The sequence below is a fragment of the Pan troglodytes genome, chromosome 8, assembly GCF_028858775.2.
Source record: "Pan troglodytes isolate AG18354 chromosome 8, NHGRI_mPanTro3-v2.0_pri, whole genome shotgun sequence".
NCBI classification, from domain to species: domain Eukaryota; kingdom Metazoa; phylum Chordata; class Mammalia; order Primates; family Hominidae; genus Pan; species Pan troglodytes.
The window spans coordinates 54,829,875-54,901,963 of NC_072406.2; positions in this window are offsets into that span (position 1 = coordinate 54,829,875).

Below are 72,089 nucleotides of genomic sequence, written 5' to 3' on the forward strand. Positions count from 1 at the left end.
GAATCGAATGGAATCATTATCGCATGGAATCAAATGGAATCATCATCACATGGAATCAAATGGAATCATCATCGAATGGTATCGATAGGAAACATCAAATGGAATTGAACGGAATAAATCAAATGGAATCAAATGGAATCATCATCGAATGGAATTGAATGGAATCATCGAATGGAATCATCAACGAATGAAATAGAAAAGAATCATCGAATGGAAACAAATGCAATCATCATCGAATTTAATCAAAAAGAATCATCATCAAATGAAATCGAACAGAATCATTGAAAGGAATCAAATGGAATAATCATTGAAGAATCGAATGAAATCCTCGAATGGAATTGAAGGGAATAATCAAATGGAATCGAATGAAATCATCATCGAATGGAATCGAATGGAATCATGGAATGGAATCGAATGGAAACATCATGGCATGGAAGCAAAAGGAATCATCAAATGCAGTCAAATGGAATAGACATCGCATGGAATCATTGAATGGAATCGAATGGAATCATCGAATGGAATCGAATGGTGTCATCATCGAATGGAATCATCCAATGGAATCGAATGGAATCATCAAATGGAATCAAATGGAATCATAGAATGGAATCGAATGGAATCATCATCACATGAAATCAAATGGAATCATCATCGAATGGAATTGAATGGAATCATCAAATGGAATCGAATGGAATCATCATCAAATGGAATCGAATGGAATCATCGAATGGAATCAAAAGGAATCATCATAGAATGGAATCGAATGGAATCATCATTGAATGGAATCATTATCGAATTGATTTGAATGGAATAATCATTGAATGGAATCGAATGGAATCATCATTGAATGGAATCATTATCGAATTGATTTGAATGGAATAATCATTGAATGGAATCGAATGGAATCACCGTATGGAATCAAATGGAATCATCAAAAGGAATCGAATGGAATCATCATAGAATGGAATCGAATGGAATCAATGAATGGAATTGAATGGAATCATCATCGAATGGATTCAAATGGAATCACCCAATGGAATCGAATGGAATAATCATCGAATGGCATCGTCGAATGGAATCATATGGAATCATTGAATGGAATGGAATGCTGTCATCATCGAATGTAATCATCCAATGGAATAGAATGGAATCATCAAATGGAATCAAATGGAATCATTGAAAGGAATCAAATGGAATAATCATTCAATGGAATCGAAAGGAATCCTCAAATGCAATCAAATGGAATCATCAAATGGAATCAAATGGAATCATCATCAAATGGAATCATGGAATGGAAACGAATGGAAACATCATCACATGGAAGCAAATGGAATAATCAAATGCAATCGAATGGAATAAACATTAAATGGAATCATCGAATGGAATCATCGAATGGAATCAAATGGTGTCATCATTGAATGGAATCATCCAATGGAATCGAATGGAATCCGCGAATGGAATCGAATGGAATAATAGAATGGAACTGAATGGGATCATTGAATGGAATCGAATGGAATCATCATCGAATGGAATCGAATGGAGTCATCCAATGGAATCGAATGAAATCATGATAGAATGGAATCGAATGGAATCATCCAATGGAATCAAATGGAGTCATCGAATGGAATCAAATGGAATCATCGAAAGGAATCAAATGGAATAATCATTCAATGGAATCGAAAGGAATCCTCGAATGCAATCAAATGGAATCATCAAATGGAATCAAATGGAATCATTATCAAATGGAATCATGGAATGGAAATGAATGGAAACATCATCACATGGAAGCAAATGGAATAATCAAATGCAATCGAATGGAATAAACATCAAATGGAATCATCGAATGGAATCAAATGGAATCATTGAATGGAATCAAATGGTGTCATCATTGAATGGAATCATCCAATGGAATCGAATGGAATCCTCGAATGGAATCGAATGGAATCATCAAATGGAATCAAATGGAATCATCATCTAATGGAATCGAATGCAATCATCGAATGGAATCATCATCGAATGGAATTGAATGGAATCATCGAATGGAATCAAATGGAATCATCGAATGGAATCAAATGGAATCATCATCTAATGGAATCGAATGCAATCATCGAATGGACTCGAATGGAATCATCATCAAATGGAATCGAGTGGAATCATCGAATGGACTCGAGTATCTGTTCAGACAGGTCTGGGGGATATCTAAAGGACTCATGAAAGGCTGTTTTTTTCTGTGTTGCTAGAATAAAGAACAGATAAGGAATGGACGTTTTTAAGAAACTCTGCAAGGAGACCTAACAAACCACGGATGCTTAGGGCAAAAATTAGAGTTTACACATATAGTAGATCACCTTCATCACAGGAAGAAAACTTGGAGAAGAGTATTTGGAAAACTAAGACATTCAAAATCATTCACGTACATGGGAGAGTCTAGAGAGTCACATGTATGCACAGGTTAAGCCACATGCTGACAAATGTCATAAGAAGACCCTACACTTTTACCCTGGCCGATCCCTCCTCTCAGTGCAAGCTCTGTGCAAGAGTGAACTTGAACTTCACTCAGTGCAAGAGTGAACACACACTTTGTGGTGACTTTAAAGAACCCAGCACAAAGCCAGTCTGCATGGCCTAGAGACATATTTTGCTGGACAATGATTACTTGTTTTTCTTTTTGTTTTTGTTGTATTTGCCTGTTTGCTTAGTTCCTGACATACAAGAAAATCACTGTCAAAACATTAGCTTAACATTTGTTAAGGAAACAAAAAGACTTCGGTGACCACACCTTATAAAGCAAACAGTTTTGTAAATCACTTTGGAAAATTTCACTAAAAAAAAAAATCCTTAACAATATAATAAGTAAAGAAAATTTAAAACCCCAAAACATTATTGTGTTTGTGGGGGAGGCTCTGATTTACAGAGTAACCACATAGTAATTATAATTATTATAATGCCCAGTTTTCAAAAAAAGTTACAAGGCATACAAAGAACGGGAAAGTATGGCTCATTCAAAGGAACAAAACAAACTGACAGAAAAATCTCTAAGGAAACCCAGACATCAAACTTACTAGACAAAGACTTTAAAACAACTCTCTTAATTATACTCAAATGTCACAAGGAAAACATAAACAAAGAAATAAAGGATTCAGAAAAAATATTAAAATGTAGGAATATCAACAGAGATAGCAGAAATTCTGGAGTGGAAAACTACAACGATAAAAATTTTAAAATCACCAGAGGGATTTAAGAGTATATTTGCACACGCGGAAGAAGTCATGAGCTTGAGGATAAGAAAATGGGAAATATTGACTCTGAGAAACAGATAAAAAATGAGCAGAGACTAAGGAATCTGTGGGACATCATCAAATAGACCAACATTCATATTCTAGAAGGATAAATTATGTTATTGAAAACTTTACCATTCTTTCTTTTCACCTTTCTTTCTTCCTCCCTCTCCTTCCTCCTTTTTACTTTTCTTCCTCTTCCTTTCTCTTCTTCTTTCTCTCCTTCATTATCCCTTTTGCTCTGTTTCTCTTTCTCCCTTTCTCTTTTCTTTCAATTATCTCAGTTACTAAGAGATGTTTAAATACCCTTACCATGTGAGTTGATATGGTTATTTGTCCCTTTAGTTTTCTTTTGAGATTTATAGTCATTCTAAGTAAGAGATAACCCAAACATAAGCCTCACAAACAGGCTTCCATACCATTCTTAATTTGGTCCTGTAATTCTTCATTGCTGTATTAACTTTCTGATGCTTTTAAGGATGTTTTACAACAAATTGTTTAGTTTTTTCCAATGGAATGTTTATTCTGAATTATCTAATTCATATTGTAAGTATAGAGGGAGTTTAATATAAAATTATTAAACTGACATTTGTGAAAGAATGTATTTGTGCACTTAACAAATATGTTAATCCTCAGACTGTTATTGGGCAGCTGAGCATACAGCAATAAAAATAACATAATTTTTATGTGTGCAATATTTATGGAATACGTTACTGGAACAAATAAATAAGTTAGTTAATAACATGACAAAGAACAGAAATTGTATACACTATAGAGCATAGTAATGGAATGATGAATGATTAAAGTTATTAATATTAGATAGAAAATAAAGGGTATCTTTGAGAGCAGAAGTCAAGGAAGCAAACAATTCGCCTTATGAGGAAAGAGTTACCTGTGGATAAAGGAGAAACTGAAAAATTTACAAGTCAAGACTTTTTGAGCAAAAACAAAAATATGATTATTAGTCACCAATTCAGTACAGTGAAAAAAAAGTTGAAGAGATATCTTGGAAGTAAACCATGTTGTGGAAGAGCATGTAGGGTTTTGATAATCATGGGATTATTCTGAATTAATTTTAAATGCAATAGAAATATATGAGATAATTTCACCAGAGAATAACATGATTGTGTTTGCATTTCAAAGGGGTCTATCTGGTGCACCGTGTAGAATAAATAGGTTATGTGAGCAAATAAATTGGGAGGCTATTGTAATCCAGAGAAAAAAGGTAGTGACTTAGGTGAGAATGCTGTCAGGATGAGTGGTAGTAGTGGTGAGAAGTCGTTAGGTCATGGATGTATTTCATAGGACTGGCCAAGAGAACTGCAGCTAAATTGGAGTGTAGGGAATGAAATGGAGAACTCAAAGATGACTCTGAGCACTGGAAAGTGACAGCTGTCACTGAAGCATGCTGATGCCTCTTATTAAGAGAGTTACTTGGGAATGGCAAGATCAAAACTTCTCACTTTCAAATTTATGAAAAATACTGTTTTCAGAACGAATGACTTTGGGATCAGAAAGCCACCATTCTAATTGATGGTTCCAAGACTACACGGGCTCACACTCCCAAGAACAAAAGTAAATAATCACAAAGGTGCTTCCTGATAATTCTAGAGAATGAAGAATTACTGTAACATCTTTCTGATTTTAGGAGAGGTGGCAGTTCCCTGTTTAGCCTAAACGCTATTTTTTTTAAAGCTCAGCCAAGAGACTCCATTATAATTTTCAAACGTGTGTAACTTAAATTCTCATACGAAATACCACTATGCTTAAATTAGTCAAAACATTTTCCCCATCTACAACTCTATCTTGTCATTGCAATCATTTTCACAAAAGTGACTGCAGCTCACAGACACTAAAAGGAGAAAATCCAGGGTAGGTTACCTGATCTAGTTAGTTTCGAAGACAGGATCTAGAGATTATTTAATATGAAATAGGTCACCTGAAATGAAGTGTTTACTGAAAACAGCTTGGATCAGCCCAGTTTTCTACCACTGAACCATGCATTTGGTTTAAAAAACACAACAACTCTGGGGAATATCAGCTGCTTCCAACTGTGTTGTAGGTGTTAAAGAAAAGAGCATAAAATAAAAAATGATCATCTGAGGCCTTTATAGTCTCTGCTCAAGAGACTAGAGTCTTCCATTCTTAACAAAACACCCAAATATCTTCATAATTGGGCAAAATCTAAGTATCAGAGAGATAATTTTATCTTGAAGATTGTTAAATTATAATGGTGATTCACTACCTTGCCACATCTCTGAGTCAAAAATTAGGTCTTTGTTTAGGAATCAATGGTACTCTGCAACTTGGAAATAGGAAGATTTTAGAAGACTCAAACACTGACTTTCTTGTGTGCAAAAAAAAAAAGACGTATTGAGATAAGACAAGTCTTTCCTTGCAAGGATACCTCTAATGCTCATACACCACCTCCCCTAACGTTAATATAGCTTCCAGGTCAGTAACCAGTGTCAGAGAGCAGCCCATGCAACTACAAATTCAATAGATGTCGAACACAGGGTCAAGCCTAGAATAAGAAGCCTTAGCTAATTAAGTATGCTTTTTTCCCCAAACTCGTATTAACAAGAACTTGGATATGTCAGAGAATGCATTCTAAGTTCACTCAACATAGGAGGGAGAAACATAATTTTAAATTAAGAGCTGAAGCATTCTTGTCCTAACAGAAAGCAAGGAAAACGAAATATCACACACAGGAGGGATTTCACAAATTAGTGTCAACATCAAAACCTTGAAATAGGCAAGGAGAATGCAGATTCACAATGAACTCTTGTACTTGTTTTGTTCAGAGAAGAGATGGTTCTGAACTGACAGTGAACTAACCCTAGCTGGTTTAGTTGGTGCTTTCAACTGCTGCTTCTGATCAACTCCTTCAGCTAGAATAAATTGATGAGGATTTTGGCATGTGGTATTAGAGATGGTTATTAATTTTTTCCTCTTATTTGCATTGTTCAATATAGTAAATACTAGCTGTATATGGCTACTTCAATTCAAATTAATTACAATGAAATATACTAAAATATTAAATTTTTTAGTCACTGTTGGTTCATTATTGAATATCTTCAGCTAAGATTTCCCATCTAAATACACTAAGAGGTGGCTTAGTTAACTGGTCGTCCACAAATATTGAAGCTGTTGTTAACTCCTGATATATTCTCTGCAAAGAGAATATTCATGAGGCTCCTCCTGAAATCAGCAGCCTAGAGATAGTTTTATAAATTGGATACAAGTTGGAAATCTATATACTCTTTAAGTTTTTGAAATATTAGCTTCCCAGGGAAGAAAATCAACTTCATAAGATATGTTAGGACAATTTAACTCCAGATGTTCAAAACTGAAATGACGTATTCTACAATATGTGATAAAACCACCCCCTAACAACTTAAAGCAAAACAGGGATTGACCTTAAAGACCTGCCTTTTCCTCATCCCCCAGCCAATCAGTTTTCAAATCTTGCATTTTATTTCGAAAGGTCCTTATCTCCCTAGTCTCTTGTTTCTAGACTTGGCACATATTTAAGTTTGTTACCTCTATCTACTGACTTTTCTCTTTTCAAACAGTATCTATGCCTGCCAAATGTGAACATACAAAAAAACAAATCAGAATGTGCCATTCTGATTTAAACTGCTTATTAGTTTATACCCTCAAGATAACATGTGGGTTCTTAGCTGCAATGAGTCAAGCCTACTTACATCTTTTTTTGTCTTTGGCTGCACATTTTCCTATCACAGAGCCAAGCTGTGCCGGCCTTCTACCCCATCTCCACTATTTTGCCCCGCGTCGCCGCGGCTTTTTGACCCCCATCACCGCGGCTTTTTGCCCTCCGCCGCCGCGGCTTTTTGCCCCCCCACCACTGCGGCTTTTTGCGCACTTCGGCTTTTTGGCCCCCCACCGCCGCGGCTTTTTGCCCGCTGCGGCTTTTTCCCCACCGCGGCTTTTTGCCCCCCGCCACCGCGGTTTTTTCCTCACCGCGGATTTTTGACCCCCGCGCCGCCTCGGGTTTATACCCGCCGCGGGTTTTTGCCCCCCGCCGCCGCGGCTTTTTGTTCCCTGCCGCCGCGGCTTTTTGCCGCCCTGGCTTTTTGCCCGACCCGGCTTTTTGCCCCCCCGCCGCCGCGGCTTTTTGCACCCCAGGCGCCGTGGCTTTTTGCCCGCCACGGCTTTCCCCCCGCCGCCGCCGCGGCTTTTTGTCGCCGCGGCTTTTTGCCCCCCTGCTGCCGCGGCTTTTTGAGCGCCGCGGCTTTTTGCACCCCAACCGCCGCGGCTTTTTGACCCCCACCGCCGCGGCTTTTTGCCCCATGGCGATCCTCAGAAGCGTGAGTGGAACAGAGGGAAGGGAAAGCTGTTTTCTTCTAGAGCTCAAAAATCTTGAACTTTCAAATAGCGATAAGTGTTATTTTTGCTCCAAGCATACATTTGAGAAATCTTCCATTTAGCGGATCTGATGATAAACCCACATTTTTTGTTTTAATCTGAAAATGTATTTGTATGGTTCTTGGAAATATTTTTTTCCATATAAAATTATATTTTATCAGCTTATTTCAAGTTTTATTTACCATTTGATAATTACTCCTAAAATGTCATTGATTAAAGAAAGAATCATCTATTGCTCCAACTGCTCTTTACTAAAGGAAATTTGTCTTTTTAACCTCATCAGGCTCCTTTTAAGCTCTCAAACTGACCTTATTTTTTTTTACAGATTAAATTCATTAAGTCAATTTATTATTTATGATGAATTTATTTATGTATTTATTTTCACTATCACAAGTAGAAAAAGCCTATAAGTTGCTATGCCAACAACCTGCCTCTAGATGGCAAACAAACCCCACAATACACAAAAGAGAGCCAAATTCTTAGAAACCCTGGGAAAGGAAGAGGGCTACTGTCCCATTAACAACTTGGAGCCCTTAAGGCAAGAATGAGGTGGAACATCTGGAACATCTGGGAGGAGACACCAGTGTGCGGAGTAGTGAGGAACCTGCTCTGTGCTCTGAGACTGAAAGCCCAGCCTTGCCTCTCACCGCTGCCTTGACTGTGTCCCCATCTGCTGTGAAGTGAATGGTGTCTTCTAAATTCATGCTGAGCCCTAATTGCTGAAAAGTGTAAGACATGCAATGGGGGGATTATGTGCATCTTCCCGACACCAACAGGATGCTCAGGAAGGAGACTTCTTGTTTTCTCTTAGGATTCTTTTACTAACCAAGATTTTGCCTCTACTGCATATTTCCCTTTGCTGATTGTCCCTCCCTTTTGACAGAAGATGGCCCAGGGCATTCACTACTAAGTCTCAACCTCTTACCCAAAGTCCTCAGTCTAGTGTTGCTCTTTCCTTCATGCTATTTTTGTTTGTTTCTTTTCTTGTAATCATCTTGGCAATAAAATAATCAGTTTTTTCTTTCTACCTATTAAAGATGTTACCTTAGTTAATTACAGTGGCTTCCTTCAGAATGATAAATGGTCTTTCAAAATGATGTAAAGAGATCTAAATCCGTGTGCTCCAGAAGTTGAATGAAGCTCTGTCTAGCATGGGTGCCAGTGACTCTCCCAGAGTGCTCCATGCAGCTGGCCCCACAGAGTCCCTCTGTGCTGTCATATCACCCACTGCCTTCTGTGAATGAGATATTCTGATTAGAATCCTGGTGGATGCTATTTGAGCCAGTGCCCCCACAACTCCTATGAAAGCCGAGGACCGCAGGACCCTGAAGACAATCACAGGTCTCTAGACTCACAGCTCATGACCGTCCTCTGCAGACACAGCTTCTCCCCGGATGGCTGAGGGTTGTCATTGTCTGTGTCCTTCCTTGTGCATGACAACAGGAGACATAGAAGGTCTGTAAGCAGCCCTGCAAGCCAGGTTCTGAGCAAGCCCTCCTGTGTGGGGCCCTCTTACCTGGACATAGGTGTGTAAACCAAAAATGAAACTCTAAGCTCCCTAACCAACTGAATGAACTCCTCCTCTCAGCCAAGGACACACCAAAATCAACCTGAAATACAATGCAGTCCATGATCGGAACGGATGATTGGATATGCCTTAACTTACCCTCTTCCCTTTAAAATTCAGGCACAACTGACCAGTTTTAATATGAAGACAGAGACCTTGAGACTGACAAAGAAAACTCTTTATAGCAATAAGATACCAATGTGACAGATACCACGTCCTAAGAGAAATCAAAGTATTTTCCCCAAGATATTGTTATTTAATGTATTTAAAAATGCCTCTGCAAAGCTGGTTCTTGTGGGAAAAATCTACATTCCGTAAAGATTCCTTTTTAAGTCTCTTTCCTGACCCAGAGAGATTTAACTAAGAGTTTGGCACCTTTTAAGTCTACTAAGAAACAATTACAATCTATTCTCTCTGAAGCCTGCTACCTGGAGGCTTCATCTGCATGATGCAACCTTGGCTCCAAAACCCTTTTTCTAAACCCAGAAACTCCCTTGTGTTGATTACAGGTCATTAGATAAACTCTTTCAACCACCTATGAAATCTTTGAATCCACCTATGACCTGGAAGTCCCCAACATCCCCCCCTCCTTCAGGCTGTCCTGCCTTTCCATATCAAAGCAATGTACAGCTTACACGTATTGGTTGATATCTTATGTCTCCCTAAAACGTGTAAAACCAACCTGTAGCCCGACGACCTTTGACACACGTTCTCAAGACCTCCTGAGGCTGTTTCACTGATATTTCTTTAACTTTGACCAAATAAATTTCTAAACTGATTGAGACTTTTCTCAGATACTTATTTGTTTATAGGTATCACTGGATACACTTAAGGAATTGAAGAGATTTATGACATTGAGAAAAGGAGGAAGCCAGGGTGTGTGGGGAGAGAGAGAGAGAGAGAGAGATTCTGATGTATGTACAGGACTAACACTGAGACCTGGTTATGTAATGGTGTACTACTGAGTATCATCCCCAAATAGTGAGGTTTCATTCCAAGAAGACTATGCATGTATCTCATTTGGGAAAACAGCTTTTGCAGGTGTAAATTAAGGAGCTTGAATCAGGGAGATGGTCTTAGATTAATCAACTTGGACTTAAATGCAAACTCAAGTGTCCTAAAAAAAAAACAAGAGGTAGAGACACATTTAGCATAGACTGAAGTGGAGAAGGCAATGTGAACACAGAGACAGAGATTGCAGTGATGTGTCCACATCCCGGGAGAGAGAAGCCACCAGAAGCTGGAAGAGCTAAATCAGACTGCTCCCTAGAGCTTCAGAAGGAGCCAGAACTGATGACTCCAAGATCTTAGCCCAGTGAAACTGATCTGGACTTCTGAACTATGAAAGATTCCATTCCTGTTGTTTGAAGCTACCACATTTTTGAGAACTTGTTACAGTAGCCCGAGGACAGTAACACAAATGGGGCTCCGGGAAAATCCAGACTAAAGGTGCTGTGTTGGTTTGCAATCTCCTTGCTTAACTTTCTGATACTAGACATAAATAGATCGGTGAAAAATTTTGTGATTGAAGAAAGGTACATGAAACCTACAGTGTACAGAGAAGCATCTGTTAGTTATAAGATAAATATTGATAATTTTAGTTGAAAATGACATATGACTGTTAATATCTCACATAACATTCTGAGTTACTCCAGAATGCATAAAAGGGGCACTAGATACTCTTCTCATGTATGTATGTGTGTCTGTCTATACATGTATGTACACTTCATGGTGCATCAGCTGGCGGAACCCTCAGGACACCCCTTCACATCCTCAGTGCCCCATTTCACACATGAGGAAACTGTTCATGACAGCACATGGCTGATTTGCATAAAAGTCACTTGGTCAGCAGTTGTTGAAGCTGAACTTGGAATCTAGGTCTGTCTGACCTTAACTATGTTCCTTCCACAGAGCCACGTTCATTCCATAGAGGAACCCACCATCTATAAAACCAGAAAAGAGACAAAGCCAGAAGTGCAGGGTGGATTTCTTAACACAAGCTCACTGCGACCTCTAGTCCTCATCACGCTGACACCAAGCTTAAACCCAGACCCTTCTACAGTTTTGTCTACAAAGCACAATTTGCCCAAAGCCTTTACAAACACCAACAGCCTTTCTTTCAGATATGGCAGCAGGGTCACATCTTACACGGCCCTGATCACATTTTGTCTCCTCTGCCATCCCCATCTCTCTGACTCAGTCCTCGCTTGCAGCCATAAAAATGGATGAGTTCATGTCCTTTGTAGGGGCATGGATGAAGCTGGAAACCATCATTCTCAGCAAACTATCGCAAGGACAAAAAAACCAATCACTGCATGTTCTCACTCACAGGTGGGAATTGAACAATGAGAACATATAGACACAGGAAGGGGAACATCACACACCAGGGCCTGTCGTGGGGTGGGGGGAGGGGGGAGGGATAGCATTAAGAAGTATACCTAATGTAAATGACGAGTTAATGGGTGCAGCACACCAACATGGCACATGTATACATATGTAATAAAGCTGCACATTGTGCACATATACCCTAGAACTTAAAGAACAATAATACTAATAATAAAAAAGAATGAGTCTTGTACATCTAATATGCCTCACAAATGTTAAAACAGCAAACCCGCATCCCCTTCCTCTTCTCATGTGCTGTGAGGGATGACCTCCAGGCTCTCAGATATCAAGATTGTACAAGACCTAACCCAGAGAATTACTCAACACACTTTCTACATAAGAAGAATTGTGGTGCTAGCTCTCCTCATAGAAAAATGTTTTCTGTCTCTTGTTGAAATTGACAGCAAACACAAAAACAAGGAACTATTTGAGAGAACAGAGGACAGTGATACACTAGGGAAGTAAAACACACCCCTTCCCCTTGCACTGGTTTCCTGTTGCTGCTGTAACAAATTACCACAACCTTACTGCTCCACATAACACAAGTGTATTATCTTACATTTCTGGAGGTCAGAAGTCTCAATGAAGTAAAATCAAGGAGTAATAGGGCTATATTCAGTCTAGGCTTCAAGAGAGAGAATCCAATATCGAGCATTCCATCTTTCTGATGTTCCCACATTCCTAGCAGCATGGCCCCTTCCTCCATCACTCCAGTTTCCCTGTCCGTTGTCCCAGGTCCTCTCTGGCTGTTGCCTTCCTCCTTCCCTATTGTAAGGACCCTTGCGATTATGATGGTCTCACCCAGATAATTCAGGATACTCTCCTGACCCCAAAATTCTCAACCATGTCTGCCAAGTTATTTTTGACATATTCATAAGTAATGATCATAGATTCCAGATATTAGGACAATTATGTCTTTAGTGGGTGTATTATTCATTCCACAAACAACTCTCATCATCCACACAATGGTCTTCCCCTAAGGTAGAATAAAAATATCACAAGGCACATTTATGAGGCGATCGACCTAGAAAAAACCTGAGACTCTAGGACTGTCTGATGTGTGGATGTCAAATCCTGGGAGATTCTGAGTCTCTGCTCTATGTGGACTCTATGTTGTGTAGCCATTTGTGGAAGGCTGCTGTGATTTTGTGACCTAGAGAAAATGAATCTCTGCTAAAATCAAATCTAGGAAAGACTGGCAAAGGGAATTTAAAGATTTCCTAAATTTTTGGAATTTCGCTAGGCATTAAAACATGAGAAGTGGCAATAATTCAAACCAACGACGCCCTCCAAGAATGAGGATTTTTCCAATGCATTAGGTTGGGTCCCCTCAGTGAGAAGGATGACAAAGATTCGCATGCAGACAGTATATTTACAAAGTGCGGGAAACAAGCAAGTGAGCAAGGGAGGGGAGGAGGGAAAGTGAAAGTGAGAGCTGCCTCAGAAGGAGCCACCTCTGAGGATGACGAGAGCTCAAGCCCACATAGAAACACAGGAAAAATGCCTCTGTTATTCCACCTGAGAGGTGAGGGAGCTGGGGGATGTGTACACCTCCCTTGTAATCACTGATTGACAGCCGTCCTAGGGGATGCTAATTCCAGGCCATGAGGTCTGCCTCATTTGCAGCCTGAGCTGCTTCCCCAGGTTCAGATAGAGCAGTGAAGGGGAGAAAGGGCCATAGAGAGTCAGCTGAAGTATAATGACTAGAATCCCCAAGGCGTAGTAACAATGACTGCTAAAATTGTACACAAAGAAAAAGCGCATTTGAATCCAGAGATGTATCTCTCTGAATCTGGATATATGGATCCTGGCAGCCTGTTCAGTAGCCATTTCCCAGAAATCCAGTCCTCTGGAAAAGCAGCAGGAGGTTTGTGCACAGGCTGCACTACCTTGGTCTGGCCACTGGTTGTCGTGCATGAGAACTACTCCCTGGAGTATTTCTCAGTCCACTGACACTGATGTAATTGGCTCCACTTCCCCTGCTGTTGAGCCAGGCCGACACGCCCTGGACAAAGGCATCTGTGTGAAGTATTGAGGTTCAAATCAGTGCTTAAGATATGTTTGGATGCAAAATACTTTTTCATCTACATGGGCAGTGTCTTGGCAGAAGATGGAGATTCTCTCTAAATGGATGTGAGACAGGGTGGCTGGCATCTGGGTCAGGATGATGCCCTGGTGCATGGCAAGAACATGCATTGGGCAGCAGCTGCCCTCGCTAAGGAGAGAGGTTCACTGACCTGGCTTTTCCCCCCTCACCTGCTCTCCAGAAAGCCAGACTCTAGGGCAGATGCTCCTGAGACTCCAAGAACAGGCTGGTGGGGAGCACAGCTCAGAGCATTACTCAGGGGATGTGGCCTTTGTCATCCTACTTTGAAACAATTGACTATTTGAGCCTAGATTGATAGAGGGCTTCAAGTTGATTTTAATCCAGGCTCCTATAGTCAGCGAGTGAAACAGAGATTTTAGTTGAAATAATGCCACCTGCTATTACTAGTCAGCTCTCCATGCTGGAAAACCATAAGAAATTATACCAAAGGCAGGAAAGGGGATAGATAGAATATGGGGATCATCACGCCAAGAATAAGGTGCAGCCCATTTAGCCCCTGGGTCTTAAGGAGACCCATAGCTCTGGATAATGGCAGATCTATGCGTGACACAGTTATCATCTTTGTGCATCTTCAGAGAATTGTTTTTCCTTTTACTCCTAGGAACAATGTCTTAAGTTTGTTAGTAAATTCTATTGAATTTATTAAAGATGCTGCTGATAAATTCTTTTTATATTCATTTCGAAAAAGAAGCAATTTCACACTGACAGAGACATTGTTATTATAGCACTACTTTTACACTCATCAAATTCCTTTGAGACTAACTGAAATTTATCACAGCCCCACATTCTACAACTTTATTGTAAATTTTCTGCCAAAAATGATGCTTTCCTATACACTCCTAATACAAGTATAAATATATTATTTAATCTAGTCTTAGGTTGATTTAAAATTTTGAAAATTCACTCCAAAAATATGTTCTGTAACTGTATGGCCACCAATGAGAAATGTATTCTTTCAAGGTAAATCTGTGCTGCCCTGGTCTGACCTGGGACTCTGGGGGTACTGCGCCCCTGTGCTGAGTTACTGAGATGAGCCAGCCCTGCAGCTGTGCTCAGCCTGCCCCATCCCCTGCTGATTTGCCTGTTCCTAGAGTGCAGCCGCCTGCCCTGAAGACTTTTTATAGGCTGGTCACACCCGGTGCAGGAGTCAGCCCCAGTCAGGACACAGCACAGACGTGAGGGCCCCCACTCAGCTCCTGGGGCTCCTGGTGCTCCGGCTGCCAGGTAAGGAAGGAGAACACTAGGATTATACTCGGTCAGTGTGCTCAGTACTGTCTGGAACTTCAGGGAAGTCCTCTGATAACATGATTAATTGCAAGAATATTTGTTTTTATGTTTCCAACTTCAGGTGCCAGATGTGACATCCAGATGACCCAGTCTCCATCCTCCCTGTCTGCATCTGTAGGAGACAGAGTCACCATCACTTGCCGGGCGAGTCAGGGCATTAGCAATAATTTAAATTGGTATCAGCAGAAACCAGGGAAAACTCCTAAGCTCCTGATCTATGCTGCATCCAGTCTGCAAAGTGGGATTCCCTCTCGGTTCAGTGACAGTGGATCTGGGACAGATTACACTCTCACCATCAGCAGCCTGCAGCCTGAAGATTTTGCAACTTATTACTGTCAACAGAGTGACAGTACCCCTCCCACAGTGTTACAAGTCATAACATAAACCCCAAGGAAGCAGATGTGTGAGGCTGGGCTGCCCCAGAGCTCTTTCTGGTGCCTCTATCTGCTGAGGGAAGTTCTCAAACTCAGTCAGGTTTGGAAAGTCATTGAGAGATTTTCCTAGAGGAGGCCAGGGAGGTTCCTCTGAACCCTAAGCCTCTTTCGCCCTCATCCCCAGCAGAAAAGACGTGACAATGCCTGTCCTGACTGAATAAAGAAGAGAGATAAGTCCAGCTGAGGAGTCTGTGTTATGGGATAATCGGAATTTGTACAGCAGAAGAGAAGCTATTCTCAGTATTTCAAGGAGAAATTATTCAAGTTGAATAAATTAGAGTCTAAACCACAGTCTTTCCGAAGCCTATGGAGTGTTATTCATGAAGCAGGTACTAGACACAGGGGATCCTCAGGTGCTACTTCAGAAGCCATGGTGCACCTGCCCCTGGTGGTATGTGCTGAACACCATGTGATGATCCTCGGTCCTGTCTGGGAAGCCCAGGGCTGGGGGTGCTGATGCTCTCAGCTGCCTGCAGCACATCTCCAGGCGATTCTCCAGTCCACACCTAACTGCATGTGTTTTACTTCAGGTGTCAGTGTACATGAATCCACCACTCTGACTTCCCAATCCCATGACAGTAATTAGTTGTAACTTATTGTGACCTCATGGAGCAACTCTAAAGAAACCATAGAGAGAAAAGGAGTTTTGGAAAATGTGCTCCCAGAAGTGATAGTAATGATGGGGAATTGACAGCTGACGGGGAAGTAAGGTGACTCTTTCCACAGGGCTCAACATTTTGCCAGTTACGAATTGTTGCAAAATACATTTGAATGTGCTTTCAAGTATTACCAGTTTGGGGTCGTAGCTGAAAAACTTTATTAAGTCACAGATAAAATGGGAAAATCAAGAAATTGTATGAAATATACAATAACACTGTGTGTGATGGCTCAGGTCTGTAATCCTGTGATAGTTAATACTGATTGTCAACTTGATTACATTGAAGGACGTAAGCATTGCTCCTGGGTGTGTCTGTGAGGGTGTTGCCAAAGGAGATTAGTATTTGAGTCAGTAGTCTGGGGAAGGCAGACCCCCTACTTAATCTATGGGCACCATTTAATCAGCTGCCAGTGAATATAAAGCAGGCAGAAAAAAGTGAAAAAGTGAGTCTGGCCCAGCCTCCCAGCCTACATCTCTCTCCCGTGCTGGATGCTTCCTACCCTTGAACATCGGACTCCAAGTTCTTTAGTTTTGAGACTCGAGCTGGCTCTCCTTACTCCTCACTCCTCATGCCTGCAGACAGCCTACTGTGGGACCTTGTGATCCTGTAAGTTAATATGTAATAAACCCATATATATATATATATATATATATATATATATATATATATATATTGAACTTATTAGTTCTGTCCCTCTAGAGAACCCTCACTAATACAGATTTTGGTACCAGGATGGTTCTGCAGGAACAGAATATTAAGGTTGGAGTTCTTTTGTTGGTTTTGGGGTTTCTGGATTTGGCTGCTAAATATGATTAGATCCCAAAATGCTAAGGACTCTACTTTTAATAGTGTAGAGAACATTGACCGTACTTGGCATGAAAGGTTTAAAGAGCTATGAAAAACAAATTCATTTGACACTAATGAACCATCGCTCATGAGAGGCAAGGAGTTTAGTGACTCTGTACCTAATACCCTTGACAAACACCTTGCAAAATAGATTTGTGAGGACAGCACCTGCATCTTTGAAGAGCCCTGTAAAGGCTCTTCTCTGTATGTCAGATCTAATGGTGAGAACTGCAGTCACTCAGTTACAAAAGTTAAATACAATTTGGAATAATTGGATCCTGAAGTGGCAGGGGCCAAGTGGTAGCACTCAACCCTCAAAGGCACGGTGGGCGTAGCTACCGTAATGGGCAGAAAAGACAAAGCAGCAATCTGAACAGTCTGACTCATGTAGAGCTCTGGCATTGGCTAACTAATCACAGTGTTCCTAGAAGTGAAACTGACAGGAAGACTAATGCATTCCTACTTAACTTATGTAAGGAGGAAACTTAAGGTCAAACAGATAAAAGACTAATTGGAATTATAAAAACAGAGATTCATGGCCCCTCAATCAATTTCCAGCCTTGAGCCAGTTTACAGACCCAGAACCCCTTGAATGAAGGGGAGGCTGGGTCCCCCTGAGGTGTCCATGGCAGATAGGAATGCTGCTTTGAGGCTTTGGCAGGCCTCCATAGGTGAATCATGGTGGAGGCCTCTAGTATTTTGCAGCAAGGCCCGGTCATCTTCTCCAGTTAACTACTCTCCTTTTGAGAGACAGCTCTTGTCCTATACTGGGCTTTTGTGGAAACTGAACATTTGACTATGAGTCAACAAGTCACCATGCGACCTGAACTGCCTATCATGAACTGGGTGCTTTCTGACTCATGTAGCCATAAAGTGGGTCATGTACAGCAGCATTCCATCATCAAATGGAAATGGTGTATAAGTGATTGGGCTCAAGCAGGTCCTGGGGGGCACAAGTAAGTTACATGAGGAAGTGGCTCAAATACGCACGGTCTCTACTCCTGCCACCCTGCCTTCTCTCCCACGGCCAGCACTGATGACCTCATGGGGACTTGCCTTTGAGCAGTTGACACAGGAAGGGAGGACTAGGGCCTGGTTCACAGATGGTTCTCCACAATAGGCAGGTACCGCCCAAAAGTGGACGGCTGAAGCACTACAGCCCCTTTCTAGGACATCCCTGAAGGACAGTGGTGAAGGACAATCTTCCCAGTGGGCAGAACATTGAGCAGTGCACCTGATTGTGCACTTTGCATGGAAGGAGAAATTGCCAGATGTGCGGTTATATACTGATTCATGGGCTGTAGCCAATGGTTTGGCTGGATGGTCAGGGACTTGGAAGAAGCATGATTGGAAAATTGGTGACAAAGAAACTTGGAGAAAGAGTATGTAGATGGACCTCTCTGAGTGGTCAAAAACTGAAGATATTTGTACCCTGTGTGAGTGTTGACCAACAAGTGACTTCAGCAGAGGAGGACTTTGATAATCAAGTGGATAAGATGACCCGTTCTGTGGATACCACTCAGCCTCTTTCCTCAGACACCCCTGTCATTGTCCAATGAGCCCATGAACATAGTGGCCATGGTGGCAGGGATGGAGGCTATGCATGGATTCAGCATTGTGGACATCCACTCACCAAGGATGAACTGTCTGTGGCCACTGCTGAGTGCCCAATTTGCCAGCAGCAGCAGAGACTAACAGTGAACCCTTTGTATGGCATCATTCACTGGGGTGATCGACCAGCTAGCCGGTGGCAGGTTGATTATATTGGACCTCTTCCACCATGGAAAGGAGAGAGGTTTGTCCTCATTGGAACAGGCACTTACTCCGGATATGGGTTTGCCTACCTGCATGCAATGCTTCTGCCAAGACTACCATTTATGGATTCAAGGAATGCCTTATCCACTATCACGGTATTCCACACAGCATTACCTCTGACCAAGCACTCACTTTACAGGTAAAGAAGTGAGGCAGTGGGCTCATGCTCACGGAATTCACTGGTCTTACCATATTCCCCATCTTCCTGAAGCAGCTGGATTGATAGAATGGTGGGACGGCCTTTTGAGGTCGCGATTACAACGTCAACAAGGTTACAGTACTTTGCCGGGCCAGGGCACCATACTCCAGAAGACCATGTGTGCTCTGAATCAGCGCCCAATGTATGGTATTGTTTCTCCCATAGCCAGGATTCACAGATCCAGGATTCAAGGGGTGGATGTGAAAGTGGAACCACTCACTATGATGCACTAGCAAAATGTTTGCTTTCTGTTCCCACGACATTAGGTTCTGCTTTACTAGTCATCTTAGCTCCAGAGGGAAGAATGCTGCTACCAGGAGACACAATAACGATTCCATTAAGCTGGAAGTTAAGATGGCCACTTGGACGCTTTGGGGTCCTCCTACCTTTAAGTCAACAAGCTAAGAATGGAGTTACAGTGTTGGCGGCAGTGATTGACCCAGACTATCAAGATGAAGTCAGTCCGCTACTCCACAACGGAAGTGAGGAAGAGTATGCATGGAATATAGGAGATCCATTAGGGCATCTCTTGGTATTATCATGCACTCTGATTAACGTAAATGGGAAACTACACCCAATCCAGGTAGGACTACAAATGGTCCAGATCCTCTCCGGGTCTGGACCTGCTGAGGTGCTTGCTGAAGGCAAAGGGAATACAGAATGAATAGTGGAAGAAAGTAGTTATCAATACCAGCTACGACCACCTGACCAGCTGCAGAAATGAGGACGGGAACTATTATGAGTATTTCCTTCGTCTTTTGTTAAAAACATGTTTGTGCATGTATGCACTTGTACTAAGAAAATATCTTCATTTCATTTCCCTTTTCTTTATCAGGTGACATAGATTTGCTGACCTCATATCAGCATTTAAGTATTGTTTACTTTATGTAATAGTATTTGGGTTGGGGATTGGTGCATTTCCAGTTATAGGAAGTATAGTTTATTATGTTGGGGTAATTATGACCTTACTATTGTCTGTATTTTAAGATTATGTATGATCTCAGGAGATGTGTGTGGGTTCAAGTTCACAAGGGGTGGGCTTGTGATGGTTAATAATGAGTGTCAACTTGATTGGATTGAAGGATGTAAAGTATTCATCCTGGGTGTGTCTGTGAGGGTGTTGCCAAAAAAAGATTAACATGTGAGTCAGTGGGCTGGCAAAGGCAGACCCACCCTTAATCTGTGTGGGCACAATCCTATCAGCTGCCAACCCAGCCATACTATAAGCAGGCAGAAAAATGTGAAAAGAGACGGGCCTCGCCTCCCAGCCTACAGCTTTCTCCCATGCTGGATGCTTCTTGACCTCGAACATGGACTCCAAGTTCTTCAGTTTTGGAACTCTGGCTGGCTCTTTTTGCTCCTCATCCAGCAGATGGCCTATTGTGAGACTTGGTGATTGTGTGAGTTAATACTTAATAAACTTCCTGTATTAGCCAGTGACATCTAGAGGGACAGAACTAACAGGATATATATATATATATATATATATATATATATATATATATGCATATACATACACACACACATACATATATATGCACACACACACACACACATATATATATATTTATTTATAAAGGGGAGTTTATTAACTTACAGGATTATAAGTTACACAATGGGCTGTCTGCAAACTGATGAGAAAGGAGAGCCATGGAGTCCAATGTTTGAGGGCAGGAAGAAACCAGCATGGGAGAAAGATGTAGGCTGGGATGCTAGGCCAGTCTCTCCTTTTCAAATTTTTCTGCCTGCTTTATATTTGCTGGCAGCAGATTAGATTGTGCCCACCAGATTAAGGGTGAGTCTGCCTTCCCCAGCCCACTGACTCAAATGTTAATCTCTTTCGTCAACACTCTCACAGACACACCCTGGGTCAATACTTCACATCCCTCAATCCTATCAAGTTGACACTCATTATTAACCATCTCACTCCCCTTCATATATATATATGTATATAGTCCTTTAATTCTGTCACTCTAGAGAACCCTGACTAATACATCTACACTTCTGATGATCTATTTCTTTTATTTTAGGTCATTTATTTCCCCTGGGTTGCCTACACTCACTTCTTCCCACTCCCCTATGAAGGACAATGTAAGCCTCTGGACCTCACGAAGTCAGGGCATGTCCCTGCTTGCACTATCCATGACACTTTCCTCTTTTACTCTTTAGCAATGAGGGAATGTCATCCTTACCCAGATGCCAGCCACCCGTCTCACATCCAGGACAGAGAGTCTCCATCTCCTATCCAGCAAATACCCATGTATGTGGGCATGGTGGCATGTCCCTGTGATCCCAGCTACTCCATAAGCTTAGGGGGGAGAATCACTTGTGCTTGAGAATTCAAGGTTGCAATGAGCCATGATCACACCACTGCACTTCATGCTGGGTAACGGAGTGAAACCCTGTGATTTTTCCCCTATATTTTACAGATTTTTTTTTTACTCTTTCTTCTATTAATTTATGTTTTGTCCATTCATTTTCTGCAAACCTTTAGAGGGCAAATAGGAAGTTTCCCTTTTTAACGTGGTGGCTCACGCCTGTAATCCCAGCACTTTGGGAGGCCGAGGTGAGCAGTTCACCTGAGGTTGGGAGTTCGAGACTAGCCTGACCAACATAGAGAAACCCCGCCTCCACTAAAAAAAATACAAAATTAGCAGGGTGTGGTGGTGTGCACCTGTGATCCCAGCTACTCAGGAGGCTGAGGCAAGAGAATTTCTTGGACCTAGGAGGCGGAGGTTGCAGTGAGCCCAGATGGTGCCACTATGCTCCAGCCTGGGTGACAAGAGCGAAACTCCGTCTCAAAAAAACAAAACGAAACAAAAACAAACAAACAAACAGAAAAACACCTACTGCCTCACTGAATTAAAGGCGTGTTCAGCAGTTTCTTTGTTATTTCAAAGAGTGGCATCTGCTTCAGCAGGGTCAGTTTTTAATGTATTTGTTTTGTTTCTTTTTTCTCTGTCTGGTGTTCTTTTCTATTTTATTATAATTTTTTAAATTTGAGGGATGAGGTTTTCATAGTACTGAATATCAAACAATGAATCCGCATGAATGATTCACCTAATTTCCTTGGTTTTCGTCCTCTATACAGGTTTTATATAGCAAAAGAACCATTTAAAGACTTGGGTTACAAATGTATTTTATTTTACCTCTGGCATGCCTTGGCCTGAGAAAGCATTATATGGTGGCACAATATTTGTAACATTCTCATAGCCATCTGGTGGTGGTTCGAGGTATGACGTTTTGAAAATCTAGCAAGAATTAAAATATGTCAAGTTAGAGAGAAAAATTCCAGATTATTATTAAGATATAATTCATTTTGCCCCAAGTATATACTTCAGATTAAGCATCCTGGAACTAGGTTCTATAATTAAATAGATAAATTACACTGACAACAATGAGAAAGAGCCTTATCATTATTATTGTCTTCCTAATAATAGAAACTTTTATAAATGCATGCAATCCCAGGTAACCAAAAGTTTCCTTATAAAGTGTAACAGCAGAGCTTCAAAGGTGGCACTTTGGCAAGCCTCTTTTTTTGACTATGACTTTTCAGCTTCCTTTGTGGGCTCCTTTTCTTTCATCTTTATTTAAATAATATTTCCCTATGTTTTATCCCCAGCCCGTTGCTTGCCTCTGTACTGCCTCCCTGCGAGACTTCATTAAGTATCAGAATTTTACCAATAGCTCATATGCTTATGATGCTTACCTTTTCAGATTCGCATATTTAAATGTTTTGTGGTTATTTCATCCTGGATGTCCAAACTCAACATGTTAAAATTCAAATTTATCATCTCTCACCCCGGGCCTGCTTTTGGTCTGCATTTCCTACCTCTATTAATAGCTTCACTCATTAGCCACCGACACCAGACAGTCTCGGAGTCATCCTGAACTCTATCTTCCCCTCCTTCCCCAAGTCAATCACTAATCAAGTCCTGCTAATACATTTCCTTAGTATTTCTGAAATCCATCCCTCTTCCTCATTCCTACTAACATCCTAATTTAAAACTTTATTATCTTTTACCTGGACTATTGTCTTAAGACAACAACTTTAACCCGTTGCTTAGCCTAGGTGTAATCCACAGAGGATCTTGTCTGTCTAAAATGCCCCTCTAGCCACATCCTTCCCCTGCTCAGATCTTGTCATTGGCTCCCATGAACTGAAGTTGAAGTTTAAGCTCCTTAGGACAGCATACACGCCCTTCTGTGATCTGTTCCCAGAACATATTTACTGGTTTATCTCATATCATGGCCCACTTTGTATTTTACACTTTTGAAATACAGAAAATCATTACATTCTCCCAATAATACTAAGCTAGTATATGCCTAAAAGCCTTTGCCAATATTTTGTCTTTTGTTGAGAATTCTCTTAGCTTATTTTATCACGTGGTTAACTCCTTATGTCCTTTCATGACTCACATGTCAAGACTTCAGGAAACCTTCTCTAACTCCCAGGCTGGGCTGAGTGACCCTTTTCTGGGTAAATAATGAACCCTAATCATACTCTTCATAGCACTTACCATACTAATTTGAAGTCTGAAGTATTCCATTGTCTGCCTCACTTTACTTAGGCAAAGGAACCATGTCCTAGTCTCATTCTGGCCTCAGGAGTTCAGCCTGGGCGACAGTGGGAGACTGTGTGTCAAAAAAAAAAAAAAATTGCCAATGATTGAAGCCTAATACTGAAGATTCTGGTTTATTAATAATTAGTCTGTTGCTGGGTGTTAATTGAGCTCCCCAAGTGATTACTCATGTAGGACTTCAGACCAATAATTTAGGACCTTGTGACTCAAAATCTGGGCAAAAATAAGCAGCATCAGTATCACCTGGGAGCAGCTTCAGGTCTCACTTTAGATTTACTCTGAATCGAAATATTATATTTTTATTAAAAAAATTAAGAACAGATGACAAGCTTCAACTACATCTAAATTCTTTAGATTTACTTTAAAAGAATCAACATTTTGACACAATACCAAAGTGAACTAAATTCGCTTTTTTTTTTTTTTTTTTTTTTTTTTTTGAGACAGAGTCTTTCTCTGTTGCCCAGGCTGGAGCGCAGTGGTGCAATCTCGGCTCACTGCAACTTCCACCTCTCCAGTTCAAGCGATTATCTTGCCTCGGCCTCCAAAGTAGCTGAGATTACAGGCACATGCCATCATGCCCGGCTAATTTTTGTATTTTTAGTAGAGACAGGGTTTCACAATGTTGGGTCAGCTGGTCTCGAACTCCTGACTTCAAGTGATCTGCCCGCCTCGGCCTTCCAAAGTGCTGAGATTATAGACATGGGCCACCATGCCCAGCCTAAATTTGCTTTAATTTGGAGAAGTACTGGTCTAGAAAACACAAATTCCAAGGAGACTCAGGTTCTTAAGTTGATTTCTTGAGTACAAGTTCTTCAAATACATTCTCCAAGATTAATTTTTTTTTTACTTTTTAAATTGACAAAGATTATACATATTCATGGCTATACGGGGATGTTTCAGTACATGTACATGGTGATCAGATCAGGGTAATTAGCATATCTATCATCTCAAACATTTATTATTTCTTTGTGTTGGGAACATTCAAACTACTCCTAGGTATTTTAAACTACATAATATAATATTGTTAACTATAGTCATCTACAGTACTATAGAACACTAGAACTTATTACTCCTACCTAGCTGTAATTTTGTATCCATTAACAAATCTCTTACTATTCCTCCTTTCTCCCTACCCTTCTCAGCCTGCAGTATCCTCTGTTCTACTTTTTACTTCTATGAGATCAACTATTTTTTAGCTTCTGCGTGAGTGAGAACATGTGGTGTTGAAATTTCTATTCCTGGCTTATTTTGCTTAACATAATATCCTCCGGTTCCATCCATGTTGCTGAGAATGACAGGATTTTATTTATTCTTTTTTATGGCTAAATAGCATTCCTTGGTGTACATATACCACATTTTAAAAATCCATTCATCTGTTGTTGGAAACCTAGGTTGATTCCATATCTTGGCTATTGTGAACACTGTTGCAGTAAACATGGGGATGCAGATGTCTCTGCAATGTAATGCTTTTCTTTCCTTTGGATAAACACCCAGTAGTGGGATTGCTTGAGGGGTTTCAATACTGTTCTCCATACTGGCTGCACTAATTTACATTCCTACCAACAGTGCATAAGAGTTCCTTTTTCTCCAGCTACTCAGGAGGCTGAGGGAGGAGAACTATTTGAACCCTAGAAGCAGAGGGAGCCAGATTACACCACCACTGCACTCCAGCCTGGACGGAGATTGAGACTCTGTCAAAAAAACAAGTCCCTTTTCTTCACGTCTTTGTCAGCATTTGTTATTTTTGTCTCTTCTATGATAGCCATCCTAACTGGAGTAAGATGATGCCTCACTGTGGCTTTGATTAGCATTTCCTTGCTGATTAGTGGTGTTGAACATTTTTTCATATATTTGTTGGTCATTTGTATGTCTTCTTTTGAGAAATATCTGTTCAGAGCATTTGTTTATATTTAATTAGATTGTTGTACTTCTTTGCTGTTAATATGTTTGAATTCCTTGTATATTCTTGATATTAATTTCCTGCCAGATGAGTAGTTTATATTTTCTCCCATTCTGTAGGCTGTGTTTTCACTCACTTTATTATTTCCTTTGTGGTGCAGAAGATTTTTAGCTTGATGTGATCCCATTTATTTATTTTTTCTTTTGTTGCCTGTGCTTTTGATGCCTTATTCATAAAATATTTTCCCAGAGCAATGTCCTGAAGGATCTCCCCTATGTTTTATTCTAGTAGCTTTACCATTTTGGGTCTTATATTTGGGTATTTGAGATACTTTGAGTTGATTTTTGTATAGGGTGAGAGGCAGGGGTCTGGTTTCATTCTTCTGCATATGGATACCCAGTTTTTCCAGCACCATTTATTGAAGAGACTATCCTTTCCCCAATGAGTGTTCTTGGCATCTTTGTAAAAAATCCGTTGGCTGAGATATGTGGATTTTCTGGGTTCTTTATTCTATTCCATAGGTCTGTGTGTCTGTTTTTATGCCAATACCATGATGTTTTGTGTTACTACAGTTTTGTAGTATATTCTGAGGTCTGGTAGCATGATACATCCAGCTTTGTTCTTTTTGCTTAGGATGGCTTTGGCTATTCAGGATATTTTTTGATTCCATAAAATCTCTTTGGATTTTTTTTAATTTTGTGAACAGTGTTCATATGTATTTTGATAGAGATTGCATTGAATCTGTAGGTTGCTTTTGAGTAGTACTGTCACTTTAACAACATTCATATTTCTGATCCATGAGTATGAATGTCTTTTCATTTGTTTGTATCCTCTTTAATTTCTTTCATTAGTGATTTGTAGTTTTCATTTTACCTCCTTGGTTACATTTATGTCTGGGATTTTTTTTTTTGGTAACTATTGTAAATGGGTTTGCCTTCTTAATTTCTTTTTCAGCGAGTTTGTTGTTCATGTATATAAATGCAACCAATCTTTGTGTATTAGTTTTGTGTCTTGCAACTTCATTGAATTTGTTTGTTCTAAAAGTTTTCTGGTAGAGTCTTCAGGTTTTCCTATATATAAGATCATGTCATCTGCAAATAGGAACAATTTGATGTCCTCCATTCCGATTTGAATGCCCTTTATTTCTTTCTCTTGTCTAATTACTCTTGATAGGACTTCACATTTATATACTTTGAATATTTAAAATGTTTACATAAATGTCAGAATCAACTTTCATTTTTCATAGAAAAAGAAGACCTTATTTGTTTTGTAGTTTTAATATTAATCATTATTATCTGAGACAAATTATTTAACAAATTAAACCGTCTATTAAAATATTTCACCACAAATAAATTCCATAAGGAAAATATCTACAACTGTTTTTATGAAAGAAAAAAAGGCTTCTCTACAGTTGCTTAGGCCTGGTGCCATGGCACACACCTGTAAATCCCAGCACTGTGGGAGGCCATTGCAAGAGGATCCTTTGAGCCCAGGAGTTTGAGACCAGCATGGACAACAAAGTGAGACCTCATCTCTACAAAAAATAAAAAAGAAATTAGCTGGCCATGGTGGTGCGTGCCTGTGGTCCTAGCTACTCGAGAGACTGAGGAAGGAGGATCACTTGAGCCAGGGAGGTGGAGGTTTCACTGAACCATATTCACGCCACTCCACTCCAGCCTGGGCAACAGAGCTAGACCTTGTCTCAAAAAATTAAGTTAGTTAAATTAAACATAAAGTTGCATTGTATTTAAGAAATTGGGAAAGCATAAAATGCTTCTGGTTTTTTTTGAGTTGAACAATGAGAACACATGGACACAGGGAGGGGAACATCACATACCGGGGCCTGTCAGGGGTGTGGGAGGCTGGGGGAGTGATAGCATTAGGAGAAATACCTAATGTAGATGATGGGTTGATGGGTGCAGTAAACCACCATGGCATGTGTATACCTATGTAACAAACCTCCACGTTCTGTACATGTATCTCAGAACTTAAAATGTAATAATAACAATAATAAAAACGACAAAAAAAAGGAAATCCTTCTTGTTAGAACAGATTACATACCCTCATTGCTTTTTATAAGAGCCTGTAATAACAGAATATCCACAAGGTGGCAGTAATATATCAGTTTCATCCTCTGAAATTAAAACTTTTGCCTATTCAGTAATACAATGGATCTTTTGAACTCACTCTAACACGCAGAATACAGCCATTTGACTTAATAATTAGCCTTTAAATTTATAGTCTTGTATTATCACTTTACTGGTTTGAATTATTTTGTATTTTAATATATTTAAATGAATTAGTCCTATACAAATTGACTAATTCGACATGTGAAGGTGTTTTTATTCTATTTTCAGAAGTTTAGCTTTAAAAAAATATCTAAACTTCAATATCTGGTGAGTGTCAATGTTTTTATCTTATTAAAAGATGACAGACCACATTATATTCAACTGATTTTTTTTTTAACAAGGATGAAAAATCAGTTTAAAGGAAGGGTATCTTTTTCAACAAATGGTGCTAGAGCAATTGGACATTCACAGGTACAAAAACTAAGACTGACCTACATTTATACTTTATATAAAATTTAGCTCACATAAATCACAGGCTTAAATGTAAAATGTAATATTATAAAACTTAAAGTTGTGTATGGTAGCTCGTGCCCGTAATCCCAGCTACTACTCAAGTGGCTGAGGTAGAAGGATCACTTCAATCCAGAAGTTAGTGGCTGCAGTGAGCAAAGATGGCACCACTGCACTACAGCTTGGGCGAAACCTCGTCTCAAAAATAATTAATAAATAAATAAATTCATTAAACTTTTTAAAATAGAAGAAAATTCTTGAGACCTTGGGCTAGGCAAATAATTTTTAGGCTTGATATCAAAAACAAAATCTACAAAGGAAAAAGTGATAAAACTGAACTTCATTAAAATAAATAAACAGTTTTTTTTCTTTTTTTTTTTTTTTTACTTAGAAAGACCCTGTAAGGAGGTTGAAAAAATGAATTACAGACTGGGAGAAATAATTTGCATACCATATATCTGACAAAGAACTTACATCTACCATATGTAAAAAATTCTAAAAACTCAATAATAATAAATAAGGTATCCAATTAGAAAATAGGCATATGTGACCTCTCTGTATTATAACTTAAACCTCATGTGACTACAATTATTTCAAATGAAATAAACAAAACGGTAATTCCTGTTTCTAGCATGTAAAATAATCAGAGAACATAGAATTGTACAAAGTTAAATTATTGGGCCATTTACTTAATTTAAATATTTTTAAATGCGTGTACCCATTTTGCTTGAAGGTGTGTGCAAGTATGCTTGTATTTTTTTAACGATAATATGGTCACATGAGCATTAAATTTATTTTTTAAAAGTTTATAGTTACCTCACACAAGTTCTTATTGATTCCCTCATTCTTAACACCTGCATAGTATTTCATTTTATAATTAATGGATTGTAGGTTTATTCTTTTAAAATCACTTGTGTTGTTCTCATGTTTTTTTTTTCACTAAAAGTGTTGCAACGCACAAAACTAAAAATATAAGGAGGGTCTTTTCTGGATCTCTGTTGAAAAACTTTGAATAAAAATTACAAGTTCAAATCACATGCAAAATAAACATTTTAATTAATAGGGCTTTTATGCAAGATGTTAGTAGCAGTAGCAGCACAGTTTTATTAATATCCCTGAATCTCTCACAAAAACTGACTGAGCAACTGGGATAACAAGGTATTAACTATGACAAAACAATGTAACAGGGTGTCATCATGGACCTTTTGTGAGGTTAAACCACAGGGACCCAGGGGAATCACCAATTTTTTTGGAAGAAGGAAAGGAAAGGAAAAAAATGTTTAATGGCCCTGGGAACTGGAAAACCTAGAAATACAAGCGCTAACATCTATGTTCCTAAATTCAGAGATTCTTACTAGGCAAAAAGAACTCAGCAGATTAATCTGAGAATAGCAGCTGAGGCTGGCAGAAGGCTTCCTGGGCCTCAACTCATAGCAGAGAGTGAGGACGGCAAAAAGCAGGTGCTGTGAGTTGTCTGTTTCCTATGAACCCTACAAATTAACCACTCCCAAAACAAAGCCCTGTCCCAAGGAGAAACTGCAGGAAGTCAATTATAAATTGAGTTGGAAAGCACACTGAGGCTCAAGAAAAGGGAAGCTCCAGGTTAAGATGCAAGAGAAGAAGGGAAAAGGCAGTTTTCTGCAAGTTCAAGCACAAATAATTTCTTTATCTTCTAGTTCTGGAAATACCAGGTGCTGTGTATGTAAAGCAGGAATTTTGGTTGAATATTGTATAATTTTCTGACCCACTGTTACTAATCCAGTTTCCCCTGTACTCAGATCTTCCATGCTACAGGCAGACTGACAGATGCTCAGCAAATAGTAGCTAATATTTTCTAGGAAACTAGGTGCTAAACGAGTTTTCTTAAATTTCTACCTCCAGGTCTGTAAGTTGATTTGAAGCATTACCCGTTTCTGGTTCTGCACAGGTTGTTGAGTGCAGGACTTCTCTCCTCCAGTGGAAAGTCCACCTGCTCACAATCAACCATCCTTTCCTGCGACCTTGAGACACTACTCAGTGTAGCAAGCCTCCCAGTCTAGAATAAGCACACTCATCATCAGTCTCTCTCATTTTCTGTCTTATCTCCATTACTTCTACATACAGTTTTTGTTTTCGCCAATGTTTTTAAATAAACAACTGTACAAGCACAAAAATGACAACAGAAACCTTCCTTCCCCCAGTGTTGTAGTGAGCAAGGAATATATTTAACTTCAAATAAAAGACGAAAACAAATGCTGGATAAAGCTGACAGAAAGAAATGCAACTGTAGGTGCTCTGGCAATATAGAAATGATACAACTAAGAAAAATGGAAGAAAAGGAAAGAGAAAGTATTCCTCAGAATGATTTTACTGACTGCTCATCTGTAATGCCTGGGAGTCAAAGGATATTGTTTATAGAAAAGTAAGCATACTTAATGGCATCAGGGGAATCAAAGTTAATATGATTAAATCAAATTGTGTGATGAAAAATCACAGAGGGAGGACAAGAAAGAGAATACAACTAATACCATTGTTCTTAGTTTAGAGACATTAGCTACTGTCTAAAGAAAGAGATGATTTTATGAAATTACATAAGGTAGCCATCAGAATAAAAGTTTAACTCTTCCAAATATCACAACATCAAAACAAAAGCAATAAAAACAAACAAGACAGCAAAAGACAGATATGTGCATATAAATCATAGCACAATACACTGTAATCAAAATATAACCAAACACAATTTATCATTAAAAGCAAGTGGGCATGACTCTTATTAGAGGAAAAAATATTGTCAGATTAAATCATAAAGCAAATCTCAATTCTATGCTGGATATAAGATAAAGTGTTACAGAAAGTTTAGAAATAAAAGTATAGGCAATGAATAAAAGGATCTTCTCTTCATGCATTAGGAGTATAAAACAGTAAGTAAACACATCATACATTTTCTGTTTTTACACTTAAATGTCTGGAGATGTTACACCACTAGTATGAATTTACTTCAGATATATAAAGGATACACTTTTATGTGGTTAGAAAAAGCAATGATAATAGTTAAGGTGAAAATAACATCTGCATTGATGCTAGGAAGAAAGAGCCGTTGTTGGGTACATAGTGATCACATTACCATGGAGCAATCTGTTCCCAACTGAAATGTCCTTGCCCTTTTACTGAAATCATGTAAGATTCTACAAAAGTAGTGTTTACTTCCCACAAATCAGCCATTTGTGGGAACGGCTGCTATTGTTGTCCACACGGAATGAGCATCAGACCTATATTTAGCTGTTGTATCATTAAGAGTCATATTTGGCCCTTTCCAGAGGCTGTTATTTCAATTATATTTTAGAGAATTAGTCTATTTCCAGACAAATAATTTTTCCAGAACTTTGATCCATATGAAATGTCCCTTTGGTAGGGATCCAGGGATTGAGTTTTTTTTTTTAATTACTATAGCATCCTGGTCAGGTTGAGAAACAGATTACCTTTATATTTCCCTGGCATGTGAGCAGGGCTAGATTTAGCGTGAGAATGCTTGAAAGTTTATAGCTTTTTAGAAATTTTATTTACTGTGTGTCTCTTTATCAAAATAAAATTAATGCTGAAAAGCTATATTAAATGAATTATTTTGAGATGGTCTCTTCCCCCTTCTTCCAATGAGAGGATATCCACAGATATGTCAGGAGCTTGCTTTACCTAGAAATGTGTTGAGGGCCACAGGTTTGGGTTCACCTAGGAATGTTTAGGGACACCTCCCCAAGTTGTTGTTGAAGAGTGGGGTAAATGTAAGATAGAATTAGGCTCACGGAGGCCAGATGAGAGCATCATGTCACCCAAGAAACACAGCATATACCTAGGAGATCTGTTCTCAGTATCAAAGTCTTAAGCACTGTAAGATTGCATATAGACCAAGACAACAACTATATATATATAGTTAATAAAATCAGTTAATATATAAACATATATTTATTTATTTATTAACTTATTTTTATTTTTATCTTCAGACAGCATCTTGCTCTGTCACCTAGGCTGGAGTGCAGTAGTGCAATTAAGGCTCACTGCAGCCTTGACCTCTGGGGCTGAAGCTATCCTCCTGCCTCAGTCTCCTAAAGTGCTAGGATGAGAGGTGTGAGTCACCATGCCATGCCCAGGGCAATAACTATGCAATGTTTATATAATTTGGAGCAAAAAATATTTGAAATATGTGTGCATTGCTTTTTAACCTTTTCTATTGATTTACTTTATTAAATACTGAATAGAAACAATATATTTATAAAATATTTATTTTATATATATAATAAGCACATAATGAACACCTGTGTCTCCAGTCTTGGTTTAAGAAATTAAGCCAAAAGTAATCATAAGTGCTTATTATTACTTTTGAAGTCACCTGTACAACTTTTGCTGACTACATCCCCTTCTTCAACACTCTAATGATGGCCACTGTGAGCACTGTGTATATTGAATTGTGTTGTATTTTAATACCGTGTGCACTACATTGTTTTCCTAGATGTATGCTATTGCATTTAGTGAGCATAATGAATTATATCAGTATAATTCACTTTTGTCATTTCATTGTTTCAGCTTTTCTGTACTAATTATTGCCAATATATTTCTTCTGGCATAAAAACAGACACATAGGACAGTGGAACAGAATAGAGATCGCAGACAAATCTACACATTTACTAACAACTCATCTCTGACAAAGGCATCAAGAACATACACTGGGAAAACAACAGTCTTTTCAATAAATGATCCTGGGAAAACTGAATAACCATATGTAGAAGGATAAAATTAAACCCATCTTACCATACACAAAAATCAAATGAAATAAAAATGGATTAAAGACTTGAATCTGAGACCTGAAACTGTGAAGCTAGTGAAAAAAAAAAGCATAGGAAAGGCTGGGCGCGGTGGCTCTCGTCTGTAATCTCAGCACTTTGGGAGGCCAAGGCGGCCAGATCACAAGGTCAGGAGATCGAGACCACCCTGGCTAACACGGTGAAACTCCGTCTCTACTAAAAATACAAAAAAAAGAAAATATTAGCGGGGCATGATGGTGGGTGCCTGTAGTCCCAGCTACTCAGGAGGCTGAGGCAGGAGAATGGTGTGAAAACAAAAAAAGAAAGAAAAAAAGAAAGCATAGGAGAAATGATCCAGGACATTAGTCTGGGCAAAGATTTTTTTGCGTAAGACCTTGGAAGCACAGGCAACAAAATCAAAAATAGACAATGGGATTATATCAAACTAAAAAGCCTCAAGCAAAGGAAACAATCAACAAAGTGAAGAGCCAACCACAGAATGGGACAAAATATTTCCAAACTATCTATCTGATAAAGGATTAACAAGTAGAATATATAAGGAGCTCAAACAACTCAATAATACACAAACAAAAAATCTGATTGAAAAATGGGCTACTGAAGAGGCTGAGGTAGGAGGATTTTTTTTTTTTTTTTTTTTTGAGATGGAGTCTCGCTGTCGCCCAGGCTGGAGTGCAGTGGCGCGATCTCGGCTCACTGCAGGCTCTGCTCACCCGGGGTTCACGCCATTCTCCTCCCTCAGCCTCCTGAGTAGCTGGGACTACAGGAGCCCGGCACCAAGCCCGGCTGATTTTTTGTATTTTTAGTAGAGACCGGGTTTCACCGTGTTAGCCAGGATGGTCTCGATCTCCTGACCTCGTGACCTGCCCACCTCGGCCTCCCGAAGTGCTGGGAATACACGCGTGAGCCACCGCGCCCGGTGAGGAGGATTTCTTAATCCCAGGAGTTTGAGGTTACAGTGAGCTATGATTATGCTACTGCCCTTTAGCTTGGGTGACAAAACAAGACCTTGCTTCTAAAAAAATAATAGTTAAGAATATATAAATAAATACAATTTTAAAATGGGCAAAATATCTGAACAGATATTTTCTCAAAAGAAGAATACAAATGGCCAATAGGAAGATGAAAAAATGTTCAATATCACTAATCGTCAAAGAAATGCAAATCAAAATCACAATGCAATATCATCTCACCTTGGTTGAAATGACTTGTTTCAAAAAGACAGGCAATAACAGATGCTGGCAAGGATGTGGAGAAAGGGAAATACTAGTACACTGTTGGTGGGAATCTACATTAATAAAGCCACTATGGAGAACAGTATGGAGGTTCCTCAAAAAAGTAAAAATAGAACTACCATGTGGTCCAGCAATTTCTTTACTGGATATATATCCAAAATAAAGGAAATTAATGTATCAAAGACATATCTACATGCCGATGTGTACTGCAGCACTATTCACAATAGACAAAATATGGAATCACTGTAAGTGCTCACCAACAAATGAATAGATTTTAAAAGTCATATATACACATAATGGAATACTACTCAGATACAAAGAAGAATGAAATTCTGTCATTCGCAGCAACATAGGTGGCGCTGGCCATTTGGCTTAACGTAATGAACATAGGCCATTATGTTAAGTGGAATGAGCCAAGCACAGAAAGGCAAATACCACATGTTGTCACTCATATGTGGGCAGTAAAAAACTGGATCTCATCAAGATAGAAAGTAAATCGGTGGTTGCTAGAGGCCAGCAAGGGGAGTGGGAAGAGGAGATTAAGAGAAGAAAATATAAATATATTTATCACCACTAAACTGTCCTCTAAAAATGTACAGATGGTAAATTATATATGTATTTTTTAACTCAATAAAAAGTTTAAAAAAAATTCTGCTGTGTGTTTATAGGGCACATGTACAAGACTTTCTCTAGGGTTGTATCAGTTTTCTATTCCTGCTGTAATGATTTACCACAAATTCAGTGGCTTAAAAGAACACATTTTTGTAAGATTTGAGTCAGTTTTAAAAAACACACACAAACTTATTGTCTTAGAATTGTTTTGGTTGGAAATCTGGCATGGCTCTCACTGAACTAACATCAAGATGTTGGCAGGCTGCATTTTTTTCTGAAGGCTCTAAAAGAGCATCTGGGTTGTTGGCAGAATTCAGTTCCTTGTGGTTGTAGATCCTCAGTTTCTTCCTGGTTGTAAACTTTGGGTCATTCCCAGCTTCTAAAGTTCACTGGCTTTCCTTGGCTTGTGGCCCCCTACCACTGTTTTAAAAGCCAGTAATAGCAGGCCACATCTTTCTCATACTGCCATCTGTCTGAATCTCAGCATCCAGAAAATATTCTCTGCTCTCAAGAAATTATGAGATTACATTGGCTCACCAAGGTAATTCATGGTAATTTCCCCATTTCAATGCCCTTAATGGTAATCACATCTGCCAAGTCCCTTTGAACACGCTAACTTACGTTAGCATGTTCACCTTATCTGAAGACTGGGATGTGGCTGTCTTTGGTGGGGGGGCAATTATTCTGCCTAACCCAAAGATACACAACTTGCAGATATACAACTAGTTCATGGAGATGAATCATTTTCAAATCTACAAGAAAATGTTTTCTAAAATGAGCATTTCATATTAGAATTTCACGAGCACTGTATCAGAATTATATTTACTTCATAATGTTGCCAATACTGATATCAGGTATTTAATTTTCAAGCCAGTTCAGGATAATGTGAATTCTGAATAATATATTTGTTCATTCAGTCAACAAACATTTCTTATCAGACACCACCGATATGCTGGACAGTGTCATGGTTCCTAAAAATATAGCTGTTATTATTATTTTTTAAACAAAATCCCCACTGTGATAAAGCTTTTATTCTTTGCGACAGGCAGACAGTAATCCAGATACATAAATGCAAGGGCAAATTAGGGGAAAAATTGGAATGGAGAGCTCAGAATCTGGCCCCAGAGAAGGGCAGAGGGAAAGGGGACCCAGTTCAGAATCTCAGTGCGTCCACACCAAACAATTCCATGAGGGCTGAGGAGACAGAGCTGAAAGGCTTGTCTGACATCACAAGAGACAGAAAAGCGAGCCCCATTTTCATCTCTATCCTGACAATGTTCCTGGCTTGATTTCCTCCTTCCAGCAGACACAAGAATCAGGGAGCGCACCCTGATGGTAACATTTTTTTCAGGGGCCTATTTTGGGGATCCTGGTGAGAACCTGAGTCTGTCACTGACCACGGCAGCCCAGCATGGTCCCCAGTGCGTGGCCCAAGGCCAAGATTCTCTACCTCCATCCTGGAGGCAGAAGAAATGTCTGGGGGAAAATGAGAGGTTTTAGGTGGTTGGCACTGGGTGAGACCAAGAAGAAATTTTAAAGCTGTGTGTCCTGGGGCCAGGGGCGGTGTCTCATGCCTGTAATCCCAGCACTTTGAGAGGCCGAGGCGGGCAGATCACGAGGTCAGGAGATTGAGACCATCCTGGCTAACGGTGAAACCCTTTCTCTACTAAAAATAGAAAAAATTAGCCGGGATTGGTGGCGGGCGCCTGTAGTCCCAGCTATTCGGGAGACTGAGGCAGGAGAATGGCGTGAACCGGGAGGCGCAGCTTGCAGTGAGCTAAGATCGCACCACTGCATTCCAGCCTGGGTGACAGAAAGAGACTCCTTCTCAAAAAAATAAAAATAAAATAAAAATAAAAAATAGAAAAAGCTGTGTGTCCTTTGTTTCTTCATATTTTGCAGATTTTTGATGTCAAAATATTTTCATAGTCAAAAGAGTGTTAATAAAGAATGACTTCTCTGTTATAAAAACCCTAATAGTGAATGTATTTACCAATAAGTTAAATTCTATCTTTGGTTTTTTGTTTTTTGCCCCGTAGTTTAAAAAAAATAGTTTTATTGTATGGATATTCTACAGTTAGTGTATCTATTCACCTCTTGATGGACATTTGGTTTGCTTCCAGTTGTTTTTGCTATTTCTAATAAAGTTGCTATGAATGTTTGTCCAATCGTTTGGACACACGCTTTCATTTGTCTTGGGCAAATAAGCAGGATTTGAATGACTAGGTGGTGTGATATTTTTAACTTTTTTTTTTTTTTTTTTTTTGAGACGGAATCTCGCTCTGTCGCCCAGGCTGGAGTGCAGTGGTGCATCGGGGCTCACTGAAGGCTCCACCTCCTGGGTCCATGCCATTCTCCTGCCTCAGCCTCCGGAGTAGCTGGGATTACAGGTGCTCGCCACCACGCCCGGCTAATTTTTTGTATTTTTAGTAGATACGGGGTTTCACCGTGTTAGCTAGGATGGTCTCGATTTCCCGACCTCCTGATCTGCCCGCCTTGGCCTCCCAAAGTGCTGGGATTACAGGCGTGAGCCACCGCTCCCGGCCAGTTTAACTTTTAAAGAAACTGACAAAGTGGCTGTATTTCCAGCAGCAGTGTATGAGCATTCCTTTTCCTTTGTGTTCTCACCAATGTTTAGTATGGTCAGTCTTTTAAATTTTAGCTATTATAATAGGCATGTAGCAGTATCTCACTGTGGTTTTAATTTACATTTCCCTAATGATGAATGATGTTGAACATCTTTCAATGTGCTTACGTATCATCCATCTGTATTCTATGGTGAAATGTCTGTTCAGATCTCTACATTTGTGTTAGACTATTTGTTTTCCTATTATTGAGTCCTGAGAGTTCTTTGTATATTTTGGATAACAAATGTATCTTCACCAGATATAGCTTTTGTAAATTTTTACTCCCAGTCTGTGATTTGTCTTTTTATTCTCTCAATAGTGTTTTTCTTTTTCTTTTTCTTTTTTTTTTTTTTTTTTTTTGACAGTCTGGCTCTCTCACCCAGGCTGGATTGCAGTGGCACGATCTCGGCTCACTGCAAGCTCCGCCTCCCTGGTTCAAGCCATTCTCCTGCCTCAGCCTCTCCGAGTGGCTGGGACTACAGGCGCCCACCACTATGCACGGCTAAGTTTTTGTATTTTTGGTAGAGAGGGGTTTCATCGTGGTCTAGATCGCCTAACCTCGTGATCCACCCACCTCGGTCTCCCAAAGTGCTGGGATTGCAAGCATTAGCCACCGCGCCTGGCCTCTGGATAGTGTTTTTCACAGGTCAGATTAATTTTTATATAAATCATTTATTTCATTTTTATTATGTAAAATTTTAAAATTTTTAATTTTATTTTTAATTTCCTTTTAAAATGTAAATAAAATTTTAAGTGTAATGATGCAAAATTTTGTTTAAAAGTAAATGTATATGAAAGTGTTGATATAGACTAAAAAATTGAATAAGAAGGTAGTTAGTTGTCACAGTAGGAGTGAAGTGAAAAGCTTCCCCTTTCACCCTCTGCAGATTACCCGAAATGAACTGACCATACACAGATTAATAAAAGAAAGGGTATAGAAACTTACTTAACCTGCAAAAACATGAGAGCTATACACAAAGTATAAGACTTGAAGATGGCTCAGATCTTAAACGCTCTCCTCATAGGCAATAGATATATAGACTCAGGATGCAGACATTATTTTGTAAATAATTTCCTTTGGAAGCTGGATGGGACAGACAAATTACGGGAAGGTGAGAGATGGAACTGCACAGGAAAAAAGTTTGTCTTTGTCACTTTAATCTTATCATTACTAGAGAATATTTATGAATATTTTAGAATAATATATTTTTAAGCCCAAACCTCACCAAATGTTTTTTCTAAAACAAATACTTTTTGTTGTTGTTTGTTTGTGTTTGATACTGTGTCTCACTCTGTCACCCAGGTATGGAGTGCAGTGGTGCAACCATGGCTCACTGCAGCCTTGACCTCCTGGGCTCAAGTGATTCTCCTACCTCAGCCTTCCAAGTAGCTGGGCTACAGGCATGCACCATCATGCCCTGGTAATTAAAGAAAAAAAATTTTTTGTTAGAGACCAAGTCTCATTATATCACCCTGGCTAGTCTTGAACTCCTGGAATCAACTGATCCTCATGCCTTGGCTTCCCAAATTATTGGGATTATAGGTGTGAGCCACAGTGCCTGACCACATATTTCTATACTTCACTGAGGAAAGGAAGGTGCTAGGAAAATTGGTTAAGAACTATTTTTTAAAAAGCTATTAGTAGTGTTTTATTTTATTTTATTTTTTAATGATTGATTGATTTTTGAGATTGGGATCTCACTATGTTGCCCAGGCTGGTTTCACATTCCCAAGTTTAAGCAATACCCCTGCCTCAGTCTCCCAAGTAGCTGGGATGACAGGGGTGTGTCACCATACCCAGCTCCATTAGTAGCGTTTTTAACAATTGTGGGCCACTGAGTAAGAATAATTTTTTTTTTAAATTAAAGGTTATTTTTTAAAAAGCACATTTGTAGAAAATTACTAGCATAATCTGCCTGAAATAAATATACATATTGAAAAAATGTTTGCTCTGAACAAAAAGAAATATATTCACCACACAAACATATATACACATACACACACGCACACACGCACACACGCACACACACACACACACATTATGGAAGATTTCAAGACCAGGCAATAATTTCCACTCAATCCAAAAACAATGCAATCCCAGAGCTGAATATTTAGGTGAAAAATATATCATGAATGGGAGGCATTCAGGTTTAATTTTCATGTTTTGGTAGAGTTAGGATGTGAGTTTTCATTTAAAAATATTCTTTATTTTTTTGCTACTATTGTGGTTTCTGTATTGTTACTATATAATCTGTAAACTAAATAGTAAAGGAGAGAAAAGTGATTTTCAAATAAGCTGGCTTGGGAACAGGTACTATTCTGGGAAGATGAAAGTTTTCACTTAATGACTGGTACCTGTGCCACTCTGATTATTTTAACTGTTAATCTTTTAGGAAGAGGTTTTCCTTTTAAAAGACATCCTTTAATATTTGGGAAGCTAGTGCAATAGTACACATTGAGGCCCACATACCACATGCCAAATATTTAAAAGGCATATTTCTAGCTAACCACTGTACATACATACATTTTTCTCTCTTATGTTCTTATTTTAGTTTTTTTCCTTGTCAACAATTTATGTCCACACATATCTTCTATCACCCCACTTTGACAAGTAATATTATACCTTCAAAATGATGTGGAAGACTAGATTGGAATTTAGAACCATAGAACCTTGTAATTGTACCGGCAAGTTTCTTCCTGGGAAAAAATAAAACAGGAAGAAAAGACTGGGCAGCCTCTGGTTCAGGAAGGAAATTCGGGAGTCCCTTATAGCAGCATCTCTAGTACTTGGGAACCGAACAGACTTCTCGGCCTGTGAGGCTGGAATGGGCCCTTCTGGAGAACATGACAGAGAAGTTATCTACTGCCTTCGCCCCCAGGGCCCAGGCAACACTTTTACCCTCCATTGCTTGTTTCCGAAGTTAAGGGGAGGAGACAATGTTTTGTTTAGTGACCTCGACAGAAAAGGTGTCCTTCTGCAACCACTCATTTGTTACTTTCCTTCTTCCTGAATTGCCTGGACCCACTCCTCCTCCATTTGACTGGCTCTGTGCACTGATGTTATAGTCAGGAGATTTTTGGGAATTGTGGCTTCTAAAAATGTACACCCGACTCTACCCATAGCTGGCCCTGTGAACCTACACACCTGTTCCACTGTGTCTCCTTCTCATAGAGACACTTTTCCTGCTGAGTCTCTGCCCTCTGCTCCTAGATCCAAATGGCATCTCCTACCCTATCCCTGTATGGATTAACCTAGGGAAACTCTTTCCCAGAGGAGTCAGGTAAGGAGACGGTGGCTGAGCTTCTTACAGACTTAAAGGAGACATCCTGGAATTTGGGAGTCCATCCTTCCTTTCTGTCTCCCTGGCAGCTCCTGCTGCTGCTCAAAGTTTAGATTTGTCTCTCATCCAGCTCAGACTGTTGCTGGTCCTGATGGCCTCTGCTTAGCAGTATTAGTACGTTCTTGCATTGCTATAAAGAAATACATGAGAAATACCTTTAGTTGGCTCACGGTTCCATAGGCTATGCAGGAAGCATGGTGGTTTCTGCTTCCGGGGAGGCCTCAGGAAACTTTTACTCAAGGTGCAGGGCAAAAAAAAAAAAAAAAAAAAAAAGCTACCAGCACTGCACTGTGAGGCCCTGATCCCTGAGCTAACTTCATATTACCTCTACGGCAAATGTCTGTGAGAACATAGATATATTTCTTATGTGAGTACACAATTTACAGAAGAGGAACTACCCTCCCAAACCAAAACAAAATGTTATAATTTTAATTTACCAGCAAACCTAGGTTGCTTCTGTGAAATGATTTCATTTGCTGAGTTTTAAAATTGACTAAATTTCCCAATTTCCAAATGAAAATATTTAGTTATCTTGTCTTGCTATGTGTTTTTGGTTAATATGATGATTAATTTTTGGTCTATTACTTAATATATTCCGTGATTGTTGATATGGATTATAAGGACTCACAAAATAGTTTTCAGATGTCTTTAATTTTTTTACTTAGCGTAGATCCTATAAATGGATTAGGAGTATTCTATTAACTCCCATGTATTCAGAAATCGAATTGGAGTGGTAAATTCTGTTTGAGGTAACAAGGGATATCAAAGGAAAAAATAATTTTGTGACTATGTCTTCTATATGTAAATTTTTCAGGCATATTTATCAATGGCTTATACTAAAGACATTTTCTGGAAAATGGGTGACAGACAGAAGACATGCGGATAAGTGGCATTGTGTACACTACTGCATTTTATCATCTGGTTTATTTTTAAACTTTTATTTCTCTTAGGGATGTTTTATTAACCGGTGCATCACCAGGCTAACAGTCTCCGGAACAATAAACTTACCAGAAAATACTTGTTGATTTAATTAACAAGAAAACAAAATTAGAAAACAATGGTGGCTTGTTTTTGTCTGTTGCAGTATCTTGGAGAATAAAGCCTAACTCTTTAATTTTGGCCAAAGATATAAAGAAATACCTGAGAAACACCTTTAGTTGGCTCATGGTTCCGTAGGCTATACAGGAAGCATGGTGGTTTCTGCTTCTGGGGAGTCCTCCAACACTTACTGGCAGGCTAATTTTGAAGAAGTCATGATAAGATGGTTGTTACAATTAAATGAAATAATCAAAGTGGAAGAGCTTAGTTAGCTGTCTTCCCTAAATGAATCACTGGCAAGTAAGAGTGTGATTGATTTTCCTACCAGTCAGGACTCACCCCTTGAAGCTATAGGAGGGTAAACCTCTGAAGACCATACAATTCAGGGAACACTAACACCTCAAAAAACTCTGTAAACTTCCTTCCTTCTCTTCCTTCCTCCCTTCCTTCCTTCCTTCCTTCCTTCTTCCCTCCCTCCTTCACTCCCTCTCTCTCTCTTTCTTTCTTTGTTCATTTTTGAGACAGAGTCTTGCTCTGTCATTCAGGCTAGAGTGTAGTGGCTGGATTACGGCTCACTGACGCCTTGAACTCCTGGGCTCAAGCAATCCTCTCACCTCAGCCTCCCTAGTAGCTAGGACTATTGGCATGCTCAGCTAATTTTTTCCTCCTTTTCTTTTTGTAGAGACAGGGCCTCATCATGTTGCCCAGGCTGGTCTTGGATTCCTTGGATCAAGCAATCCTGCTGCCTCAGCCTCCCAAAGTGCTGGATTACAAGCATGAACCACTGTGCCCAGCCTTAAGTTTTTTTCATACAGGAGGAAAGAATTTGGGAAAGTAGGTGTGTGTGTGTGTGTTGGTTGGTGAGCCAACACATTTTTCTGCAAAGCTTGAATTCTGTGCCTCAGTTTTTCTTTTTCGTTATGTGCAAAATAAAATCGTATCCTGCTACAGATTTAAACCTGTGAGTGAATCCTACTCAAAACCTGATTCAAACTTTGCGTAGATCTTTGTCTGTCTATGGCATAAGAATAAATTCTTCTGGTTTTCTTCCCTCAGACAAATGGACTTAGACTTCCCACCAGCCTTCCAGAAAGAACTCACCTGCCTCATCTGCCTGAATTACCTCATAGATCCCATCACTATAGGCTGTGGGCACAGTTTCTGTAGGCCCTGCCTCTGCCTTTGCTGAGAAGAAGCACACACTCCTGCCCTGCATGCAGGGAACTGTCACAACAGGGAGATTTCAACCAATATTCTTCTGAAGAATCTAGTGTCCATTGCCAGAAAAGCCAGTCTCTGGCAATACCTGAGCTCTAATGAACAAATGTGCGGGATCCACAGGGAGACAAAGATGTTCTGTGATGTGGGCAAGAGCCTGCTCTGTTTTCTGTGTTCTAACTCTCAGGAACACTGGGGCACAGAAACACTGGCCCACTGAAGGGGCAGCTAAGGAACACTGTGTAAGTGATGACTCAGAGCACTTTGAAAGCTGGAGGGCAGCACAAGTAAAGAGATTAGGAGGAAGATGAAGAGCATGAGGATTAATCTATTCTTTACTGAGTGTCATGTACTGCCTAGGCATCAGTGATATAACTGTTATCCTGCTATCAAATCTACTGATAAGTGGCTCATTTAATTTATATGCACTCATCACAATGCAAGAAATCCTCTGACTGCTCCTACCATCATGGCCCCTAGCCATGATATGACTTGTCTCCACACTAGCAGAAACTAATCGAGTCCCTATATTAGGGATAAGTGGCATTTATATATATATATAATTTTTATATATAAATTTTATATGATATATAAAATATAAATATTTATATAATATATATTATATACATATATATACATACATACATATATATGTGTGTATATATATATGTATATCACAATGCCAAAAATGTTTTGTCTTTGAAATAATCACAGTGCATTTGGAGAGACAAATGCATCTACAACCAGGCGACAACACTGAAAATAAAATTGTAGCAGTTTGAATAGGGGATTAAATGAGTTAATTTTTTCCTGGGGTTCAAAAAAAGAAACAGCAGCAAAAAATGGTACTTAAGACTGAAAGTTGGCTGGGTGCAGCTGCTCATGCCTGTAATCTCAAAACTTTGGGAGGCCAAGGTGGGCAGATAACCTGAGGTCAGTGTTTCGAGACCAGCCTGGCCAACATGGTGAAACGTCATTACTAAAAATACAAAAATTAGCTGGGCATGGTGGCAGGTGCCTGTAATCCCAGCTACTCGGGAGGCTGAGGCAGGAGAATCACTTGAACCCAGGAGGCAGAGGTTGCAGTGAGCCAAGATCACGCCATTGCACTGCAGCCTGGGTGACGAAAGCAAAACTCCATCTCAAAAAAAAAAAAAAGGAGAAAGTTCTGGGTTATGACACAGAACATATGCAACATGAATATGTCATGGTTATGAACATGTAGACTACTCAAGATTGTGTGTTTTTAAAATAATAGAATACTATGTTAAAAAATTAGCATCACAGAATGAAAAATAAGCCACAAACTAGCAGAAGATAATTGTAACACATAAAAACAAAGGATTAAATACAATGGTAATATAATGATAGCTATTATTACAAAGTTGTTTCTATGTCTCAGGTACTATTCTGAACAACATACGTGCATCTTGAATGTGTGAAGAATTCCTATATAAGAAAAACACAAACAACAACATTTAAAATGAGCAAAAAACCCGAATAGGAATTTCACAGAAGAAAAAACACAAATGGCCCATAAACATAATAAAAGATGCTCAACTACAATTCTAATCAGGGAAATAAACATTAAAACCCCAAAGAGATACCACTTCATACTCTAGGAAAAACCTAAAAGGCTGTGAGTATCTAGTTTCATTGAGGAAGAACAATGGGAAGACTATTCACTGCTTGTGAGGGTGTAGATTGGTACAACTGCTTTGGAGAACAGTTTGATGCCACTCAATAGAGCTGAACACACACATGCCCAATGACCAAGCAATTCCACTCCAGGTACATACTGTAAAAATACTCCTTCACATGTAGACTAGGAGACACTGCATAACAAAGTTCACTAGAACATGAGGCTGAGGTGGGAAGATGGCTTGAGACCAGGAGTTTGAGGCTGCACCAGTAGCTGGGACTATAAGCATGTGCCACCATGCCTGGCTAATTTTTTGCTGTTGTGGTTGTTGTTAGAGATGAGGTCTTCCTTTATTGAACAAGCTGGTCTCCAACTCCTGGCTTCAAGTGATCTTCCCACTTCTGCCTCCCAAAGTGCTGGGATTACAGGTGTGAGCCACCATGCCTGGCCAAGTTCTGCTTCTTAACCTGAGGTAGATACTTTGATGTTTCATTTTCCTTTATTGTACAGATATACTTTATATTCTCATATGTGACACAAGTCAAAATTTAAAAAAACAATTTAACGTTTATTCCCTTTAGATGAATGATGGGCAAGTTTACATAATGAATTCATTACTGAAACAATGTATAGATTTCAGACTAGGAAAGTATCTATTTATAAAAGAAAAGCTTAAAACCTGAAACAGAAACAAAATCCTGAAACTGTAAAATTGAGTCAAACTAAAATTTAAAAAACAAAGCAATGATATAAAGTATCATTTGTCCAAATGTGTTCTACAAAACGCTTTTTTCTTAAATATGTCTGAGGAAAAACAGGTTCTAGGAGTAAAATATGTTTGAAAAATCCTGGGTTAAACAACTGAACCTATGAAGGAAGGAATAGAACTTCTCAAGCTCTTGACTCTGGAATCTTTTTTACACGGCAATTAACACCATGCTTCTTCTTGGATGTGTATTTCAGATAAACACAATCTGGGAAACATTTTATAATACAGAGGGCCACACCAGATTGAATATTGCCCCCAGGAATGAAATGAAAACAGGAATGGATTCTCCAGTAAGAGGTACCCAGATACCCTAATCTTCAGTAGCTGACCTAAACCCTGGACAAGTGGGATCAAACCCCATAACCAAATACAACTTTTTAGGAACTAAGTGGATAATCACTCTGTGTCGTATGAACATGTGGCCAGTGTGTTTCCTACACAGCTTAAAAGTGCAACAAAGAAAGATCTAGGTGTCGTATAAAGAATTTCCACCACTGTTAGGGTAATGGTGGACTGACAGGCAGAGGGTCTTAGATGTGACTTAAGTAAAGTTCAATAGAAGCTTCCAGCACAGATATTCATGTTTCGAATTGGACTGCTCAGTTAAAACGTTTTGCCATTAGATAATTATCTAATTTTCTAATAAAGTTTTCCCCAGGCACAAGGAATCTATGAACTGGACCTAAAAAATTCTTCATAATGTGCTTTTATTACCATAAAAGATGCACATTTATTTTAAAAACTTCTCTACACCACTATCATAAACCTTTGCACACACTTATTTCTTTTGGAAGCTAACTTCTAAGTGGTAATGAAATATATTCTTAAGAAAAAAGTCTGACACAATGCCTTTGCATCTTAAAATATGTTAAAATATTATTTGAAAAGAGTCAAACATCTGTCTTTTCAGGATATCACAGGGCATCAAACTGGAAAATGTGGCACTGCCAGGAGTTTCTACCTGGTGAAGGGTGGCAGACTTTTCTCTTCAGAGGGCTCTTGACAGGGTAGCATCCATTATCTTGCCAATTTACCACAACCTAGGCCCAATCCTCGGTCTTATAGGTTCAGAAATTTATTTTTATCATCATCAATATGGTAGCTACATTGCTTAGAAGAAAACAAAAATAACTATGCTTCAATAGAAATCAGGATATAGATGTATTAATACAGAATGACAAATATAAATGTGACAGAAATAGGAATGCCTGTTTATGGTCATATACGGCCAATACTTTCATTACAGCCAAACTCATACATGCAGCCAAATAAGAGGCCCCTGGATACACGGGGAATCAGAATAAAAAAAGAAGAACTGAACATTTAATAGTCTTCTTTCATTCAATCAATAATTTTTTTTTAATTAAGCAACTACTATGTCCAGGTAACCTTCTAGGTCCTGGGGATACAGAGGTCTCTGCTTACAGAAGTCATATATAAGTAGCAGGTGAAGAGTATGTGTTTCACAGAAGTTTATTACAATATATTAACAAGAGCAAAAAATTTTGGAAGCAATCAAAATGTTCAATAATAGAGCTCCAATTAAATAACAATAAATCCAAATAATGAAAAATAATGCAGCCCTTTAAGAATAAGCACTTGTAAGCCGTAATTCATGACATGGGAAAATTATCATCATGGAAAAAGAAGCAAGCTATATATAGTGCGTGATCCTATACACACACATACATACATATATATTTCCTATCCCTTTATATGCATAAGAAAACAAGCGGGAGGAAAGTCATATCTTTAGTCAAATCTTGTTTACTAACGTACTATTAATGATGATCTTTTCTTTTTCTTTATACCTTTTTGCATTTTTCAATTTCCTAAAATAGCCTTACATGCCTTTTATCACCAGGAGAAAAATTACTTCTAAAGTAATTTCAGTCAACATGCATACTAAAAACTCTTCAGATTTATCTGTTAGAAGCTGTGCATGAATGCCAGTCCTTGCATCTGTCCTGGAACTCACAGAGAGCTCTTTTCCCATGGCTTTAAGCCATACTCAAAAAGACTAGCATACCTGAATTTCCTAGTCCTATGTTTTTTTCATCCAACAGCCAGTCTTGTATTTCTAGCTGTTTTCTAAACATTTCAACCAAACCATTTTACAGATAACTCATACAGTCATCCTTTGATATGCATGGGGAATTGGTTCCAGGATCCCCCTTGTATACCAAAATCCATGGATGCTCAAGTTACTGGTATAAAATAGTGTAGTATTTGCATATAACCTACACACATCCTCCTATATACTTTAAATCATCTCTAGATTACTTAATAACACTTAATACGATGTAAATGCTATGTAAATAGTTGGTATACCATGTTGTTTTTTATTTGTATCATTTTTTATCATTGTATTGTTTTTTCTGAAAATTTTGTTCCACAGTTGTTTGAATCGGTGGATGCAGAACCCATGAATATGGAGAGTCAATTTCATTTCATTATGCCCAAAGGTAAATGCGTAAATGTTTCCACACAGCTAATCTTCTAGCAACCCCATTGCTGTCCATGGCAAGCAGGCTTAGTTAATCTCGCCCTTTCCCGTTTCAGGTTCATTAAAAAACTCTTGTCAAACTCTCTTTCATCCCACCTTATTCTTCATTCTCACTTCCATCAGCATATCAGTCCAGGCCCTAGTAACATTAATGTTACTAATGGCACTGTTAGTAACATTACTTACCAGCATTCAAGTGGGTCTTCCTGATGCCATTGTCTCCCATCCTGAAATCACTGCTGTTTATATAGAACTTGTATGATGTCATTCATTGGCTCAAAAACTTTTAAAGCCTTCCTTTTTCTACCACCCCAATCTAAATTTCTATGCCTGGCTTTTATTAAAACCCATAATTTGGCCCCACCCTAGCTATTTAACTTTATTTTCCACTATTCGCCAGTCTCCTCCCTCATCAACGAGAAGACATACCATAATCAACCTCACCACTGACCCTTGGAATATCTAAACTTAAAAATGGTCCTTCCTTTCCCCTTTACTTGTATTTAAAGAACCTGATGAATTATTCCTCCTCTGCTAAACTTTTCACAATTTCTTCAACCTCATTTACGTTTCACGTTTTCAGAACATAACTTGCCGTTTATTAGGAATCTCACAATTAGGCACTCTCATGTAGATAGATTTACAATCATGTATGTTGTCATCTTCTATTAAATTCCATACTCCTTGAAGGCAGGAGCCATGCCTTATTCTGTCCCCCAGAGTACTCAGAATGATGCAGAGCACACAGAAAGTACTCAAATCTTGTTGACTGATCCAGTGAGAAATTACCAACTTCAGTTCCAGCCTCTCTTTAACATGTACATAGTAATTTGGGCAAGTCAAGCTCCATCCTGAAGGACATAATAGGGGACTCTTTAAGCACATTATTATGAAGACCCTTCAGGGATAACACCAGAGTGATGAGGTGCCCTATACCAGGGACAATGGAGACAGAGTACTTGGGATTCATCACTGGAGTCCTCAACGCATCTTCCAAGGGCATAATAAGGAAGGACTCAAACACCTTTGAATCTTTGTAAGACCAGGCATGAGGTCTTTTGAAAGAGTTCTTTAACTGGAGTGAATGTCAAAGAGAAGTATAATAAAATAAAAGACCTGAGTAGGGTCCCCCTTGTTCATAAAATGACACTACCTAACTCACCAAATCTCACTGAGCCTTGGTTTAACTGAAGAGGTTCCATGCCACTATAAGAGGTGGTAACTGTCAACTGATAGGAAATATTTTCATATGCATAGTCATAGTGCCCCATATTTATGAACTTCTTAAGAGTCTTCAAAAAGCTTTCTATATACATTATCCTTTACTTTCTAACTTTTCTAAATACAAGGTGAGAGAGACACAAGTGTTCTATCAAAACAGAACCTTGGCCGGGCACAGTGACTCACGCCTGTAATCCCAGCACTTTGGGAGGCAGAAGCGGGTGGCTCACTTGAGGTCAGGAGTTCGAGACCAACATGGCCAACATGGCAAAACTCCATCTCTACTAAAAATGCAAAAAATTAGCCAGGTGTGGTGGCAGGTGCCTGTAATTCCAGCTACTTGGGAGGCTGAGGTCGGAGAATTGCTTGAACCCAGGAGGCGGAGGTTGCAATGAGCAGAGATCACACCACTGCACTCCAGTCTGGGCAACAAGAGCAAAACTTCATCTCAAAATAAAAATAAAATAAAATAAAGACTTTTGCAAGGACCATGTCCCACCCAGAATGGTGCCTGCCTTTCTACAGTTTTTCAGGAAGAGGAAACATTTTCTGCTACTCTTGCTGAGGTTTTTTTTAACCACCCATTAGGAATGTATAGATTTCAGGATCGAACACTGGGATTCCCTCAGCACTAAAGGAGTAAAATTGCAAACAGAGCTGAAAGTGCAATGTGGAAAGGTCAGGCTGAGGAAGGTTCTTAGCCAGTAGACCAAGGGCAGAAAGGACACTGCCTCCTCAGTCTCCCACTAGGGAACTTGTGATTCTTGTCCCCTGACCTCAGAATTCCTTGTCATGTTTGTTTTGTCTCCAAGGGAAGGGTTTGAATTACAGAATTTAAGGCTAGAGTGGGCCTCCTGCAGTTAACATTAACCCTCTCTCTCCTTCGCTGGCTGAGGTGAAGTCTGGGACCATGTAGTTCTGATGTCCACTCTCTCGGGGGATCACCAATTCACCCACCTCACCCGGCAAGCTGGGCCCTAGTTTGGCGATAGGCATCTTCCACCCACCTGGGAGGCAGGGTTCAACACTCTGCCTCTGACCTTTTTTCCTTCCTCTGCCACCTGCTTAGGCAGCCAGAAGGGGTTGTCCAGCCAGCACCTGGGCTTTGGTGCTCCTCAAGCAGGTGGAGGAAGTTTCAGGCACCTGGCTCCTCAGGTGTCTGCCATCCAGCTGCTCTTCAGGCCTGCCCAGAAGAGCTCTCTTGATCCAGCTAGAACTGGCCAGAACTGACTCACTCAGGAATGTGTAGACTTTGGCATCAGGGGCTGCTTTAATTTGCACAATTTCCAAATACCTATTTTTTCTTCTTTTTCTGATGAGTCATCTCCTTAAACTTGCATTTTAAAGAGATAGATAGTTATCAGGTTCCAGAGAAGACATGGTAGAACATTTATATCTCAAAGACACAGAGCTGAGACTTCAGGTTTAGATACTATAATTTGCCTGAACCAAAAAGGAAGGTGTAGGTAAAGTTCTAGTCAAGACAGGATGGCCAGGAAAAACACCTTAAAGCAAGGGACGGCTTGCTTTGCTGATTTAAGCCAATGGCTTCTTTATCATAAGACTTCCCAGTGATTTAGTTCTCCCTCTCTTCCAGTGCACAGAGACATGCCCCTCCTTACAAATAAAAATGTTCTTTATAGCTGGAAATTTATTTTACAAAAATGTTTCAAAATAACCAGATGAAAATCATCCTTATGCCAGAAAGACTTGTGTTTTTTTTTTATTACTAGAAATGAAACAGTATTTGTTGTATTGACATACTTAGGCTTAGACCTATGTTGAACAAGAAAGCCTAATAATAGCACTGTGGTTAGACTGTAGCCTATTTTTCCAAACCATCATTTTATTATTAAGGAAAGAAAGGATCAAATACCTTTCATTCATCTGATATGATCCTTTAAAACACATTCCACTAATAAGTCCCATTTGGAACAGCTGAAAATCTTTTAATAAAACTTTTTAAAGATGAGCTCATGGCTTAGTGTAAATTTCACAGGCTTAATTAGGTCAAATGGAAGGAACTCAGATGAGTAGTTGCCCAATCAGAGTCCATTATTTGTAAGTCATCAGCCCCCTTCATGACCTTAAAACTCCACTCTGACCTAATTATTGCAAACCTATATACAACAAAGTGAAAGGATTAATTTTCATTCATCAAGCTCTCAATCCCAGATTTTCAAAGAAAAAACTTATGTAAGGAATACTTACCAAAACCAGACAGGAAAATTAGAGCCTGCATACTTAAGAGTCAAATTTGTTCCACTACAGCCAGGTCACATACAATTACATCATTTGGTTCTTCATACACTCTGGAACTGACCAGGACAGAGTTTAGCATAGAAAAACTGTAAGAAATAGGTTCCAAGACATAGAAATTGCGAAGTCCAAAAGGCTATGAAAAAAACTAATGTAAATGAGAGACTCCCCTCCCTTTGTTTTAAAGAAATAGACCCATCAGAGAAATGCAAATCAAAACCACAATGAGATACCATCTCACCCCAGTTAGAATGGCGATCATTAAAAAGTTAGGAAACAACAGGTGCTGGAGAGGATGTGGAGAAATAGGAACACTTTCACACTGTTGGTGGGACTGTAAACTAGTTCAACCATTGTGGAAGACAGTGTGGCCATTCCTCAGGGATGTAGAACTAGAAATACCATTTGACCCAGCCATCCCACTACTGGTTATATACCCAAAGGATTATAAATCATGCTGCTATAAAGACACACACACACGTATGTTTATTGTGGCACTATTCACAATAGCAAACACTTGGAACCAACCCAAATGTCCAAAAATGATAGACTGGATTAAGAAAATGTGGCCCATATACACCATGGAATACTATGCATCCGTAAAAAATGATGAGTTCATGTCCTTTGTAGGGACATGGATGAAGCTGGAAACCATCATTCTCAGCAAACTATCGCAAGGACAAAAAACCAGACACCGCATATTCTCACTCATAGGTGGGAATTGAACAATGAGAACACTTGGACACAGGAAGGGGAACATCACACACCAGGGCCTGTTGTGGGGTGGGGGGAGGGGGGAGGGATAGCATTAGGAGATATGCCTAATATAAATGAGGAGTTAATGGGTGCAGCACACCAACATGGCACATGTATACATATGCAATGAACCTGCACATTGTGCATGTGTACCCTAGAATTTAAAGTATAAAAAAAAGAAAGAAATAGATGTTCTGTAAAAATATACACAATTTTTACAGACAAATACATTTATAAGTTGTTTTTATCTTAAAAATTGGGGATATTTCATATTTATAACTAATTATTGAGCCTTAAGTTTTCTTGGCCATTTCTAGGCTAATAAACTAAGAATCATGTAAACTAAGCCGAAGTGGAATAGATATAAAAGTCCTGAGCACTTCAACTGTCTATCCTTCACGAAGTATAACTCGCAAAGCTCATTTGAGAGAGGAAAAGCTTTCCTCCACCCTCTGTTTTACAGCGCTGAGGTTTCTCATCACATTTCTATGACTTGTAGCTTAAATCCATGTTACATGGTCACTGACATTGTTAGGGCTTCTCTTTTAACACTGTAGGAATTAATCAATTTGGTGGCATATTTAATTAATTCTATCACTAGAGGATTGTAAAATTACATATATGAATACCTCACTTTAGAGGCCACTTAATTTTTTTCCAAGGGGATATTTGACTATATTTCACTTGTGTCTTATTTAATGATTTTATAATTTAAACCCTAAATTATAAATCTAGAATTTAGAAAGTATATTTCCCCACTGGATTACATTTTTGGAAATATTATTTTATATGTGCACAAATATTACAAAATCACTGTAGACACCTGAAAACTATATTATCTTTTAAAGGCAATATTTACATTAAACTGGTATAACAAAATCGTCTGGTGCATTTTTTCCAGTACATTTTGTGTATATTACATGTTTAACCTTTTTTTATCCAGCAAATAATTTTTGAGTATCTACTAAGTGCTAGGTTTTGCATTACTAACTGACTTTAAAGAGTGAAATAACAGACATGGTCTCAGACAATAAAAATTAACATTAGGTCACCTATTTATATATTTTAAAATGGTAATTATGAAAACTTTTTGAGATTTTTAACTAGATAACATTATAATAACACACTTGACGTTGTTAATGTTTGCCAGTGAGCAAAAAAGAAAATAAAAAGATGGTTTTATTCAATATACACTTTAAAATTGCAGAAAATAGTCAAGTTTCTCTGCTTTGCAGTTGAACGTCTATGTGTTTTTCTCTGCAACTTGGCTTTTGTGGAGTGAAACAATTATTCTTCCAGCCCAATGAAGGCAGAAGAGTAACAATAAATCTAATATTTTAAATGCTTATCAAAAGATAGTAAACACGTTATTTCAGAATACTGAGTTCAATAAGTTGACCTACAAAAAAAGCCAAACTGACAGTATTACTGAATAAGGAAAGGCCCTAAGAGACAAAATACTTTTTATTTTGTAACCTCAGTATGACACAACTTACCCTAACTATAAAGACCCTAAATTACCAAGATGGGTGCTTATAATATGGAGAGTAAAAAAAGTCATTTCACTTTTAGCTTTTTTATTTCTCTCAGAATAAAAAGTGTATAAGGAGTTGATAAAGAAGTTGATACTATAAGTTAGTACTACAATGACAGCACTTTTCAAGAAAAGACTTTTTTCTCTCTTACAAATATCATGTTAGCAGTATTTGTTTTCTCCAGAAATAATGAGGAAATAAAAACATAAGTATGTGGTTAATTAGTGTAGTTTCTTAAAGAAATGTGTTAGGCAACAGGCTAATAATGTATGCTTCACTGGCTTTTGAATGCCAACAATCATATTCTTTATAAGGCACAGAGAAGATTTTTCTGAAGAATAAGTATGTGAACCTGAAAAGTAATCACCACTTGGTAGTGACAATATGGATAGGGTGAAGGGCGTCACCAAGAAGCAATGAAAAGATACATTTGCAGTTAAATTTGAAAACCATGAAGTTTAATACATATAGTAATAAAGAATATTTTCTCCTATTTCAAAATTATTTTAGAATTTAAGATAGAAGCTAAAATACCTAGGGATAATGATATGACTATCACAAATTAAAAATTAAAGGACATTTTGAGTATTATAAGAATGAGAACTTATCACCCAATGAACAGGGGATAATTCATTATGCTCCATATCCATTGAATTAAAAGACAGGCCCATTACCTGGATATTTTGAAAGTTTAATTTTATTTAAAAGTCTTGTTTCATTCATCAAGCTAAAGGATTAGCTCCCAGAAATATTCTAGGATTGCATATCCCCAACTCTGTAGGAAGTATAGAAAGAATGTTATAAGGGCCACCATCTTAACATTATTATGTAAATAATTTAGTACCATTCCATTTGCCTTTGTAGATTTAAAAATGTAAATGGCTTTCTCATATTAGGAAACATCACTTTTCAAAACCCAGATAAACATAGTATATTGCAAGAGAATAATTATTTTCTTTATTAAAAAAGAAATACTGGATGCTAAGTCCAAAAGACATAAATTATTTTATATTAGTAACTACTAATATTTTATTCATTAAAATATAAAGGTCAAAGATTTCAAAATGATCTTTAAATGATTAATAACATGTTGATCTTTTTCTTCTTTCTGTAAACCTTTTTGAGTCTTAACAATACTAAACTATACAAGCAATATTAAATAGTATATAAACTTGGATTAAAATATTCAAATTTACTAGAATGTGGACATTGGAAAGAATGAAAATAAACAGAAGCATAAAGCAGCAGATATATAATTAAGAAAGCAACTAAGAGTGTTTAAAGTACATATTCATCTGTAGTGTAATGTCTACCATAAACAATGTCTCTTCTCAGTAAAACACAAATTGTTCATGAAGGGAAAAATCATGTTGTATTAGAGAATATTCAACATAACTTTTTTAGTACTAACTTGTGCCTGGAGTATTATTGGTTTTTCTGTTATGAACTGATGCACTTTGTAATTTTTTTCATAAAGATTGTATGTACAACTCCATTCAAAAGCAGTTTTTGGTGGGTTTTCTTTTTTTGAGACAGAGTTTTGCTCTTTTCACCCAGGCTGGAGTGCAATGGTGTGAACTTGGCTCACAGCAACCTAGCAACTTTTGCCTCTCAGGTTCAGGTGATTCTCTTGCCTCAGCCTCCCGAGTGGTTAGGACAACAAGCATGTACCACCATGCCTGGCTAATTTTGTGTTTTTAGTAGAGACATGGTTTTGCCATGTTGACTAGGCTGGTCTTGAACTCCTGACCTGAGGTAATCCGCCCACCTTGGCCTCCCAAAGTGCTGGGTATGGGCAAGAGCCACCATATCCGGCCTCAAAAGCAGTTTTTAAAAGCAAACACAATATAACACCAAAGTTGAAAAATCCATGCTCACCCAAGGATGCCAGGTTTAATAAATTATTTATAGAATACTGCATCAAAAATAAGACAATAACCCAAAATATACCATTAAAGATGTATCCACTCCTACAACTAGAGATAATTAATCTATCTGGTAGCAAATGATACTTCAATCAGTTTCAGCATGTCTGAAATCTTTAAGGGCAAAAGTGATAAAACATGACTTCATTCTTCATTAGACTCTTAGAACACTTGAAGGAAAATAATTTCTGAAGCACAAAGAGATAAGAGGTGTAATCTTTCAAAAAGATATTCAGTGTTCAAAATCCAAGAGTGCAATATCAGGCTGGGTGCGGTGGCTTATGCCTGTAATCCCAGCACTTTGGGAGGCCATGGTGGGTGGATCACCTGAGGTCAGGAGTTCGAGACCAGCCTGGACAACGGGGTGAAACTCTGACTGTACTAAAAATACAAAAATTAGCCAGGCATGGTGGTGTGCACCTGTAGTTTTAGCTACATAGGGGGCTGAGACAGGAGAATCGCTTGAACCTGGGAGGTGGAGGTTGCAGTGAACCCAGATCATGCCACCTCACTCCAGCATCAGTTACAGAATGAGATTCTGTCTCAAAAAAAAAAAGAGTGTAATATCATATCGGTATACACAGATAATATACTGAATGAAACAAATAGAATAATTTGAAGAGGTATCTTGATGAACAAGGAGTCATTAGAAAGGTTGTATTCATGTCTCTGAAGGAAATTGCAATGTGAGAAATTAATACTTTGACTACTATACTAAAAGTTTGTTGCTAACATCTATTGAGTTATTAATGTGTGTTAGGCAGAGTACCATATAATTTACAAGTGTTATCTCATTTATTGTAGGTAAAATGTAATTTCAAACTCTGGGAGTATAAATGAATTAGATAGAATAAAATTCTATTTAAATGGCCATCATTAAATCGGTATCTAGGAACAGGGTGATACAGTGCCCAAGTTTTCTATTCTTACTAAATGTTGTGTTTCATTTTCAATGTTTTCTTGGATATTGCTCTTTTTTGGTGACTGATTTTTTTTTATTTTAGAAAACTAATAAACTGACTCTTCTTGGTACTGACTCTTGGGTTTTATAGAAGAAAAAGTAATTAAATTCTGTACATTTACATTTACCTCATTTTTTCTCTTTTAAATTTACTTTAATTGACATATAATAAATGTACATGTTATGGGGTACAGAGTGATATTTTGATATATTTATGCAATGCATAAAGATCAAGTCACAGTCATTATCATATCCACTACTTAAATCATGTATTATTTCTTTGCAGTGAGAATATTCAAAATCTTTTATTTTAGTTATTTGAAAACACACAATAAATTCCCATTAACTACAGTCACCCAACAGTGCTGTAGAGAACTAGAACTTCTTCCTTCTCTCCAGCTGTAATTTTGTATGTATTAACCACATTTTTCTCATACTCTTCTTTCTCCTACTCTTTCCAAGATATGGTAACCAAAACTCTACTATCTACTTCTACCAGATTAAAAATTTTAGCTTCTATACATAAGTGAGAACACGTAGTTATGTGGTGTTTATGTTTCTATGCCAGGCTTATTTCACCTAACATAATGCCCTCCACTTGCATTCTTGTTGCCACAAATAACAGGATTTTGTTCTTTATTATGACTAAATAATATTCCATTATATATGTATGTCACATTTCTTTATCCATTCATCTGTTGATGGACACTTTTGTTGATTCCATATCTTGGCTATTGTGAATAGTGTTGTAATAAACATGCGGGTGCAGGTAACTCTTTGATATACTGATTTTCTTTCCTTTGGATATATACTGAAAATCATATGATTAAATTAATAAACACCATAAAAGCGTTTGGCAAAATTAAATATCCTTACCTGACAAAAAACGTCTCAACAATTTAGTATAGAAAATATATGCCTTAACACAAAGGACATAAAGGACAAATCTACAGCTAAGATCATACTGAGTGTGGAAAAGGTGAAAGATTTTACTGTGAACAAGAAAAAGATTTTATTGTAACAAGAAAAGGATGCCTATTTTCATCAATCATATTTCACATAGTGAAAGTCTAGCCAGGACAATTAGGTGAGAGAAAGAAATAAAGGACATCTGATTTGGAAAGGAGACAGTCAAATTGTCCCTGTTGAAAGACAATGTGATCTTATACACAGAAAAAAATAAGATGCTACCAAAAGCTTCTTAGGGTGATACATGAAATTAATAAAGTTGCAGGATATAAATCAACATACAAAAATCAGTAGCATTTCTATATATTGATAGTAAACTAGCTGAAACAAGAAATTAAGAAAGCAATTCCTTTTACAATAGCTACAAAAATGTACTTAGAAATAAATTTAAGCAAGGAAGTAAAAGATTTCTACAACAAAAATGACAAATATTAATGAAAGAAATTAAAGAAAACACAAAAATGGAAAGACATCCATGTTTATAGATTGAAATAACTAATATTCTTAAAATGACCCACTATCCTATGTGATTTACAAATTTAGTACAATCACTAGCTTGTATTTTTAAAGGCACCTTTGCTGCATATTCTTAAGATATTCAATGACAATGCCTGGATTTAAGTTTGAGGTATTATTATATCTATTTTATATTGGGCACAATATAATGTTATCAGAGGTAATGGTTTTGATTGGTCCTAGGTCATACAGTAATATATACATTGTGATTTATAGACATGCTATCTTTTAATACTCAGGCATTTAGAAAGTTCATTTAGACAAAGTTATAAAAACTTGCCTTCCTTTCTGCCTATATCACCTAAAAAATCCTAATTTAAGAGGTAATAACATTTTTTATTTGATATACAATTTATCAACACAATAAAAATCTAACAATTGTCATGTGCAGAGTGTGAAAATCTCATCAGATTAAGGAATACAAAAACATCTTTTTCATATTTCGAATGTAAAACTCTTTTGGAAACTGTTATTTTTAGAAACAGTCAAAAACATTTTTTCATTAGTTTTTCATGTAAAATTGTGACAACCAGCATGAAATAACTGTCATTACAGAAGCATGGTATATTCGATTCCAAAACATATTCTTAGTAAGTTTTAATATATTTATGTATTATTTATACTTAGATTGTAACCCATAATGTAGATATTATTTTTCCTTCAACTCTTAAGAATATTCTTAAATAATAAAATTAAAATGAATTATAATTTTTGTTGGTTGGGAAAAAGAATAGACACACATGTGACAGTGCATCACTTCACCTCATCATTTCATCTCATTTCATCTCATCATTTCATCTCATTTTATCTCATCTCATCATATCATCTCATTATTTCATCTCATCATTTCATCAAATCTCATCTCATTTCCATTTCATTTTCATTATTTCATTTCATCATTTCATTTCACTATTTCATTTCATTTCATCTAATTTCATTTATTTCATTATGTCACTTCATATCATCTCATTTCATTTCATCTCATCATTTTCATATCATTTTTCATCTCATCATTTCATCTCAATTCATTTCATCTCATCATTTCATCTCCTCATCTCATCATTTCCTCCTTTCATTTCAACATTTCATCTCATCATTTCTTCTCATCTCATTTCAATTTCATTTCATTATTTCATTTCATCTCATTTCATTATTTCACCTAATTTCATTATTTCATCTCATCTCATCTCAATTCATCTCATCTCATTTCATCTCATCATTTCATCTCATCATTTTTCATCTCATCATTTTTCATCTCATCATTTAATCTCATTTCATTTCATCTCATCATTTCAGCTCATCATTTCATCTCACCACATCTCTTCATCATTTCATTTCAACATTTCATCATTTCATCTCATCATTTCATCTCATCTTTCAATTTCACTTCAATATCATTTCATTTCATCATTTCATTTCATTTCATTTCATTATTTCATTATTTCATTTCATCTCATTTCAATTCATCTCATCATTTCATCTCATCATTTTTCATCTCATCATTTCATCTCATTTCTTCTCATCATTTCATCTCATCATTTTATCTCATTTCATCTCACCTCATTTCAGTTTCATTATTTCATTTCATTTCACTTTATTTTATCTCATCTCATCATTTCATCTCATCTTACCTCATTTCATCTCATCATTTCTTCTCATCTCATCTCATCATTTCATCATTTCATCTCATTTCATCTCATCTCATCTCATCATTTCATCTCATCTCATCATTTCATCTCATCCTTTCATTTCATCTCATCATTTCATCCCCTTTCATCTCATCTCACCTCAGCATTTCATCATTTCATCTCATCATTTCTTATTTCATCTCATTTTATCTCATCATTTCATTTCATCTCATCTCAATTCAATTTCCTTTCATTATTTCATTTCATCTCATTCATTTCATCTCATTTCATTACATCTCATCATTTCCTCTCCTCATTACATCTCATCTCATCATTTCATCATTTCATCTCATCATTGCATGTCATCATTTCATCTCATTTCATCTCATCATTCATCTCGTCATTTCATCTCATCTCATTTCCATTTCATTTCCATTTCATCATTTCATCATTTAATTTCATCTCTTTTAATTTCATCTCATTTCATTTTTTCATTTCATTATGTCATTTCATTTCATCTCATTACATTGCATCTAATTTTGTTTCATCTCATTTCATTTCATCTCATCATTTCATCTCATCTTTTCATCTCGTCATTTCATCAACTCATTTCATCTTATCTCATCATTTCATCATTTCATCTCATCATTTCATCTCATCTCATATCTTCTCATCTGATTTCACTTTCATTTCATTATTTCATTTCATTATTTCATGTCATGTCATCTCATCATTTCATCTCATCACATCTCCATTTCATCATTTTATTTCATTTCATCTTATCATTTCATCTCATCATTTCATCTTATCATTTCATCTCATCATTTCATCTCATCTCATTTCAATTTCATTTCATTATTTCATTTCATTTCATCTCATTATTTCATTATTTCATTTCATTTCATCTCATCATTTCATCTCATCATTTCATCTCATCATCTCATCTTATCTCATCATTTCATCTCATCATTCATCTCATTTCATATCATCATTTTATGTCACCGTTTCATTTCATCTCATCTCATCATTTCATCTCATTTCATCTCATCTCGTTTCATCATTACATCTTATTTCATCTCATTTTATGTCATTTCATGTCATCATTTCATCACATCTCGTCTCATCTCATCTTTTCATCTCATCATTTCAACTCATTGCATCCTATCTCATCTCATCATTTCCATTTCATTATTCCATTTCATCATTTCATTTCATTATTTCATTTCATTATGCTATTTCATCTCAACACATTTCATCTCATCTCATCATTTCATCTCATTTCATCTCATTATTTCATCTGATTTCATGTCATCATACCATGTCATCATTTCTTCTCATTTCATCACATCTCATCTCATCATTTAAACTCATCATTTAATCTCAGTCATCTCATCTCATCATTTCATCATTTCATCTCATCATTTCTTCTCATCTCATCATTGCCATTTCATTATTTCATCATTTCATTATTTCATTTCATCTCATTTCATTATTGCTTTTCATTATGTCATTTCATTTCATCTCATTTCTTTACATCTCATTTCATCTCATTTCATTTCATCTCATCATTTCATCTCATTTCATCTCATCATTTCATCTCATCTCATCTCATTTCATCTCATTTAATCTCATCTCATTTCATCATTTCATCTCATCTCATTTCAATTTCATCATTACATTTCATAATTTCCTTTCATTATTTCATTTCATCTCATTTCATCTCATTTCATCTCATTTTTCATCTCATCATTTTTCATCTCATTTCATCTCATCATTTCATCTCATCATTTCATCTTATCATCTCATCTCATTTCATCATTTCGTCTTATTGTTCATCTCATTTCATCTCATCATTTTATCTCATTATATCATCTCATCTCATTTCAATTTAATTATTTCATATCATTTCATTTCATTATTTCATTTAATTTCATCTCATCATTTCTTCTCATCATTTCATCTCGTTTCATCTCATCATTTCATCCATCATCTCATTTCGTCTCATCTCCTTTCAATTTCTTTTCAATTTTGTCATTTTGTCTCATCATTTCATCTCATCATTTCTACTCACCATTTCATCTCAAAATTTCATCTCATCATTTCATCTCATCATTTCATCATTTCATCTCATCATTTCATCATTTCATCTCATCATTTCATCTCGTCTCAAGCCATCTTATCATTTCATCTAAGTGAAATGATGTAATGGAATCATGAAATGAAATGGATAGGATGCCCTCAGTGATGTTAAATTTAAAAATTGTTTGTTTTCATGTATTCATTTTTATATTTATATGTATTTATATATATATTTACTTATATTTCTTTTTACTTATTTTTAATTATATTTTTTACTTATTTATTTATAGACAAGGTCCTGTTCTGTGGCCTAGGGTGGAATGCAGTGGTGCATTCACAGTTCACTGCAACCTCGAGCAAACCTCCCACCTTAGCCTCCCAGGTAGCTGGGACCCGAGGTGCACACCACCACACCTGGTTAATATTTTATTATTTGTAGAGACGGAGTCTTGCTATGCTGCCCAGGCTGGTCTCAAACTCCTGGGCTCAAGCAATCCTCCTGCCTTGGCAACCCAAAATGCTGGGATTACAGATATGAGCCACGGTGCCCAACCTATTTATTTATTTATTTATTTATTTATTTATTTATTTATTTAATAAAGAAAAGGTCTCACTATGTTGCCCAGGCTGGTCAACTCCTGGACTCAAATGATTCTTCAAACTTGGCCTCTCAAAATGTTGGGATTACAGGTAAGAGCCACCATGCCTGGCCTAAAAACAGTATTATATTTTTGCATTATATAATTTTCAATTAGGTAATATGAATATTCTGTACAGGAAATATGCCCTTAATTACATAGGAATAAACATTTGTTATACTAAGAAAAATCTAATAGAGCTAAAAATCAAAATTAATTTGGAGAGGTCATTAGATACTCATACATTCTTACGTTTATACATTCTTTCATATAGTCATATATTCTTTTAACAGTATCAATGGTTTGGAGTTATGTGTACAAAACCATGACCTATATGTAATACAACTAATAACAAGCACTTACAATTCAAGGCATATTATATACAAAGCTTTAACTTCTCATCATCAGGTTTTGTTTTTTTTCTTTCTGTTTTGGCAGATACTATGAACACAACATTCAACTCACAGACACTATGGAGCCCTTACTAAGCATAAAGTACTGTGAAAGGCCAGGGCTAGGACAGAACTGAGACAGGGCCAGGGATAGAACAGAACCGGGGCAGGGTCATGGCCAGAGAAAAACCAGGGGCAGGGTCATGGGCAGGGTCACATCCAGGGACATGAGAGGACCAAGGCCAGGGCCAGAAGTAGGGCAGAACCAGGGCCAGGGAAGGGACATGACAGGGCCAGGCCATGGCAGGATCAGGGCCAGCAGAAGGCCAGGGCAGGGCTAGGGTAGCACAGGGCCAAGGCAGGGCAGGTTCAGTGTAGAGCAAGGAATGGGCCAGGGTATGGCAGGGCAGGGACAGGGAGGTCCAGGGCCAGAGTCAGGTCCAGGACAAGGACAGGGCAGGGCCAGAAACATGGCAGGACCAGAAAGGGGACAGGGAAAGGGCAAGGCCAGAGAAAGACCATGGTAAAAACATGGCCAGGGAGGGTCCAGGGCAAGGGCAAGGCCAGGGCAGAACCAGAGCCAGGGCAGGCCAAAGGCAGGGCCAGGGCAGGGCAACACCAGGGTAGGGCAGGGCCAGTGTAGGGTGAGGGTAGGGCCAGGGTGAGTTCAGGGCCAGGGCAGGACTAAGATAGCACAGGGCCAAGGCCAAGGCCCTGTACTAAGATAGCACAGGGCCAGGGCAGAGCCAAAGGAGGGGCCAGGGCCAAGCATGGCCAGTGTGGGGCCTGGGGATTGTCAGGGCCAGGGCCAGGGTCAAGGCTGAGCCAGGGACAGGGCCAGAGCAAGGGCAGGGCCAGGGAGAAGGCAGAACCAGAGAGGATCTAGAGAAACAGCAGGGCCAGGGCAGAACCAGGACCAGGATAAGGCAAAGCCAAGGCCAGGGCAGGGCAAGGCCAGGGCAGGGCAAGACCAGGGAAGGGCAAGGCCAGGGTAGAAAAGGCCAGTGTACAGCCAGGCCAGGGTAGGAAAAGGCCATGGTAGGGCCAAGGCCAAGGTGGGGCAGGGCTAAGGTAGCACAGGGCATGGCCAAAAACAGGGCAGGGCCATAGCAGTGGCAAAACTAGCAACAGGGAGAGGGTAAGTGCTGGACCAGAGCATGGTGGGGACAATACAGGGCCAAGACAGATGATGGCAAGGCAGGTCCAAGGTCATTTCATGGACTCGATAGGCCTGGGGTCAGGCCAGGGCAGGGAAAGGGCAAAGCCAGGGAGAAGGCAGGGCCAGGGCCAAGGCACTGCCAGGCCAGGGCAGGACTAGTGCAGGGTGAGGGCAAGGCCAGGGCATGGAAGGGCAGGGCAGGACCAAGGAAGGGCCAGGAGAGTGCCACAGCAGGGTCAAGGCCAGAACAAGGGTACGACTGGGGTCAGGAATATGGTAGGGCAAGGGCTGGGCCCTGGCTGGGACACACAGGGCAGAGCATGACCTGTGCAAGGCAGGGCCAGAGCCAGGCCATAGAGATGGGAGGGCAACACCAAGGCAGAGTCAGGGTAGATCCAGAGCTGAGCAGAGTCAGGGCAGGTCCAGAGTTGAGGCAGAGCTAGGGCCCAAGCAGGGCCATGGCAGCACCAGGGCAGGGGAGGTCAGGGCAATGCAGGACTGGGCCATGGCAGTGCCTGGTCAACTCTGGGGCAGAGCCAGAAGCAGGACAGGGCGAGAGCCAATGCTCAGGCCAGGGACAGGGCATGACAGGAAGTGCCAGAGCAGGGCTGGGCCAATGTAGGGGCAGGGCAAATCAGACCAGGACACCCCCAAGTCCAGCTCTGGCCCTGCCTTGGCCCTGGCCCCTTCCTGACCTGACCTTGTCCCTGGCCCTGCCCTATCCATGCCCTGTGTGTTTGACCAGTGTTTTATAACCAGAATCCTACAAGAAACTTAAATCAGCTCTTTTTGTGCATTTTTAGTAGAGATGGGGTTTCACAATGTTGCCCAGGCTGGTTCCAAACTCCTGAGCTCAAGCCATCTGCCTGCCTTGGCCTCTCAAAGTGCTGGGATTACAGGAGTAATCTGGCCAAGTATTTAACTTCTTTATGCCTGTTTCCTACATTTGGAAAATGGGGATGCTTTAAGTACCTAGCACATAGAATTATTGTGAGAATCAATGCCTCACATATTTACATATTGATAAAATTATACTCATAGAACAGTACTGGAAGCAGAGATAGTATTAGTTAAAATTTAGTGATTATTTACTGTAAATATTATTACTATTACAAACAACATAGTATAGACATTATTACCACTACTATAGTTATCTTAAAAAATAAAAATTTTACGTAATAGCCTAATGTAATCTCCCCTGCTCTGCCCCGGCTCTGCCCTAGTGCTGGCTCTGCCCCTAGTCCTACCACATCCCTGGCCCTGACCCTTCCCTGGTCCTGCCGCTGCCCTGGCCCTTCCCATCTTCAGGCCTTACCATGGCCCTACCCTGGTCCTGACCATGGCCCTACCCTGGTCCTGACCCTGGCCCTACCCCAGAGAAGGGGTATGGCAGAGCCAGGGAAGGGCCGGGGCAAATAAGGGATGGGACACATCCAAATCCAGGAAAGGGCCAGGGCCATGACAGAGCCAGGGTGAGTCCTTGGCAGGGCCAGGTTCCAGGCCAGGGCCAGGAAAGGGTCATGGCAGGGTCACTGTATGGCCAAGGTCCAGGCCAAAGCAAAGGCGGGGTAGGGTCAGGCCTGCATAAGGGCAGGACCAGAGCCAGTGATATGGCAGGGCCAGGGCCAGGGCCAGGGCCAGGGCTGTGCCAGGACAGAACAAGAGCAGAGCAGGGCAGGACCAGAGCCAGGCCATAGAGAGAGTAGGGCAAATGCCAAGGCAAGGCCAGGGTAGTGCCAGGGCTGAGGCAAGGTCAGGGAATGTCCAGGGCTGAGTCAAGGCTGGAAAAAAGACAGGGCAAAGGCTGGGGCAGATCTAGGGCACAAGCAGGGCAGGCTAGGGCAGGGCAATGGCAAGATCAGGCCATGGCAGGACCAGCCCAGAATAGAACAGGGCACAGGCAGGGCAGGGCCAGGGCCACGGCTGGGGCAGGACAAGGACCAGGACTGGGGTCCAGGCCAGGGCAAGGGTATGGCCAGGGCAGAGGTAGGGCCAGAACCAGGGTCTGGGCAGGACCAAGGAGGGTCCATTGCAGGGCCAGGGTTCAGACCAGGGCCAGAGCAGGGCTGGGACAGGGCCAGGGCCAGGACCAGGAATGGGCAATGTCAGGATAACAGCCATGGCAGGACCAGCAACCAGGCTAGGGCCATGACAGGGACAGGGACAGGGTCAGGACTAGGGCCAGAATAGCATGCCAGGTTAGAGCCAGGCCAAATTAGGGCCAGGACAGGGTCAGGACCAGGGCTGGGCCAGGGTATGGCCTTAAGTAGTGAAGGGCCAGGGCCAGGGTCCATGCCAGTGCCAGCGCCGGTCCAGGGCAGAGGCAGGGCCATGGCCAGGTCAAGGACAAGGCTGGGGCAGGGCCAAGGTCTGGGTCAGGGTCAGCACAAGACCAGGACAGAGCCAGGGGAGGGACAGGGCCATGGTAGGGCCAGGTTAAATCAGGGACAAGACACCTGCAAATTCACTTCAGGGCCAGTGTCAGGGCAGGGCCAGTTCAGGGCCAGGGCCAAGACAGGGCCAGGGCCAGGGCTGTCAGGGTCATTGGCAGGGCCAGGGCCATGGCAGGACCAGGGTCAGGAGCGGGGGTCAGTGCCAGGCCAACGCCACAGACAGGACTAGATCTGTGCTAGGGCCAGTGTGAGGGCCAAGGTGGGGTCAGGGCAGGGACAAAGGGAGGGCAGGGCAAGGGCAGGGTGGAGCAGGCCCAGGGTAGCACAGGGTTAAGGTAGGGCATGACCAACCAGGGCAGGTCTATGGCTGGGGCCAGGGCAGGGCCAGAGCCAGGGCAGGGCAAAGACAGTGGCAGCTCCAGGGCAGGGCCAGGGTTAGGACCACGGACATGTCCAAGGCCAGTGCCAGGGCAAGGACAAGGGCAGGGGCAGGGCCAGGGTCATCTAAGAACCAGGGACAAAGCCAGGCCCAGAGCAGGGCCAGGACAGGTACCTGGCAGGGCTAGGGTCTGGGACAGGGCCATGGCAGGGCCAGGGCCACAACCAGGTCTGTGCTATGGCCAGGTCCAACACAGTGCCCAGGTAAGGCTAGGGTGAAGGCCAAGGTAGGGCCAGGGCAGGGTCAAAGCCAGGCTAGGGCCAAGGCAGGACCAGGGCTGGCAAGGCAGGGCCAGGAAAGCATAGGGCCAAGGCAGGGCAGGGCCAGGCCAGTGCCAAGACCTGGGCAGGGCCAGGGAACAGCCAGGGCAGGGCCAGGGCCAGGGCCTGGGCAGGACCAGGTTTGGGGCAGGAGCAAAACAAGGGCAAGGACAGTGCAGGATCTTGGCACAGCCAGGGCCCAGGACAGTGTCAGGGCAGGGCCAAGGCAGGGTCAGGGCCATGGTAAGACCAGCAACAGGGCTGGGGCTAGGCCAGTGACAGGACCAGAGTCAGGGCAAGGGCCAGAGCAGCGCAAGGCCAGGGTAGGGCCAGGCATTTCAGGGTCAGGGCCAGGGGAGAACCAGGGCAAGGTCTCAAGCAGTGAAGGGCCAGAGCCAGGACAGGCCCAGGGCAGGGCCATGACAGGGCCAGGGGCTGCGTTAGGGCAAGGGCAGGGCCAGAGCAAGGTAAGGGTCAGGGCCAAGGCCAGGGTAGGGACAGGGCAAGAAATATGGCATGACCAGGGATAATGCCAAGGCCAAGGCTGGGCCAGGGCTGAGCCAGGGCTGAGTCAGGGCAGGGCAGGGCAGGGCATGGTATGGCCAGTGCAGGACAGGACAAGAGCCGGTCCACAGAGAGAGCAGGGCTGATGCCAAGAAAGAGCCAGGCTAGTGCCAAGGCTGAGGCAGTGTCAGAGCATGTCCGGGGCAGGGCCGGGGCCAGGGCCAGAACCGAGCCAGGGCACAGCCAATGCAGGGTAGGGCAGGGAAATTGCATGGCCAGGTCAGTACTGGGACAGGGCAGAGCAGGGCAAGGCGATGGTAGGGGCAGGACAGGGACAGGCCAATGCAGAGCCATGTTATGCCGGGACCAGGACGCCTCCAAGTCCACTTCAGGGCCAGGGCTATGGCAGGACAAAGACTAGGGCCAGGGTCAGGGCCAGGTCTGTGCTAGGGCCAGCTCCAGAGCAGGGCCTAGCGAAGACTAGGGTGAGGGCCAAGGGAAGGCCAGGGCAGGGTCAAAGGCAGAGTAGGGCCAGGGCAGGGTGATGACACATCCAGAGCACAGCAGGGCAGGGTGATGGCAAGACCAGGGGCAGACCACTGCCAGCTGAGGGTCACGGAAAGGCCAGTGCAGAGCCAGGAAAGGGTCAGGGCCAGGAACAAGGCAGAGCAGGGCCAGGGCCATGGCAGAGTCAGAGCAGGTCCTTGACAGGACCAGGTTCCAGGCCAGAGCCAGGGCAGCAGCAGGGGCAGGGCCTGGATAAGGGCAGGGCCAGGGATATGGCAGGACCAGGGCTAGGGCCAGGGCCAGGCCATAGTGAGGGCAGGGCAAAAGTCGAGGCAGGGTCTGGGCAGGTTCAGGGAGCGGCCAGCACCAAGCGGGGCCAAGGCACAACCAGCACAGCATAAGGCAGGGCAATGGCACCACTGGGCCATGACAGGGCAAGGTCAGTGCCAGGAGAGGGCAGAACAGGCAGGCCCATGGTGGGGCCAGGGCAGGGATGGGCCAAAGCAGGACCAGGACATGTCCAAGGCCAGGTCAGGGCCAGAAAAGGATTAGGACCATGACCACTGGCAGGGCCAGTGCCATGACATGACCAGGGGCAGGACAAGGGGCAGGGCCAGAGCCAGGGCCAGAGCCAAGGTCAGGCCAGTGCAGGTTCAGGGCAGGGCCAGTGCCAGGGCAAGACCAGGGCAGGGACAGGGTAGCACAGGGCCAAGACAGGGTCAGGATGGGACCAGAGCAGGACAGGGCCAAGACAGTCCAGGTAACAGCAGGGCAGGTACAGGGCAAGGCAGGGCAAAGCCAGGCCCATTGCCAATGCACCAGCCCTCCATACAATGCTCCTACCACCTGGCCACTGCTGCAGCCCGTCCATCACTGTAAGCCTGACCCCCAACCCTGGCTGCAGCTGCCTGCCCTCCTAGAGCGACCGCTCTCCTACCGCTCTGGCACACTTCAGTCTCCGTCGCTGCCACCCACCCGCAGCGAGGCGAGTCGTGGTGTCGCAGGCTCTAGGTGTCTCCTCCTCCTCCTGGCATGGAGCAGCTGGGCGGGCAAAGCCAGAAATGTCTAGAGGAATATGTGAGGGGTGGAAGGGTTAGAGCCTCAACTTGTCATGCTGGCCACTGGGTGGCAGGGGCCAGTTTCAACAAAGGCACTCACACCCACCCTCCAAAGTCCAGCCTCTCCTTTTGGCCCAAGCTCGCCAGGAACTGGGGTCTGGGGTGGGTGCTGGAGACACCACAGCACCCAGCTCCCCACTCCACAGGAACCATTGGGCCCACCAGGGCTGCACTCCTTGGGGAGCAGGAGAAGCAGAAAAATTCAGACCCAGCCAGCCCTCTGCACCCAGGTGCCAATTCCTGCTCCGGACGCCTCACACAGGGCCCTGTCCCCCGTGGTGTCCCCAGGGGTGCCTGGCAGCCTCTGAGGCACAGACCCAGAGTGCACAGGCCCAGGAACCACGGTGGGTGTGGGGGCTCTGCCATGCTCAGGAGTCCCACGCAAACGCTGCGTGCCTGCCGCACTCCAGTATGATCAAGAGTGGGTCGCCCTCTGGAGTGTGAAGTCAGGGAGAGGGGAACCACTCCTTCCTTGGATGCCAACTCTGCTGACCGCCGCCAGCAGTGCAGTCCCTGATAGCACCGAACTCGCCCGCCCTCCACGGCTAGTCCTGCCCTCAATAGCGCCCCCCACCTCCGTCCCCCAATGCCACCAGTAGCGTATACCCGATAGTGCCCTAACCTGTCCTCCTCTATGGGCATTGCAGCCCCAGAAAGTGCCCATAACCCACCCTCCCTGCCGTGGGCAGTGCAGCCCTGTACAGTGCTACCAACCAGTAGCCCTAATGCAGGCAATGACACCCTGGATAGCGCCCCCAACCCATCCCACACTGTGAAAGGTGCAGCCCTGGATAGCCCCTGTCCTACCACTCTGGTCGTGCTGCAGTCTCTGTCACTGCCACCACCAACCACAGTGAGGCAAGCCAGTGGGCCACAGGCTCTAGCACCCAGCAGCCAGGCACGGAGCAGCTCTCGCCGATGTCCGGCTCCTACCACTCTGACCACGCTGCTGTCTCTGTGGCCATCTTCTTTGACTACAAAGGAATAAAACTAGGTATCAATAAGAAGAGTAATTTTGGAAACAATACCATCACATGGAAGTTAAACACTACCCTCCTGAATAAATGACTAGCGGGTAAATGAAGATACTAAGACAGAAATTCAAAAATTTCATGAAACAAAGGGTAACGAGAACACAGTATACCAAAACTTGTTACGCAGAAAGCAGTACAAAGGCAGAGATTTACAGCTATAAGTGCCTACCATCCAAACAAAAGAAAAACTTCAAATAAACAATACATCTTAACGAACTAGTAAAGAGCAAACTAAACCAAAAATAAGAAAATAAATAAGATCGTAGCAGAAATAAAATTGAAAGAAAAAACACACAAGATTAAACGAAAAGTTGGTTTTCTGGAAAGCAAAACAAAAATGACAAACTTTTAACCAGGCTAACTAAGAAAAAAGAGACAAGATTCAAATAAATAAAATCAACAGATAAAAAAAGGAGACATTACAACTAATACTTCAGAAATTCAAAGGATCATAACTGGCTATTATATGCCAATAAATTGGAAAGCCTAGTAGAAATTGACAAATTCCTAGATGCATACAACCTACTTAGGTTGAACAATGAAAACATCCAAGACCAGAACAGATCGGTAACAAGTAATGAGATTGAAGCCATCAGAAAAAGTCTCCCAGTAAAGAAAAGCCCAGGAACTGATGTCTTCACTGCTGATGGCTTCACACCAAACAATTTAAAGACCTAGTATGAATCCTACTCAAACTATTTTGAAAAACAGGAGGGAATACTTCCAAACTTATTCTATGAGACCATTATTACTTTGATACCAAAATCAGACAAAGTCATCAAAGAAGGAAACTACAGGCCAGTATCTCTAATACTGATGCAAAAATCCTCAACAAAATACCAGTGAATCAAATTCAGTAATACATTAAAAAGATAATTCATCATGATCAAGTGGGATGTATCCCTGGGATGCAAGGGTCACTCAACATACAATGTGATACATCATATCAACCAAATAAATGACAAAAACAGTATGATCATGTCAACTGAAACTGAAAAAGCATTTGATGAAATTCAACATCCCTTCATGCTATTAATCCTCAAAGAAACGGGTACAGAAGAAACATACTGCAACATAATAAAAACTACAGGAAAGACACCCACAGCTAGAATCATGGAGTGAGGTCCAGGCTGCAGTGAGCTGTGATCCCACCACTGCACTCTAGCCTGGGCAACAGAGTGAAACCCTGTCTCAAAAAAAAAAATACGTAAAAAGAGGTATGAGCCTCTTTTATAGGTGCAGTGACTCACAACTGTAATCCCAACACTTTCTGGGAGGCTGAGGTGAGAGGATCTCTTGAGGCCAGGAGTTCAAGATCAGCCTGGGCAACATAGAGAGACCCTTTATCTACAAAAAAAATTTAAATATTTGCCAGGTGTGGTGGCACGTGCCTGTAGTCTTAAACAATTATCATATGACCCAGATTGTGTATTCCTTAGTGATATACCCAAAGGAAATGAAAATATACATCCACACTAAAATTTGTACACAAATGTTCACAGCAGCATTGTGCATAATAGCCAAAAATTGGAAAAAAAGCTCAAGTGCCTATCAACAGAGGAACTGATACAATATGGTACATCCATTCAAAAGATTACTCAGCATTAAAAAAGAATGAAGTGCTGATATATGCTACAGCATGGATAAACCTTGAAAACACTGTGCCAAGTGAAATAAGTCAATCACAAAAGACCATATGTAGTAAGATTTCATTCTGTGAAACCTCCAGAAGAGCTAAACTCAGAGACAGAAAGTAGGCTAGTTATTGCCAGGGACTAGGGGAAAAGGGAATAAGGATGACTGCTAATGGGTATGGGATTTCTTGTGGACTGATGAAAATGGTCTGAAAGTATCTAGATACCCGTCTTGTTTGTGCGATTCTGTGAACATATTATAAACCACAAAATTCTGCACTCTAGGGGTTGATTTCATGGTAGGTGAATTTATCTCATTTATCTTTATCTCAATAAAGCTTTTTAAAGACACTTTA